This window comes from Bombina bombina, chromosome 5 (genome assembly GCF_027579735.1).
Source record: "Bombina bombina isolate aBomBom1 chromosome 5, aBomBom1.pri, whole genome shotgun sequence".
Lineage (NCBI taxonomy): Eukaryota > Metazoa > Chordata > Amphibia > Anura > Bombinatoridae > Bombina > Bombina bombina.
In genome coordinates this window covers 1,025,100,737-1,025,172,825 of record NC_069503.1, presented here as the reverse complement: position 1 = coordinate 1,025,172,825, position 72,089 = coordinate 1,025,100,737, and positions in this window count along the sequence as shown.

The window sequence follows — 72,089 nt, the reverse complement described above, 5'->3', positions numbered from 1 at the left end:
TGGGTAAAACAGAAACACTAACCCCTGTAGTCAGAGACACTAGTAAAGCATCATGTCACACTCACATGATATCAGTGCAGGCAGTGGCAGGTCAACGTTTTTAATTGAATTTTTTTTTTAAGCTGGGCCCCCACCCTCAGGGGCCCAGTCGCAGTTGCAAGCTCTGCAACCCCTGTAGTTTCTCCCCTGTGTACTGCCACTGGGAGGAAATGGTGCGTCCCAACAATCCCGAGGTAGCCATAGTCGGTATCGGAGGAGTTGATACCGGGAACCTGCGCTTCTCATCTGCTGTTAAGCTCATTTACTAATCTCTTTACATCCACCTCATAACCCATTCACACGCAAAAAATTTTAGGGATATGACTAACGCAATTACGCTTTTTTCAACATTATTATGTAAACGCATTTAGAATTACCTTGAGAAAGTTGCATTTGAAGAAAAGCCATCACATTAGTAGCTAGTCTACAGATTAGGTGTGCATTTCAACATATTTAAGACAAACGCAAAAGACATTCATATTGACCATATAGATATCAGAAAGACGGGTTTGCAAATACGGAAATTGTATTGATTGCTTTGGCTTACAATTGAATTACGAAGGCAGCCTCATTAATACACTTTCAAATAGAACATTTACATCTTTATTCGGAACTGTGCTAATATCTCGATTTCTTTCATTTTCAAATATACAGAGTCTGAGGCCGGTGAGGAGGAACCGGCATGAGAGTGGTGCAGATGACTTGCCCCCTCGGGGAGAAATGGAAGACATCCCTGAAGAAACCCCCGCTGCAGAAGGGATCCCTGCACCAGCAGTCCCCCGTGCACCAGCAGCCCCCTGTGCACCAGCAGCCCGCCGTGCACCAGCATCTCCCCAGAGGTTCCAGATGTGGAGATCCTGAGGAACTTCCTTGAAGAGATGTGTGCCTCCCGGAGGGAACAGGCAGAATACAAGGTGTTCATGACAGGAGTAATGAACCAACTGCTCGAAGGACAAACTAATATCTTGAGTATGCTAAATAATATGTTGCAGATCCTCCGGGAGGTGCCAAGCACATTGGGAGAAAGAACTTCTGCTCCTGGACCATCTGCTCCTGGGCCTCCATTTTCTCCTCAAAAACATTCACCTTTACTTATATTCTTTGACAAGTCATCTTGTTAGCCTTTGCTGAAAGGTTTATCTAAGACTGCTCAGGAGCAGTCAAGAACATAGCTTAGATCTGCTGATTGGTGGCTGCATATATCTACCGATTGTCATTGCCTCACCCATGTGTTCACTTAAAAACTAGTAGTGTATTGATGCTCCTTCAAAACATTATAGCAAGAGACTGAAACACATTTGAGAATAGAAGAGAATTGGAAACCTGGTTAAAATTGTATGTTTAACATAACAAATGAAAGATACATTTAGGGTGTCATGTTCTTTTAAGAGTTACATTTGAAATATATGCTCACAATACTATACTTGGATAAAAAAAAAATGTGGAATCGATACATGACACAATATTAAGCATTTACATTAAGATGAAATATCAGGACATAACATATAGATTAAGTCGACATCTCATATATATTTATTATATGATAAAGGTCAATGCATATTAATTAATTAAAATACAAAACCGCATGTTTAGGAATTATATATGTAGAAAATTAAACACAACACATTAATTATTTGGTAAAGTTAAAATATTGTTGACAAACATATTAAACAAAATGGAGTATATTCATCGTTGAACATTCATGGATTAGCACTTGCCTCCAAATATATTTGGGATCAAAAACACATTGCCTTCATTCGTTTCTTCCACGAGACAGCCAGCAATAGATATTTATTTGCTCTTTATCATCTATGTTTCAACAATGTTCATGATTGACACAATCCATAATCCAAGAAAATCATGGTTTGAAATCTGTGTTCTCATTCGCAAATGTGGCAAATCAAATATTGCTGCACAGCGTAATCCAATCAAAGGACGGATTTAACACATTTGCATGTGATGTCTTATGCAAAATAGCGCATCTGAGATCGTGTAAAAACGTAATCCAATCAAAGGACGGATTTAACACCTTTGAATGTGACGTCTTACGAAACATGGCGCATCCGAGATTGCATAAAAATGTCATCCAATCAAAGGATGGATTTAACACCTTTGCATGTGAAGAATCAAGATTCAGAGATCGAATTTCATTGTAATCCAAATCTCAATTTATTAGTATTCGAAGATATTCCTCTGATTCTTGCTAACTTTATTTGAATGTAATATTAGAGTGAATATTAGGGTATATACATATTAATATAGATCAATGTAAATGGATTAGGCAATGTTATGTCTAAATTTGTAAGACAAAAGAAAAGTATAATGAGACATACCAGAATAGGACAAACCCGGGCTAGAGGGTCCAGCACCAACATCCATCTCTGTAAAATATTCAATCAGGAATCAATATTAAATCAGAACTTTGACACGAACAATCATACATTGTTTTTAAAAATGACAAAGTTAAAAATTCTTCACATAAGTTCATGGTTTTCAAAAATGTATTTATAAATAAAGAGATCATGTATATTTAGTTTCAAGCTTTTATGTTGTTGACTGTCCCTTTAAGTAATTTTATGTCTTCTTGCATTGTCATCGATTGTTAGACATTGAGCGGTCAATTTTTTTTTAATATTGCTAGTATAGCTTTTGTAATTTTGAAGATTGAAAATCAGGATACTGTATTCTTCACATTTATACTAATTAATGTATACATTTGACCAACATGTCTAAAGTAATGCCACTGTTACAGCAAACACATGTTCACGTCTCTGCGCAATTATATCTTCCATGAGGATTGCGCAATAACTAAAAGCGTAATTGCGCATCCGTGATTATGAATTGATTTGGATCTAGTAGTGTGATGAGTATAATTTGTAAAGCTTTCGAATATATTTACAATTTTGTGTATCACGATATTCCAATAGGATCATTGTAAAGATTGAATGATACAAATTAATATTTCTAACTTTTGTATGAATCGATATTCAATGTATGAAATGGCGGAGGATAGAGATTTCATGGATGCGCAATTCCATTTTAGCTCTGTGACGCATATTCGAAGAGCGCAAGAAAAAGCATTATTCCTATTTGATGTGTGACAAATCTAAATTCAGATGTCTACCATCATATGTAACATCTATTGGGAGATCTATATAGGTTGAATATATGACTGTATACACATTGCTTAAATATATACTCAAATATTAATATATTATATGAAATCTGATATTTACCTGGTTCAGCCTCTGTACTTCCTTCTCCCAGGTCACCGATTGGAGCTGCACTGGCCTCCGGGTCGGGAGTTTCAGAGCCAGCAGCTGGGGACTGTGAAGGGGCCGAGGATCTTGCGGAAGTAAATCTGCAGGGGAAACAGAGATTGAGGAGGCCGCATAAAGTCTCCTCATAAGGTTGTAGGAAAAGTTTGCGTGGGGGTGGATCCTGATCCCCACCTCTCCAATGTGCTTTTGCCCACTCCCTCATGAGGCGGACTTTATTGCGAAGCCGCAACCTCATATCTCTGAATCTCCGCATGATTTGATCCGTGGTCCTCTTGACGTTTTTACCAAATTCACAGAAATGGTGATAGACACCCAGAGGGCCCTCTTGATCGCCGGCTTCGTCGAGTCCCAAGCAGCTGCGGATAAAACTCCTCGACCGCGTTGACTAGTGCAGTACTTTCCGCTTGTGTGAACCTGGGACACATCCTGTTGGTTTTTAGCAAATATATACAGTATATATATATATATATATAAATATATATATACACAGTATATATATATATATATATATATATATATATATATATATATCAACAGGTATTAGAGAACTGACAAAAATGGTGAACGTGTAATGGACTTTTATATGGGGAAGTAAACATGAGGTGCACCATGGGACATGGTATCTGTACATCTGATTGGATAAAATACTGTAATTTTGTTAGCATGTCTGTGAGGCCATACAGACTCAAGTTATGTTTGTGTGATGAACTCTGATTGGCCATTACTTAATGGTTCATGGATTCATATCTTTGTAACTTCCATACACATACCTCCTGGTGGTGCTGTTACTACATTTGGCATGTAGAATAATTTAGAATTTAAGAGAATGGTATGCGTATATATCTGACGCATATATAATATACGTAATCCATTAAATCTTATTATATTTTGTTGACATTTGAACTAGATTGTATTTTTACTCACGATAGTAAATATAATCCAGTCACATTAGTAAATGTTTATGACACATTTCAATGTTTAATATTGATCAAGTTCATTAACAAAAGTTTACAAATATTTTAGATTAAAAAAAGTAAACATTGTATGTATTCATTGTTTATTAAATAAATATTGTGACTCATTGTGAAGTATTGACAGTGCTCTATTAAATGTATTTACAATCTCAACAATGCACATCGATTGTGTGCTTGTGCGTGAAATTATATTCAAATTTACATAGATGCAAATCTCGTGTTGAAAGATACGTTTACCACGCTATATTTCAAAAATGGTGAAATGTGTAATTTGTATTTATAATGGACGTTAAACATAATAAAATAAAGGGAATAATTTAAATGGAAAATCAATGTTTCTGTTCCTTAATTATAAAAAATAAAATAGAGCATGTATTTTACAGAAATGCTAACATACATTTTTATTTTTCAAGGTGTTTTTATTGTTAAGGAGCAGATATGCAATAGTGTGAAGTATCTAAAGACATCTGGCTAACCATTGCAACTATGCATTGTTGCACACCCACAAATAAGTAGATATCTCCCAGTAATGCTTTGCTGCTCATAAGTCTATGCATATAGTTTATGCAAACTTAGGATAACATGAGCATGAACCATATGTGATTATTAAAGCCCATTTTTATTTGAGATTCAAATCTGCTCTGTCTGAATCATGGAAGATTAACTTTTGGTTGCATTTCCCTTTCACTACAAATGAAATAGCCATCACAAGCTATTAACAAAAACTAAATAGTTGACATAATAGCCAACATTCTAATAGTAAATATGCAATGGGAAATTAAAAAAAAAAATGCAGTCATGTCTAAATATGATAATATATTTAAATAGATGAGTGTATACCCCGTGAAAGGTTATATACATTTAAAGGGACAGTAAACCAAAAATAGATATTTACTTTAATACACATACCACATTTTGGCATACGCAATCCTGTTATATGAATATACATTTGACCTGTGTGAGGATGTTGTATGTAAAGTGTCCACTTATCTCCCTCCTTTGATGGAGCTTTTTAATGATTCAGTGTAGACTCTTAAAGGGACAGTATGCTATAATGTTTGGATCACTTAATGTGTTTACAATTCCTTATTATTTTATTAGCAGCAGAGTATATAATGTATGAAATTAAATTGTTCCACTTTGTCTATGAATTATTATTTTGAAGCCACAACAAAATAACATTTTCTTAACTTGTAGATATAATCTGATCTCCTAACTTTATCCCATTGTTTACATATACATACTTCTTATTTCTGCAAAATAATCAAACTAATTTTTTTAAATTTATATTACCTTATATATTGTATGCCCCACTGGGAGTGAAATATCTTATAATGCTGCGTTTACACAACTTTGCCTTAAGGACAAAAACATTATGAATAGGTGGAGATACCATAGGAGAAATAAACTATTTGAAAAAAAAAATTAAGGGTAACAGAACTACTTGTAAACAATTTTATACACTCCAGCAGGTAAAGAGGATAATTGTGAGAAATTATATGTTGAAATATCTATGAGTTAACTGTCCCTTCAAATGACTCCACTAGAGTGAAAAGTCATCAATATGGTATACAATAACTAGCTCTGTCTAAATGTGAAAATAAACTTAGCTATCATGTTTTCTTTAAAGATAATATAATCTACCTTGGTTACCTTGCAAATAATGAGACTATAATAACTTAGCTATATTTAGTTTAAGAATATGTTAAAGTTTTTTTTTTTAAATGATAGATATTACAATGTAAATATAAAAATAAACTACACTGTCACTTTAATCTAACAAGTTCACCATACAAATTTCTGGAAAGTGACATGACCAAAGTTGTTATGTAGACTTTATACTGCATAGCCACGTCATTAACATTTTAGGATTTGTACATCTCTAAATCACACAACCAAAAATTAGATGGCTGTATCTAACTCCACCTTAACTTTTCTAAGATACAAGACTTTAACACTCATTATCTGCTTGAACTGTATTGATATTTAACAAACAGTCATGGGACTAATATTTTGTTTACGTGTCCTAATATTTAGAAGTATGTATTTCTTATTATCTTACTTTGATAGAGAATATGAAAGAACATATATATATATATATATATAATATGTAATTGAATAAAATAAAAAATATAGTATGTAAAATAAAAAATATAGTATGTAAATAAATTTATTTGAAAAAAATAAATAAAAAAATTCTAACAATAAATCTATATTCGTTTTGGAATTCATCAAAAATGAAAATCTGTAAGAATTTTTTTTTATTAGAATATGAAATCAATTATGTTATTTAATGAACACATGACTAAACAAATATTCTGTAAATATAATAATTGAAAATTCATCTTCTGTCTATGCTCTAACATGTATTGTCTGTTTTGATATTAAAGCCAGGTACAGACTGGAGATCTAGATCTATATCATCTATATCTATCTATCTATACATAGTTTAAAATTAATCACATTACATTGTCTAATCAAGAATTGACTTACATATTAACATTTAAAATTAGACAAAATAATGCCTAATATCCAATTTTGTTTAAATATTCCTAATTATTCAATTGTATGAGGGACATAATTGAATGTAAAATTTCCTGTCCCTTCAAAAACTAATATACCTAAATGTCAACTATGAAATGTATCCCCTTATCTGTATGATTGATCACAATCTGAGTTCTCTCTAGCACAAAGTAGGGGGAATGTATAGTAAATAAATGTCTTCAAAAATAGGACATGTTTAAAATTGTCTGACACATTCAATATATTATGAATTAGTTGCACATTATTCCTTCTATGATTTTTAATAGGATGTATTTTGCAAACTAACCTGGATGTATGGTCAATAAATGTCGATTATATTCAAAATATCAGTTTATTTTCATTATGTGTTATATTCATCACTTTCAAAATAGAGGATTGTGAAATGCCATCTAAAAGAAAAGAGGAAACATAAGTGTTCCCCATAGGATGTATCCTGCATCCCCAGTCTTGTTCCAGAGAATTGTGTATACTTACCATGTCTTTGTATGTTTTTCTAAGTCAGCACAGTTAAAAGACAATACCACAGACATGATCACGTTGGTATTCTTCACTTTCAGTCTGGTATTCTTCACTTTAAGTCTGGTATTCTTCACTTTCAGTCTGTAGGTGAAGTCAATCTCCCTAATGGAAAATAAAGTTTACATCAAATCTGTAATAAAATGTTACATAGTTCTGCATCCCTCCCCATAACTATTTCCTAATATATATATATATCGATAGCTTACTAAGCATATGTAGCCTCTTTCGTGTTATGTTATAAAAATCAAGTGTGAAGCTGAGTCACATAAATTGTGCATACTCAACCTTTGATGTATGACTCAATTCAATGTGCTTCAGAGCATCCCTTTATCTGCTGTCACATTAATCCATTTCAGAATATATAAAATCGAATGTATAAACTGAGTAAGACCTGTAAACTAATAGCGTGCCATATGATGGATCAGGGGCCATCCCCCCATCTGGTTCCATACTGTGGTGACATTTTATCACTGGAATATTCACTTAGCTGTTATTGGGATCCCTTCCCCCAGGTACACCTTTCTCTCTGAACTATAGACACTCCCATTGGTCTTTTTGAGTGGCATTTGATAAGCCACTCACTTTTGAATTGGGTTATAAAATACTGTAACACCAGAGCCTCTCCCTCTCTTTTGTATCCTGGGCATGCTGTAAAGATGGATGATGTTGGACACAGAGAATCTGGCTAAGTATTTCTGGGATAATATTCTGTGTAGCACAATTGGGGTTAGTTTAGAAAAGTTGCCCTGTATCTTAAAATGTGGACTGTATCTGTAAAATAGATTGATATATATATATATATACCTGTAAATATTTATCTTATTTAACATATATTGATTCCTAAATAAACTGTTTGACAAATAATGGAGGACCCTCATAGAGTTTATTTCACAATTTATCTGTGTTGGTTTTAGTGGTACCACCATAGAGATTTAGTATATTATATTTAGTAGAAAGTAGAGATATTTTAAATTAATAGATAACCACATTTTGGCAGCCATGAAGTTGTAGACGAATCCATATGCCATTTAGTTTTGCAGGAATCAAATGAATGTTGATTTATTTTAAATTTAACTGCAGTAAATGTAGATTTGATGTTTTATAGCAAAGTTTTTGTATGCAGTACTTTATTTAAAAAGCACAAATAGTGGTTGGTTTTCAAAGGCCGGTTGTATGTTTCTCAAGAAAAGCATGGCTTTAAAAAAAACCTGTATTTCTGGTCTGTATAAATTTGCATTTGCATAGGGGAAGGCCTGTTTTGTAGCCTGCTAAATCTTAAATAACCCCCACAGTGTCTCTTTGTGTTGAAAAGAGATTTATTTAAAAAAGCATGTGATAAGAGGCAACCCTAAAAGGCTTAGAAATCAGCATATGAGCCTACCTATGTTTGGCTTCAACTTAGAATACCAAAAAAAAAAAGTTTGATGATGGAAGTAAATTGTGAAGTTGATTATACTAGACTGTCCCTTTAACTCTTGTATTTTTCTTGTTTTTGGAAACTGGATACTTTTATTGTTGAGCCAGTTTTCTATCAATTTTCTAATGATTTTTAGAGACATGTGTTGTGTTGGTCCCATCTAAATGTTTTTACAAACAAAAGCTTTACAGTACTATGCAATAGCTGCCAACAGTAAGGTTTTTTATTTATTTCTTTTTACAAAGGATTCATTTCTGTGAATGTGTTACACCCAGAGCTGTAGCTTGCCCTATACATAAATTTAATTCTGAATTGTATGGGAAATTGTGTAGAATTTAAAGTTAAGAAATTACAGTTTAATTAAGCTTTGTTTTGGGTAACAAAGTTAAAAATTTGCATTTCCTGTGTTTGGAGCAGATCCTGGAACCAAAACTACGGTTGAAATTAGCATTTAGAAGTTCTAAAGAATCTTCCTGTACTTAAAATATTTTTATAATTTTTTAATTAAGCTTTGTTTTGGGTAACAAAGTAAAAAATTTGCATTTCCTGTGTTTGGAGCAGATCCTGGAACCAAAACTACAGTTGAAATTAGCATTTAGAAGTTCTATAGAATCTTCCTGTACTTAAAATATTTTTATAATTTTTCCTCAATTTGGGAAAATATCAGTAAAAAGGATTCCTTGCTTTGCTTTGTTCATTTATTTTATTTAGGTTAGTATTATTGATGGTTCACACCTTTTAAAAGAGAACAATATTTAATTTTTTAATTTTGTTCTGCTTAATTTCTGTTTAGTTTCATTGCCCTATAGAGATTATAATTCCTTGCATTTGGGGCAGTTAAAAATAGTCTGGCAAACTATGCTGTGAGAGACACACAATAGTCTGTTCCCCAGATTTAAAATAAAGAATAATCAGCAGTGGTTAGAAAAACTAAATTTAACTATATTACCACCTCTGCTGGAATGCTGACCTGCTTATAACAGATCTAATTACTACCCTTCTACATGGCTTAACTGCTATGTCCTTTGTTGTGTAAAATTAGCATCTCAATGGTATCTTGTACATCCTGTGTTAACATTTAAAAAAAAAAAAAAACTACTATGCTGTGAGAGACACACTATTCTAGTATATAATATATATAGAATTTTTTTTTTATTATTTTAGTTCTAACGGCTATCTGTTAAAAATGTCTGGAAAAAACTATATTTCACAGGAAATCTGTGATTACTTTAACAATTACATTCATAAATATAATGGTCCATTCCTCATCCCAGAAGCTAAAAACAACAAGTGTGAAAGTGTTTTAGATATACTAACACAGGTATTAACTCTTAAAAAGATGAATAATAATAAAAGAAAATGTATGATAGCGCAGGCAGTGATTTCAACTATAAAGAGATTAACGGACATTATTGGAGAACTTACAGAGCAAAATAAAGACCTTAAATTAAAGTTAGATAACACACAGACTGACAGAGATTGTATTAAGCTTTCTGCTTTAACTAACACCATACAGATCAGTAAATTGCAACGTAAATTAAAATTAACAGAACACATCAGTAACGAATACTCAAACAAAATTACTGAGTTACAGATGAAAATTGAACAAAAAGAAAAAGTAATTAGTGATATTTCTGGGAACAATGCAGATAGTGATAACTTACTGCCACAAAGGAAAGAGCCAAAACAATTAGTAAAACAAGATAAAATGCAAATGGGCCCCACTAAAAACCCAAGTTCTGTTCCAATTGCCCCTGTCATAATTTCTGAGAATTTTAACAACCTGAAAGTTCCTACAGGTTTTCAAATCAGACTAGGCCAATGACTGTAGCAGATAAAGACATTTTTAAGAAATGGTGCGGCACAATCCCCACAAACAGCTTTAATAACTTTTCACATTGGTTTCACAAGGGAACTGAAAAAGCCATAAAATTAGGTATGAGCATGCCGGAATGGACCGAATTGCTTCAAGATGCCATGGGCCCCTATGCCAACAGGTTATTAGGATTTAATTCAAGTATATGTGATCAGGCTGGCAGGATAGCTAAATCCTTTTTCAATTTTACTAGTCTAGAGAAAGAGATTAGTGAAATTACCATGAGACCACTAGATGGGCCATTTGAAGTAGCAAAAAGAGTTTTATTTTGGTGTGTGCTGCGCCAGCCACAGACCCAAATGGTCTGGGGGTCACCAGCTCACATACAGGGGGTACTTGAAGCTCTCCCCAGAAAATGTCAGGAGTTTGTAAAGCTGTATGATCCAAACTCCACAAACCTACATATGGTGCTCACTAGAGCTGAGAAGTGGTGGAATTATCACCCATACACCATTAAGGCAAATTCTGCAGTGAAGCAGTCAATGGAGAATAATCTGAATATTCACAGGCAGGAATCAGAGAGGGGTAATAGAAGGAATGTTTGTGGATATCAGAATAGTAGAGCATCAAATACAGAAAACTGGAGAGACAGGAATTTAAATGGCGATATTAATAGAGGAGAAAATTGGAGGCTGAGGTCAAATGAGATAAACAATAAGGTCAACTTAAGTTATTGGGAACTCAAACAAAAAAACAGGAGAATGAGAGATCAAATTGGGTTTCTAAAGAAGCAACTGACAGAGCTGGAGTGCTCAAATTAAATCATTCATTTTTTTTTTATAAGCATATTTGTTTGCAGTACATTTGTATCTTGTAATGTGTACTTTAGTTTTAAGTTCAATTAATAATTTTAAGTGTTTTTCATTATTAAGTTTTAAATGCCAATATTAAGAATGTATAGTTAATTGATGCATTCTCTTTCTAAAAAAACAATAACAGATACCTCCATTGTGATTAGTTTTGGGAGGCCACATCCCATTTCTATGTAAACTGTCTGAAGTCTTATCTTGCAGGAAGAAAACCAATGAAGATAGAAGGCTTCTCACCTTTCCTTCCAGTTTTTCCCCAATAACACATATTATAGATTGTTGTTTTTCAGGTGTCTTCAGGACTGATCTTACCATGAAGCTATGATGGTGGCGTTGGACAAATTAAATAAGTATAATGTATCACAATGGAGATGTAAAATGGTGCATTAGGCCATAATAATTATATATATATATATATATATATATATATATATATAGCATAAAGGGGTAAATAATCATATAAATCAAGCAACATAAGTTAAGTAAGGGTGCGAGTGGGATGATGCAATAACAGAGGCACTTTCCAACTTGAAGTTAATAACTGTGAATGTGGTTTCTACTGCAGATGGAGTGTTGTAGTGTGAAGTAAATATATGCCTGGTTTTAATCTTTTTTTCATTCCTTTGAGGGTCTTGGAAAAAAACAAAGTGGTTCAAAGAGAGAGATTTGGTAAAGCAAAAGCAAGGACCAGATGCCAAAAGCAAGGACCAGATGCCAAAAGATGACAACAAAGAACTTCAGTGAACCATTATAACTTTTGTTTTACAGGCACAATTCACACTTTCTTAATAAAGATTTTACTACACGCATACCCATCTAGTGTACCCACACTCACACACTCATACATGAACCTTTCCCAATATTTAAGACCATTGTATAAATGTTGCTAATGGGGTTTAGCATAGGATTTTGTGTTTCTATGTATAATTTTAAATTAATTTTTCTAATGAATTGTATAAAGTTAGATTAGGAATTGACAGTCCTAGGAAAGTACAGAAGAGATCATATCGCCGAGGGAATGATTCCGAAGGGATGGTGGGAGAATTTCTCCTGTAAGGTTTTCGCTCCCACTGTGTTCTTCTGTACTAGTGGGTATAACTAGAAAACGGGGCAACATAGGAGAAGAAAAAGTGAGGGAATGTGGTGACATTTTATCACTGGAATATTCACTTAGCTGTTATTGGGATCCCTTCCCCCAGGTACACCTTTCTCTCTGAACTATAGACACTCCCATTGGTCTTTTTGAGTGGCATTTGATAAGCCACTCCCTTTTGAATTGGGTTATAAAATACTGTAACACCAGAGCCTCTCCCTCTCTTTTGTATCCTGGGCATGCTGTAAAGATGGATGATGTTGGACACAGAGAATCTGGCTAAGTATTTCTGGGATAATATTCTGTGTAGCACAATTGGGGTTAGTTTAGAAAAGTTGCCCTGTATCTTAAAATGTGGACTGTATCTGTAAAATAGATTGATATATATATATACCTGTAAATATTTATCTTATTTAACATATATTGATTCCTAAATAAACTGTTTGACGAATAATGGAGGACCCTCAGAGTTTATTTCACAATTTATCTGTGTTGGTTTTAGTGGTACCACCATAGAGATTTAGTATATTATATTTAGTAGAAAGTAGAGATATTTTAAATTAATAGATAACCACACATACAATGTGTATACTTACAATGTGAAGGTGTAGTTAGATGTTTGTCAAAGTCAGCACAGTTGAAAGACAATGCCACAGACATGATTACATTGGTATTCTTCACTTTCATTCTGTAGATGAAGATATCTCTCTAATGTAAAATAAACTGAAAATCAAATATCTAAACAAATTGTACATAGTTTTTCATCCCTCCCCCTAACACTACCTATTTCCTAATATGTTTATAGCAATAGCTTACTAAGCATATGTAGCCTATTTTGTGTTATGTTCTAACAATCAAGTGTTAAGCTGAGTCACATACATTGTGCAGACTTAACCTATGATGTATGACATTGGCAATACTATGTGCTTCAGAGTATCCCTTTATCTGCTATCTGTGGCATTTATCTCTTTCAGACTATCTAAAAGCTAATAATGTCTAAACTAAATAATACATGTAAACTAATTGTATGCCATATGATGGATCATTGTGCAAAATCCCCCCCCCCACACATCTCAGTCCATACATTGAGGCCCATTTATCAAGCTCCAAATGGAGCTTGAGGGCCTGTGTTTCTGGCGAGCCTGCAGGCTCGCCAGAAACAGTAGTTATGAAGCAGCGGTCTAAAGACTGCTGCTCCATAACCCTGTCCGCCTGCTCTGAGTAGGCGGACAGAGATCGCCAGAATTCAACCCAATCGAGTACAATCAGGTTGATTAACACCCTTCTGCTGGCGGCCGATTGGCCCCGAATCTGTAGGGGGAGGCGTTGCACCAGCAGTTCACAAGAGCTGCTGGTGCAATGCTGAATATGGAGAGCGTATTGCTCTCCGCATTCAGTGAGGTCTGTCGGACCTGATCCACACTGTTGGATCAGGTCTGACAGACCTTTTATAAATAGGCCTCATTGTGTCTACTTACCATCTGATGTTGTCTTTAAAAATCAGGTCGCAAAGTCATTACAGGAGCCAATGTCAGAATCATCTGATGTATAAATTACCTATGATAATAAAATATATTTTAGGTTTTGCTATAATCATTTCTTGAACAATCCTAACATGTTCACACAACTCTACTTTCATTTTCCTAAAAGTCTCACATATTCACAATGCTCCTATATAACTTATAGTATTTACCGTCTGAAGTGGCGGTTGATAATGTTGACTCTGATATGAACCCTTTGTCCCGGAATGGCCCCTCTAGAACTGGGTTGTCTTATCATCTTGGAGGAGCTCTCGGGGTGCCTGGACAGCCTGCAGCATCACAGCCCGCTGAGCTATGTTATGCATGACGCTGCAGACTAAATCGATCTTCGTCACCCTACTAGGGCTGTATTGGAGGAATCCTCCAGACCTGTCTAGGTATCGTAACTGCATTTTGAGGAGCCCAAACATCCGCTCCACTACAGCCCTAGTTCGCGTATGTGCCCGATTATAGCGCACCTGGGTGTCGTCTGTGGGGTTAAGTATAGGCAAAATGAGCCAAGGCCGGCTCATGTAACCCGAATCACCTATAAAAATTGAACATGACAAAATGTCAATATTACAAATATCTCAAAAATTATGATATGAAAATACATTTAAATAAAATGATACAATGCATTTGTGTATATGAAAATCGCCTAAACTAGACATTTGCTGAAAGAGACAAATAAATGGTTAAAGCACATCCTAAATCTGCACATTTAAGCTATGACCTGCTACATATCTGTTTCTAAAACTAGACATTTGCTGAAAGACAAATAAATGGTTAAAGCGCATCCTAAATCTGCACATTTAAGCTATGACCTGCTACATATCTGTTTGGAGCTAAAACTAGGCATTTGCTGAAAGACAAATAAATAGTTAAAGCGCATCCTAAATCTGCACATTTAAGCTATGACCTGCTACATATCTGTTTGGAGCTAAAACTAGACAGTTGCTGAAAGAGACAAATAAATGGTTAAATCTCTTCCTATATGTGCACATTTAATCTATGACCTGCTACATATCTGTTTGGAGCTAAAACTAGACATTTGCTGAAAGAGACAAAAAAATTATTAAAGCCCACCCTATGGGGGCCTATTTATCAAGCCATCAACCGTGCTGCATTCGCCGGCACCAATACGCTCACCTGATATCGCCTAACATCGCTGCGGCGGACCTGAATACGTTCTCCATATTTAACAAAAAAGCTGTCAGAAAGCCACTCACCAAGTACGGGGTGATGAGCAGCGGACTGTTGTTAACTAACAGTCATCGATCTCGCTGCTATTCGGCTTTTTCCCAGCTTTATTTGTACCCTGTCACTAAACACCGCCACTATACTAAAATGTTTAACCCCTATACCGCCGCTCCCGTACCCTGCTGCAACTAAATAAACTTATTAACCCCTATACCGCCGCTCCCGGAGCCCACCGCCACTCTAATAAAGTTATTAACCCATATTCCTCCTCTCCCGGAGCCCACCGCCGCCTACATTATGCTATTAACCCCTAATCTGCCGCCCCCTACACCACCAACACCTACATTATTTTATTAACCCCTACTCTGCCGCCCCCTACACCACCGCCACCTACATTATGTTATTAACCCCTATCCCGCCGCTCCCGGAGCCCTCCACAACTAAATAAAGTTATTAACATCTAAATTGACAGCCCCCCACATCACCATAAATGAAAGTAAACTATTAAACCTAACAACCCGCTAACTTTATATTAAATATTAACTCATCCCTATCTTATAATAAATTTAAACTTACCTTTAAAATTAAATTAAACTATATTAAACTATTAATTAACCTACCCTAACTATTATAATAAAATTACATTAAACTATATTAAATGACTAATTAATCTAACCTATTATAATAAAATTACATTAAACTATATTAAAATAGAAATTAATCTACCCTATTATACTAAAATTACATTAAACTATATTAACTTAATAATTAATCTATACTAACTTTTATACTAAAATTACATTAAACTACAAATTAAATTAACTATATTATATATTTTAAACACCTAACCCTACTCAAATAATTTAAATCTACACTAAAAAATTACTAAGTTACAAAAAACTAACAACTAAATTACAAAAAATAACAAACACTAAGTTACAAAAAAAATAAACACTAAGGCCTAGATTTGGAGTTTGGCGGTAAAAGGGCTGTTAACGCTCCGCGGGCTTTTTTCTGGCCGCACCATAAATTTAACTCTGGTATCGAGAGTTTAATCAAATGCTGCGTTAGGCTCCAAAAAAGGAGCGTAGAGCATTTTTACCGCAAATGCAACTCTCGATACCAGAGTTGCTTACGGACGCGGCCGGCCTCAAAAACGTGCTCGTGCACGATTCTCCCATAGGAAACAATGGGGCTGTTTGAGCTGAAAAAAAACCTAACACCTGCAAAAAAGCCGCGTTCAGCTCCTAACGCAGCCCCATTGTTTCCTATGGGGAAACACTTCCTACGTCTGCACCTAACACTCTAACATGTACCCCGAGTCTAAACACCCCTAACCTTACACTTATTAACCCCTATTCTGCCGCCCCCGCTATCGCTGACCCCTGCATATTTTTTTTAACCCCTAATCTGCCGCTCCGTAAACCGCCGCAACCTACGTTATCCCTATGTACCCCTAATCTGCTGCCCTAACATCGCCGACCCCTATATTATATTTATTAACCCCTAATCTGCCCCCCTCAACGTCGCCGACACCTGCCTACACTTATTAACCCCTAATCTGCCGAGCGGACCTGAGCGCTACTATAATAAAGTTATTAACCCCTAACCCGCCTCACTAACCCTATCATAAATAGTATTAACCCCTAATCTGCCCTCCCTAACATTGCCGACACCTACCTTCAATTATTAACCCCTAATCTGACGACCGGAGCTCACCGCTATTCTAATAAATTGATTAACCCCTAAAGCTAAGTCTAACCCTAACACTAACACCCCCCTAAGTTAAATATAATTTACATCTAACGAAATTAATTAACTCTTATTAAATAAATGATTCCTATTTAAAGCTAAATACTTACCTGTAAAATAAATCCTAATATAGCTACAATATAAATTATAATTATATTATAGCTATTTTAGGATTAATATTTATTTTACAGGCAACTTTGTAATTATTTTAACCAGGTACAATAACTATTAAATAGTTAAGAACTATTTAATAGTTACCTAGTTAAAATAATAACAAATTTACCTGTAAAATAAATCCTAACCTAAGATATAATTAAACCTAACACTACCCTATCAATAAATTAATTAAATAAACTACCTACAATTACCTACAATTAACCTAACACTACACTATCAATAAATTAATTAAACACAATTCCTACAAATAAATACAATTAAATAAACTAGCTAAAGTACAAAAAATAAAAAAGAACTAAGTTACAAAAAATAAAAAAATATTTACAAACATAAGAAAAATATTACAACAATTTTAAACTAATTACACCTACTCTAAGCCCCCTAATAAAATAACAAAGCCCCCCAAAATAAAAAATTCCCTACCCTATTCTAAATTAAAAAAGTTACAAGCTCTTTTACCTTACCAGCCCTGAACAGGGCCCTTTGCGGGGCATGCCCCAAGGATTTCAGCTCTTTTGCCTGTAAAAAAAAACATACCATACCCCCCCCAACATTACAACCCACCACCCACATACCCCTAATCTAACCCAAACCCCCCTTAAATAAACCTAACACTAAGCCCCTGAAGATCTTCCTACCTTGTCTTCACCATACCAGGTTCACCGATCCGTCCTGGCTCCAACATCTTCATCCAACCCAAGCGGGGGTTGGCGATCCATCATCCGGTGCTGCAGAGGTCCAGAAGAGGCTCCAAAGTCTTCCTCCTATCCGGCAAGAAGAGGACATCCGGACCGGCAAACATCTTCTCCAAGCGGCATCTTCAATCTTCTTCCATCCGGTGCGGAGCGGGTCCATCTTGAAGCAGGCGACGCGGATCCATCCTCTTCTTCCGTTGTCTCCCGACGAATGACGGTTCCTTTAAGGGACGTCATCCAAGATGGCGTCCCTCGAATTCCGATTGGCTGATAGGATTCTATCAGCCAATCGGAATTAAGGTAGGAATTTTCTGATTGGCTGATGGAATCAGCCAATCAGAATCAAGTTCAATCCGATTGGCTGATCCAATCAGCCAATCAGATTGAGCTCGCATTCTATTGGCTGATCGGAACAGCCAATAGAATGCGAGCTCAATCTGATTGGCTGATTGGATCAGCCAATCGGATTGAACTTGATTCTGATTGGCTGATTCCATCAGCCAATCAGAAAATTCCTACCTTAATTCCGATTGGCTGATAGAATCCTATCAGCCAATCGGAATTCGAGGGACGCCATCTTGGATGACGTCCCTTAAAGGAACCGTCATTCGTCGGGAGACAACGGAAGAAGAGGATGGATCCGCGTCGCCTGCTTCAAGATGGACCCGCTCCGCACCGGATGGAAGAAGATTGAAGATGCCGCTTGGAGAAGATGTTTGCCGGTCCGGATGTCCTCTTCTTGCCGGATAGGAGGAAGACTTTGGAGCCTCTTCTGGACCTCTTCAGCACCGGATGATGGATCGCCAACCCCCGCTTGGGTTGGATGAAGATGTTGGAGCCAGGACGGATCGGTGAACCTGGTATGGTGAAGACAAGGTAGGAAGATCTTCAGGGGCTTAGTGTTAGGTTTATTTAAGGGGGGTTTGGGTTAGATTAGGGGTATGTGGGTGGTGGGTTGTAATGTTGGGGGGGGGTATGGTATGTTTTTTTTTACAGGCAAAAGAGCTGAAATCCTTGGGGCATGCCCCGCAAAGGGCCCTGTTCAGGGCTGGTAAGGTAAAAGAGCTTGTAACTTTTTTAATTTAGAATAGGGTAGGGAATTTTTTATTTTGGTGGGCTTTGTTATTTTATTAGGGGGCTTAGAGTAGGTGTAATTAGTTTAAAATTGTTGTAATATTTTTCTTATGTTTGTAAATATTTTTTTATTTTTTGTAACAGTTCTTTTTTATTTTTTGTACTTTAGCTAGTTTATTTAATTGTATTTATTTGTAGGAATTGTGTTTAATTAATTTATTGATAGTGTAGTGTTAGGTTAATTGTAGGTAATTGTAGGTAGTTTATTTAATTAATTTATTGATAGGGTAGTGTTAGGTTTAATTATATCTTAGGTTAGGATTTATTTTACAGGTAAATTTGTTATTATTTTAACTAGGTAACTATTAAATAGTTCTTAACTATTTAATAGTTATTGTACCTGGTTAAAATAATTACAAAGTTGCCTGTAAAATAAATATTAATCCTAAAATAGCTATAATATAATTATAATTTATATTGTAGCTATATTAGGATTTATTTTACAGGTAAGTATTTAGCTTTAAATAGGAATCATTTATTTAATAAGAGTTAATTAATTTCGTTAGATGTAAATTATATTTAACTTAGGGGGGTGTTAGTGTTAGGGTTAGACTTAGCTTTAGGGGTTAATCAATTTATTAGAATAGCGGTGAGCTCCGGTCGTCAGATTAGGGGTTAATAATTGAAGGTAGGTGTCGGCGATGTTAGGGAGGGCAGATTAGGGGTTAATACTATTTATGATAGGGTTAGTGAGGCGGGTTAGGGGTTAATAACTTTATTATAGTAGCGCTCAGGTCCGCTTGGCAGATTAGGGGTTAATAAGTGTAGGCAGGTGTCGGCGACGTTGAGGGGGGCAGATTAGGGGTTAATAAATATAATATAGGGGTCGGCGGTGTTAGGGGTAGCAGATTAGGGGTACATAGGGATAACGTAGGTGGCGGCGCTTTGCGGTCGGAAGATTAGGGGTTAATTATTTTAAGTAGCTGGCGGCGACGTTGTGGGGGGCAGGTTAGGGGTTAATAAATGTAATACAGGGGTCGGCGGGGTTAGGGGCAGCAGATTAGGGGTACATAAGTATAACGTAGGTGGCGGTCGGCAGATTAGGGGTTAAAAATTTTAATCGAGTGGCGGCGATGTGGGGGGAGCTCGGTTTAGGGGTACATAGGTAGTTTATGGGTGTTAGTGTACTTTAGGGTACAGTAGTTAAGAGCTTTATGAACCGGCGTTAGCCAGAAAGCTCTTAACTCCTGCTATTTTCAGGCGGCTGGAATTTTGTCGTTAGAGCTCTAACGCTCACTTCAGAAATGACTCTAAATACCAGCGTTAGAAAGATCCCATTGAAAAGATAGGCTACGCAAATGGCGTAGGGGGATCTGCGGTATGGAAAAGTCGCGGCTGAAAAGTGAGCGTTAGACCCTTTAATCACTGACTCCAAATACCAGCGGGCGGCCAAAACCAGCGTTAGGAGCCTCTAACGCTGGTTTTGACGGCTACCGCCGAACTCCAAATCTAGGCCTAAGTTACAAAAAATAAAAAAAGAAATGATCAAAGATTTAAACTAATTACACCTAATCTAAGGTCCCTATGAAAATAAAAAAGCCCCCCCAAAATAAAAAAAACCCTAACCTACAATAAACTACAAATAGCCCTTAAAAGGGCCTTTTGTGGTGCATTGCCCCAAAGAAATCAGCTCTTTTACATGTAAATAAAAAATACAAATAACCCCCCCAACAGTAAAACCCACCACCCACACAACCAACCCCCCAAATAAAAAACTAACTAAAAAACCTAAGCTCCCTAGTGCCCTGAAAAGGGCATTTGGATGGGCATTGCCCTTAAAAGGGCATTTAGCTCTTTTTCTTTGCTCAAACCCCAAATCTAAAAATAAAACCCACCCAATAAACCCTTAAAAAACTTAACACTAACCTCCGAAGATCCTTTAAATGACGTCATTCAAGATGGTGTCCCTTGAATTCCGATGGTCTCAAACTTCCACTCACTTGTAGGTCTCTACACCAACCTCATCACAGAGTTCACAGGAGAACCGCAACAAGAAAAGCTCATGCCCTAAAGGTTCTCTTTTTTCTCAAGGGTTGTAATGAGTGCATCCTAAGTACAACCTATTCAGGTAACATGTGAAACTTGCAAAAGACTTAGGTCCCACCATAGGATTAAACCACATGCAGGATTGATATATCTAATCAGTCTGCAGCTACACTGACCACATGTCAACTAACACAGGGCTATATCAATAACTACTTGATGGTATATGCCATAATAAACACCCTGTAGAGAGTAAGCAACCCACAGTGCTATATATACCTTGGCCATGCTTTTATACATAGTTTATTGGGGCCTTTTTTTCCTGTATGCTTAAGTACTACGATACATATAACAAGCAGACTGACAGAATGTCTCACAGGCAGAAGCAGACTGAAAAAAAATCTAAACACCACCCTGAAACACCAGGAACAGAAAGATCGCAAATAGATCCAAAAAAAAATCAGACCATCAGGACGCACACCCTATAGTGTCACAGCTCTCAGCCCTTTTTCTGCCGAAAATCGAAAGACTCCAAACTGGCAGACAACTCCTTGAACTCAGAATTTAAAGAATTAAATACGAGACTAGCTAATGCGGAGCAGAGACTGACAGATGTGGAAGATAGACAACAGGAAACTATGATTAGTGTGGCTAACCTACAGAAGCAAAACAAACTCCTCATGGAAAAAGTGGATGATCTTGAAAATCGGTCACGCTGAAATAACTTGAGGATTGTAGGTTTGCCTGAATCTATACCTAACACAGCACTGCTAAACTTTGTTGAAAATATTCTCCCTGGGCTATTAAAAATACCAGAAGAAGATACCCCTTTTGAAGCAGAGAGAGCGTACAGAGTGGGTATACCTGGAAGACAATCTAATCTAAATGAGCCGCCAAGACAGGTGATGGTTAAATACCTGAACTTTAAAGACAAAATACAAATTCTTAGAGCATACAAGCAAGCCACATCTCTAGAATATGAAGACAAATGTATCTACTTATTTCAGGATTACTCAGCAGAGATAGCCAGAAGTCGAACATAATTCTCTCCTTACTGTAGGCAACTTTTGGATAAAGGCCGCTCTGTGACTTTTTTCTTTCCAGCAAAGTTGAAACTACAGGCTTCTCGAGGGCCAACATTTTTTGACTCACCTAAACACCTGCAAGTATATCTTGCTAAAGAAGAAGCAGAAAATGGGAATAGAACTCCAGCAGCATCTAACGCAACCTGGACAGAAGGATGCAGTGCCTCCCTCAAAAACAGAAGATAAAGATCATAAATTGCCTCTAAACAGAGGAAAATATATACCATCATCATGCATTAAGTAGCCAAAGACTCCTTTCGCTCCCATGGAAAGGGACTTGTAGAGTAAAATGGAAAACCAATATGAACCCTCTATAAGAGGGTTCACTGGTGAATGTTGTTTGACTGTTTGTATTGTTGCTTTTGTTATTGCTTTATTTTTATGTACCTTGCAAAATTCCTGGTTCACTTATATGTCTCTCTTATTTTCTAGCAAATACTTGGTCCACCACTCTGACTCCTGGGACACCTCAACACACCACAACCTAACAGAGACTTCTCTGAAAATCACTTAATCCGCATCACATGTAAGTCTCGCTATATGCCATGACACACATCAAGACACGCATTTGTATATACACTCCACTCACAGCGCTACCCCATGACAGAACACACAATTAAGGTGTTGGCATGGAACGTTGGAGGTATCACGTCCCCCATAAAAAGGAAAACCATTTTAAACTACCTGAAATCACAGAAAGTAGACATAGCGATACTTGAAAAGACACATTTACACACACAGGAGCACCAAATACTAAAACAAATGTGAGTAGCAGAAGTACTTCATATCACATATGAGACACATAGAGCGAGAGGGGTAGCCATACTGTTCCAATGGTGCTGGTAGGAATTTATGCCCCTAATAACAAGAAAACAGAATTCTGGCACCAGTTACAACAAAATTACTGGACACACAAGTGGACACCATTATCCTTGGGGGAGACCTAAATATAGCTCCAAAAGTACCAACAGACAGATTTAGAAAACCACAATCGACCTTCAGACAAATCCCCATACCTAAATGCCATAAAAGGGACTCTAGACTCTTGGGCAAATTTATCAATACACTACATCTTAAAGATATCTGGAGGGAGCGCAACTAGAGACTTCACCTGTCTCACTGCATCCAAAGACACTCTTTCGTGGATTGATTTGTTCTTAGTATCGGGAAAACTAAGCACTAGAACCAGAGACACTAAAATTCACCCCATTACTCTCTCGGATCATGCCCCCATATTGTTTCAAATTTCTACAACCAAACATTCCTGCTCCAATTTGAGATGGAGGTTCCCTAACTACTTATATAAAGATGTTAATCTATATAGATATTTAACACTACACTGGCATACCTACCAAACTGTCAATTCACAACACTGCAATGACCCTCTCCTTTTTTGGGAAACAGCCAAGGCGGTTTTTAGAGGGGTGATCACTTCATATGCAGCGGAGATTAACAAAAAAAACAAACTTAGGGAAGACCTACTTCTGAAACAAATGAAAAACGCATACAACAAATATCTAAGATGCCCGACCAACTCCAATAGACTTAAATATAGAGTCAAAAATTAATAGAGATGCCTTCCTAAATCAAAAATCTAAATACTCTCTTACACATTCCTAAGCCAAATTCTATAGATTTGGAAACAGGACAGGCAAATACTTAGCAAAAATTACCAAACTTTTACGTAAACAGACCAAAATCTTAGCAGCTAAAGACAAGGACAAGACAGTGACCAATCTAATGGACATTCAGACAGCATTTTACAACTATTATAAGGAATTATATGATGATCAACCCATTGATGAAATGAAAAAACATAACTTTTGGGAGGATTTACTCATGCCCCAAATGACAGAAGAACAAATAAATACCTTAAATGTACCCATAACCCTACCAGAAGTCTTAAATATAATCAAAAACCTCCCGGCAGAGAAAACCCAAGGCCCTGACGTTATGCCAGGGGAGCTATTTAAAATACTGCAGGTAGAAATCAGAGACACATTAGTAACTCTATTCAATCATATCATGCAAGGCGATAGTCAACTTTCCCAAAGATTTACAGAAGCCACTATAACTATAGTACCAAAACCAGGTAGAGACCCTCTACTCCCTAGCTCATATAGACCAATCTCATTACTCAACACAGATTATAAGATATTCACTAAATTATTAGCAAACAGACTGGCCCCTATACTACCATCCCTAATCCACCCCGATCAAACAGGTTTTGTAAAGCATAGATCATCAGTATATAATGTACGGAAATTACAGTTAGTCCTTTCTTACTATGAAAAAATGAGAAAAGAAGGCAAGCTAAAAGAGTTACCAGAAGCATGCCTACTCCTGCTTGATGTGGAAAAGGCTTTTGATAAAGTCCTATGGGATCCTCTATACACAGTCCTAGAAATTTATTTATATCAGCCATCAAAGCTATTTACACAAATCCCACAACATCCATCCTCATAAACGGAAACACAACTCCCTCCTTCTCGCTTAAATGTAGTACCCGACAGGGTTGCCCATTATCCCCTCTATTATTCGACCTCACAATCGAACCACTAGTCATCAAGATCAGAAATCAGATTCCCAGCCTACAAATAGGAAAATCAGAGTTACATCTCTCATTATTTGCAGACGACATGATACTATATATCAGTGACCGTCACATTAACACCCCCAAAATTATGGCCCCGATAGAGCACTTTGGGAATGTCTCTGGATACCAGGTTAACAAAACCAAATCAGAACTCCTGTGGCTCAACCCACAGCACAACCAAAAAATTGGAGAGTTCGACTTTAAACTAATTACCACCAATTTCACATACTTGGGAGTTAAACTTTCAAATATTATTGAATCCTGGTATGACTCAAACTACAAACCATTATTTCTGGAATTCAAATCTGTACTTAAGACCTGGAATCCCCTACCGTTAGCTCTCACAGCGAGAGTGAATCTTATTAAAATGATAATATTCCCAAAGTTGCTCTACCTATTCCAAATGATACCAGAACCATTATCGAAACAAGACTTACAAACGCTAAACTCCGCTATCACCAACTTTGTATGGAAAGGGAAAAAACACAGAATAGGAATACACAAACTGACTACTACCCCCTTAAAGGGTGGCCTGGGCCTTCCTAACCTTCAATTCTACAATTGGGCAGCTCAAATTAAGTATGTGATGGATTGGTGGCTGGACATTGATACCTTTGCGGTACTGGAACTTGAGAGAGAGATTATCAAACCTTGGTCACTAGCCCACCTCCCACACGTGCAAATGAGCAAACTAGATCCAAAGATACAAGGATTCCCACCATTTACAGGCCTGATTAGGGCCTGACAGAAAGTATGCAAACACTTGCTTATTTCACCAAATAAGTCTAAATACTTACCATTTAGAGGTAACCCAAACTTCATGCCGGGACTCACTACCCAGCCTTTAAGGATTTAGGAATGAAAAGGTCTTACACAAATTCATCACCTACTGACACAAGACAGTTCCAAAATAATCCCAAAATAAATCCCATTCACGGAACCACGGCAACACCATTTTACCTATTTACAAGCCAAACATTACATACAAAACAAGCAATGGGGCCCAACACAACAAAAATTTATAAAATAGTCAATTGGGCCAAACAAGGCATTAGATCCATTACACCCATTTATAATCTACTCCAAGAGACCCCAAGTAACACACTGGTATCACAATTGGCAATAGACTGGTCAAATAGACTAGAAGCAACTGTTACAGAAACTCAGATCTTGAAGAGCTTTGAGACGGTTAAAAAAGCTACCCTCTCCATGGATGCAAGAGAATCACACACAAAACTCATTCACAATGCATATATCACACCTAAGGATTACCAAAAATGGGGATCCAACAAACCTCAAACTTGTAGCAAATGCCGGCACCCAAAACCAGACCTTACTCACATGATATGGCAATGCCCACCTCTACAGAAATTCTGGCACATGACCTCTCACTGGGTCAGTTCTATATGTCACATTCAGACAACACTCACTCTGGAGAAGGTGATATTCCTGGACTTAAAAAATTATACTAATACACAAAACAAACTAATAGGGAATGTTATCTTGATGGCGAGAAAATGTATTCTTTGTTACTGGTTGGAAAAGAGACCCCCAACACTCACAAAACTTAAACACACACATACTCACCAGGTGTTCTATGAACAAGCAGATTCTCTAGGGGACATACATTCAAGAACAACCATATTTATTAAGAAATGGGAACCTTATATACTTTCATTAATTTTCACAACTCAAAAACAGATGAATTCACCCCTCAGAAACACAGAATATATTCTAAATGCACAAATTAGAGGGGAATGTCAACTATGGGCTTCAACACCACAGGAAAGTGTTGGGGACACCTCCTTTTAGAACACATATCACCTAATTAAGATTCATTGTTGTTGAACCTCATATGTTTACTCGTTCTACCTAAGGTTATTTTGTTTGTTTAATTTACTTTGTTGGAAAAGTGGAAAATTTGTAAGGATTACCTTATTTATTTACCATGCAAATACATTCTCCAGATGTCAGGCTTTTGGGTGTACTGTTTCCTTAATTAGAATTCAACCAATCATATCTTACTTACTCTCATAAAACACCTGTTCACTGAACAAACCTTGCTTAGTATTTTGTTATTTTCCTCAGAGTAACACTGAGCCTCTGATACCTCTGGAAGGTTAATATTGTATCTAAACTTTTCAGCAACTCAAGTTACCTCATTCAAGATCTACCTACTACGGATTTAATATTTATTTCCAGCCTGTTGCAACATCTTACTTTGGCAAGTACTTTTCATTTATTCAAGACTGTCTTTATTTTGGGAAGTTACGTTACCTGTTTCAACTTATCAGCTCATATTATTTATCAACCAAGTCTGTGGCTGCCATAAAGAATAACCGGTTATTGAAGCTCTTATCTGTTAACCTTATTTGTTCTGTTATATTATCCTTATGTTGATTTCTGCTGCACCGGAGAATCGTGACGTCACACGCTGACTGTTAGCTGGCTTCAGCGTGTCTCTGCTGCTGCTGCAGCCGCAGCCCACAGAACCCGGAAGTGTTTGTCCTTACTTACCGCATTCACAGTTTTCAAGGTACATTACTACGTTTGCAACTATAATCATATCTGCAGAAGTTCTCCATTATAACAATCTATCAATACTACATTGGATAAGACTTACTTGCTGTGTGTTCAATATCTCATGTTACGCAATATATTATAATTATTCCTTACTTATTCTTAAGAAAGTTTCACCTATTCCTATATCCTTTTGTATTATTACAAGCCTGCTTATTTCTAAGATTGCATTTGATTTTGATTCCTATAATACAGATAATACTTTAGTGTGTACTTTTTGTAGGGAAACATTAATCTATATTAACTGCACATATATCCATATGGGTTTACCAAGTAATAGTACTCTCAATTGATATTGTGCTACATACCTATACTAGTAATCAAACTAAGCAGGATTGATTATTACATAATACTAAGTCATAAAAAAAAAATGGAACCTGCTGAAATTACCCAAGTAGTCTATAACCTGAGTCAAAAGGTAGACAAAATGGGACAGGCTATCTTGGACTTACAACTAGAAAATCAGGTTCTCAGAGAGCTTATAAAGGAGGTAAAAGAACAACAAACCCCCAGTTCTGAACCACAGATAAGCTTGCCAGAATTATATAATGGTAATAGGAAAACCTATAGGCAGTTTAAAAATGCCTGCTACCTGCTCTTCAATTTAAAACCAAAAACTTACCCCACTGACAGGGTAAGGGTTTTGTCTACAATATCTTTTCTAAGATCTGAACCCAGAATTTGGGCAGATCATTTGTGTGAAACAAATGACCCTCTACTAGATTCACTAACAAATTTTTTCCAAGCCATGGATGAGCTATATAGAGATACTGATATTCAACTAACGGCTGAACAAAAGATGAGGAGTTTAAAACAAGGAAAAAAGACAGTGGAGGAATATACCACTGAATTTAAGCTGTACGCATCAGACTCAGCATGGAGTTTGGTTTCGCTCAGAAACCAATTTAGATTGGGACTGTCTGATCCTGTCAAGGATGAGCTAGCACGTATAGAGCTTCCAAGTACCCTGGATGCATTAATAAAAGTCTCAACCCAAATTGACCGGAGGCTCAGGGAACGCAAAGCTGAACGTGGTTATTCAGATCCAACATTTAAAGCCACTATGTCCACCTCTGCACACATAAAATCACCTCCAATGGAGCATGTCACCCCCATGGAAATAGGAGTTATTCGTGGACCATTAACCCCTGAAGAAAGGATAAGAAGAAGAACTAATCACCTCTGTATGTATTGTGCAAATCCCAGTCATACAGTTATGAATTGTCCAACATTACAAAAAAATAAAAAGAGTAAGTTTGTTCATATTAACAATACTCAAAGTCTAGATAAACAAATTTCTTATTGCAAACTAACTCTCCTTTTGCAGTGGGACCTTAATAGATTGGCTACTTCTGCCATCGTTGACTCTGGAGCCTTTGGAAACTTTATAGACAAATCTACTGTATTGAAAAATAAAATACCTATTGTATTAAAGAAAACACCAGTTTCAATCAAAGTTATTGATGGCTCTGTAATTGCAAATAGTCCTATAACTCACAACACAGTACCTATATTAGTTATTACTGAAGATGGCCACACTGAATATATAACATTCGATGTAATTCCATCACCTCATTTCCCTATTGTATTAGGGTTATACTGGCTTCAGACACATAACCCCTATATTGATTGGTCTACTTTAACTGTTGCCTTCCAATCAATATTCTGTGAAAATACATGCTTCCCACATCATAAAATACTACACACAGAATTAGAACAGATTCAAATACCGGAACCATACCAGGACTTCATAGAGGTCTTTAGTAAAGTTGAGGCAGAAACTCTTCCACCTCATCGGGTTTATGATTGCCCAATTGAATTAATTCCAGGTGCAACATTACCGGTTGGTCATTTGTATCCATTGAGTCACCCTGAGTTATTACATCTTAAACAATACTTACAAGATAATCTTAGAAAGGGTTTCATCAGACCCTCTTCTTCACCCACAGCAGCTGGAATGTTCTTTGTAACCAACAAAGACACTTCCCTCAGGCCGATAATAGATTACCGAGAGCTTAATAAACGGACGGTAAAAAACCGATATCCGTTACCTCTCATACCAGAATTAATTGAAAGATTAAGTAATGCTACCATCTTTACTAAGTTGGACTTGCGTGGGGCATACAATCTCATACGTATAAGAGAAGGAGACGAATGGCTCACAGCATTCAGAACTCGCTATGGACTCTATGAGTACCTAGTGATGCCATTCGGTCTCTGTAATGCCCCCGCAACGTTCCAACACTTTATTAATGATATCTTCCGGGATTTATTAGACATATGTCTAGTAGTATACTTAGACGACATCCTAATTTACTCCAACAATTTGCCAGAACATATAAAACATGTACGTTGGGTATTAGCTCGGTTACAAACACATAAACTATATGCCAAATTAGAAAAGTGTTCATTCCACAATACCACTATCTCATTCTTAGGTTACACTATATCTCCTGCTGGTATCCAAATGCAAACCGAGAAGGTTGATTCAGTAAAAAATTGGCCAACTCCTAAAGATAAGAAGTCTCTCCAAAGGTTTTTGGGGTTTGCCAATTATTACAGAAAATTTATAAAGAATTTTTCATCAATAGTGAGACCACTCACACAACTTACTGGTTCAACCCAACAATTCCATTGGAATCAAAGTCATTCCAAAGTATTTGACTTCTTGAAACAAACTTTCACAGAAGCACCCATACTCAAATTTCCTAATGTTGATTTACAATACGTATTGGAAGTTGATTCCTCAGACTTTGCGATTGGGGCAGTACTTTCACAACAGAAAACACCTAAAGATCCTCTACATCCAATCTCCTACTTTTCAAAAAGTATGACATCAGCAGAGAGGAATTACGCAATAGGAGACAAAGAATTACTCGCCATCCGTAAATCTTTAGAATTTTGGAGACACCTACTAGAAGGTGCAAAAATGCCCTTCATAATTTACACTGACCACAAAAACCTCCAATACCTGCAAAATAACAAGACTCTATCAGCTAGACAGGTACGGTGGAGTCTCTACTTTGCAAGATTCGACTTTCAAATCCAATACCGCCCAGCAAACAAAAATGGAAAAGCGGATGCACTCTCTCGACAACTATCCGAACCTATTCCTAACGAAAATCCTACTGCTATAATTCCTCCTGAACGCTTCATCGGATTAACTTCAGACTTTCTAACTGATATAAAGAACTCTTCAAAAAATTCACCTACTGACACTAAGGTTCCTTTGGAATTGAAGGACGGATTATACTACTACAAGAATATGATTTATATTCCTAAAGAATTGAGACAACAAATTTTACAACATCACCATGATTCACCCTTAGCGGGACATCCAGGGGAATCACGCACCATCGAACTTATAACAAGGACATATTGGTGGCCTCATTTGAAGGAAACTGTTTCAGATTATATTAAGACTTGTGTTACTTGTCAAGTATGCAAAACTGAGCGGAAATTACCTTATGGACTTTTAATATCAATTCCAACATCTGACAGACCTTGGAAACAAGTAGGAGTTGACTTCATTGTGGATTTACCTCCATCAAAGAATTATACCACCATCATGGTAGTTGTTGATAGTTTCACCAAAATGTCGCATTTTATTCCATTTCATAAGCTTCCCACTTCAGCAGAAACAGCTAACTTATTTATACAACATGTGATTCGGCTTCATGGGGTACCAACAGTTTTGATATCTGACAGGGGTTCCCAGTTCACATCTAAATTCTGGAAAAGTCTCTGTCAATCTCTTAACATAACCCATCAATACACCACTGCATTTCATCCACAAGCAAACGGACAGGTTGAGAGAATCAATCAATGGTTATATGAGTACCTACGATGTTTTTGTTCCTACCAGCAAGACAATTGGATAACATACTTACCCTTCGCTGAATTTTCCTACAATAATCTAACCAATTCATCCACAAAATTATCTCCATTCTTCGCAAATTATGGGTACCATCCAACCATCACTTCAGTTAGTACTTCTCCTTCCAATTCTCCTCTTGTAGATGAATGGAATAATGCACTTCTAGACAATTTTCGGGTTATCAAGGAAAACATTTCAAAAGCTCAGACTTCCCAAAAGCACTATTATGATTTGAGACACAGACAACCACCTTCATATCAAATTGGAGACCAGGTATGGTTGTCAATTAAAAACCTAAAGCTACATCTTCCTAGTAGGAAAATGACACAAAAATTCTGTGGACCATTCCCTATCACTAGGGTAATAAATCAGAATGCAGTCACTCTGGATTTACCTTCATCTATGAGAATACATCCGACTTTCCATGTTTCCCTCCTCAAACCATACGTTCCTACTAGAAATAACACACCCCAATTACTACCAACCACTTCCATCCAAGACTCAGAAATCTATGAAGTTAAAGAAGTACTTGACTCAAGGTTTTCCAAGGGTATTCTGGAATATTTAATTAGGTGGAAGGGGTACTCGGAGGAAGATGACTCTTGGGAACCCGCATCTAATCTTAATGCTCCTCGACTTGTTTCCCAATTCCACAGGAGATATCCAGATCGCCCCAGACTTCAAGCTGAGGATCAGCTTGTTTGAGGGGGGAGTCATGTCAGGCTTTTGGGTGTACTGTTTCCTTAATTAGAATTCAACCAATCATATCTTACTTACTCTCATAAAACACCTGTTCACTGAACACACCTTGCTTAGTATTTTGTTATTTTCCTCAGAGTAACACTGAGCCTCTGATACCTCTGGAAGGTTAATATTGTATCTAAACTTTTCAGCAACTCAAGTTACCTCATTCAAGATCTACCTACTACGGATTTAATATTTATTTCCAGCCTGTTGCAACATCTTACTTTGGCAAGTACTTTTCATTTATTCAAGACTGTCTTTATTTTGGGAAGTTACGTTACCTGTTTCAACTTATCAGCTCATATTATTTATCAACCAAGTCTGTGGCTGCCATAAAGAATAACCGGTTATTGAAGCTCTTATCTGTTAACCTTATTTGTTCTGTTATATTATCCTTATGTTGATTTCTGCTGCACCGGAGAATCGTGACGTCACACGCTGACTGTTAGCTGGCTTCAGCGTGTCTCTGCTGCTGCTGCAGCCGCAGCCCACAGAACCCGGAAGTGTTTGTCCTTACTTACCGCATTCACAGTTTTCAAGGTACATTACTACGTTTGCAACTATAATCATATCTGCAGAAGTTCTCCATTATAACAATCTATCAATACTACATTGGATAAGACTTACTTGCTGTGTGTTCAATATCTCATGTTACGCAATATATTATAATTATTCCTTACTTATTCTTAAGAAAGTTTCACCTATTCCTATATCCTTTTGTATTATTACAAGCCTGCTTATTTCTAAGATTGCATTTGATTTTGATTCCTATAATACAGATAATACTTTAGTGTGTACTTTTTGTAGGGAAACATTAATCTATATTAACTGCACATATATCCATATGGGTTTACCAAGTAATAGTACTCTCAATTGATATTGTGCTACATACCTATACTAGTAATCAAACTAAGCAGGATTGATTATTACACCAGAGATATTTAATTGTGGAGGACTTCAACCTAGAACGTGCTGTAAAAAGAACATACAGTCCTATAAACCCAAATGGAATCTACCAGAAAGCTTAAGCAGATGAATACTAGTTTTTCATACTCGAAACTTAAGGTTTTTACAGGTTACTTTAAGACTTTCTGGAACAAAATCGATAAATTGTAGTTGAAACCACCAAGTTATTGACTTGTGAGAAATATATCTTGCTCTGATTTAGTTTAATGTTTGAAAAACAAGGTGATCGAATAAAGACATATATATATATAAAAAAAAATTAAACTATTAATAGTATCCTTGTTAACAATACCTTTCTCTGGCTTAACGCTGCAGATTACAAGCTATTATTTTCGTATTCACATCAAATGTGTTCCATTAATGATCAATTGTGAATGACGTGATCACGACATCCCCACCTGATTAGGGGTGACCAATGAGAATTTAGTACCAGAATGTGTGTCATAGCTACGATGAAAAGTGGCTAGTGAATAAAGGGGTGTGTGTATGGTGCTACTATGAATATGTGATATGTTAACAGTGTATTTGAACTATAATAAAAATAATACTAATAATCTAAAGTGTGATTATAATGATCTCTAACAAATAGGTATCGAGACTAGTGAATGCTAGAAGGGATAAAATGTCATAAAAATAATTATAGGAAAATACGGATCAATGTAATAATCTCTCATCATATAGATGTAATACTAGTACATACTAAAAGGAGATTTGTGCAATACAAATATTAAAAAAGTACGGATCAATATAGTGATCTTTCATCATATAGATGTGATACAATAATATATACAAATAAATAATAGTAAAATGACATGAAAGTTCTAACGTAGTGAAACTGTGCATAAAAATGAACTAACCTAATAGGTAAACTAAGGTGTGATTAAAATTATTATAGTGATTAAGATATTCCGCATCTAACAGAATTAGTACTTATTTGTTCTTTTGCTTTGTAGGTGTTGATTAAAGCTTGACTAAATTACCCCTAACACCTCCATGGGTTCTTTGTTTAACTTGCAGTGTCCCAACAAGGGTTTGTGGTATGCTGGGCCTTTCAGTCTATGATTCAGGCTCTGTGCAATTATTTGGTATCCATTCTACTGCCTGATGCTGATGTATCCTGTTTTAACCAGGAAATTGATGTGTCTGTGATTACAGTCCGCCCCTTTACTTATGCTTGCACCTAAAACTTCTTAGTTTTATTCCCACCCTTATGTACACCCCTTGCCTCTCTCCTACCCTTATAAACACCCCAGGCCCTCTCCAACCCTTATATACACCCCCTGTCTCCTTTCCCCCCTTATGTACATCCCCTGTCTCTCTCCCTCTCGTATGTCCACCTCCTGTCTCTTTCCCACCCTTACTAGTTCCCACCCATTTACTCTAAAAACCCTTATGTACACTCCAAAGCTTTCTACCACCCTTATGTACACCCTCTGGCTCTCTCACACCCTTATATATATACACACACATACATACATATATAATAATATATATATATATATATATATATATATATATATATATATATATATATATATATATATATATATCAGTTCCAGTACAAAGGAGGATATGCACAAACACTAATTTACTAATTTGGATTATTATAGCCTATGGTGACTAAATAATCTTGATTTTATTAAAGACAGGAGGCGAATATTTTGCATTAAATCTTTACTGATTCCAAACAGCAGCAAAGAAAACATACAGAGAAAAAATAAATAACATAGTAACAAGACTGCACCAATCAGCACACAGCAGCCTAATAAACTGTAATGAACAAGTCCAGCACATCCTCTTTTCTTTGACCATAAGACAGCGGAACCATTTAGGAAAAAAATCGAACTCCAATGAATATCCATCATAGAAAAAAATGGAACAGCGACTCCCAGGAAGGAAAACAACAGATGACATGGTCCGTAGATAAATAAGGAAACAAAATCCACAGAGTCACTAAAAGAGAAAAAAAAACAACAAATAACAACTAACCCCAGAAAAAAAAAAAAAATCAACAGCCATAACATCATGTAGATTAAATTTCAAGAAAACAAAATCTTTATTAACAAATCATGGGAGGGACAAACGGTGTGTTGGGGGGGGGGGGAGTATTTGCCTCCTGTCTTTAATAAAATCAAGATAATTTAGTCACCATAGGCTATAATAATCCAAATTTTATGACAAGACAGGAGGCTTCATATTTCTTAATTTTTAACGCACCTACAGAAGGAGGCCACAATCTGCTCTGTAGAGGGGAAAAAGACTGATGAGAGCGGCGGTCAAAAGGATTTAACTTCAGAGACAAAACATCCACTGACACCAATGTAGAAAGTTAAATTAATAATAAAAAATAAATATTACAGATCTACTTGTATAGTTTAGGGAAAAAACTAAGTACATAGACTAAGAGCTAAACTAAGTATGTAGTACTATAAGCTAGAAAGAAAATAAAACATTATTATCAAAGACTAAGTTCTAGATTTTGAGAAATACAAGGAAGCAGCAAAGAAAATAGTAAGTGCTGAACTTGTTCATTACAGTTTATTAGGCTGCTGTGTGCTGATTGGTGCAGTCTTGTTACTATGTTTTTTCTCCTTATGCTTTATTTGCTGCTGTTTGGAATCAATAAAGATTTGATGCAAAATATAAAGCTTCCTGTCTTGTCAAAAATTAAGTTACAATGAGTGTTAAAAACAAAAAATATCTGGGAATGGCACTACGTGTTTATAGGTAAAAGTGTCCAAATAATGGTCAGTAAATAAAGTTAAAGTCAGTGTCAAGATATAATAAAGCATATATTCATTGCAAATATAAATGAAAAATAATATGTAGATACTTAGCTAAGAGGCATAAAAATATTATTACCAAGGGTGGCAATATAAAGGGGGACGTCTCCCCAGGGGATATACACAATCTAAAATGTCAAAAAACAGATAAATGTACAAGAAATAAAATACTTCATATAAAATCTTAAAAAATCTGAATATATGGTACTCAAAAAACAACTAAAAGAGATCTGACAAGTTTGTCAAATACAAATTCATCAAGACAAGAAGCTAAAATGCTAATAGATCTGTATTAGACCACAGATATTGATAGTATGGAAAATTCCACAGAAGCGTTAATCATAAGTTCATGAAGCCACAGTTCAAATGATGTTAAAGGATCGTAATGATTCAAAAGTACCCAATTACTAGCGCGGGGTTCCTCTGGCAAATGTAGGTGGATTTCCACTATGTAGACAAACATTAACCGCTAGGCAGTGAACAGCACAATTGTAAAGAGTTCCAAAACAGGAAGTTTACCACACAAAGTGCTTATCACCCTTAGATTCTATGCCTCTGTGGCGTTAGACAATCTGAAATCAGCTGATGTTATAAGCAAAACTGATACATATTACCTTGAAATCTTTGTATATCTGTAGAGCAGTTTCAAAGTAGCAACTTGGTCTTGCACATTAAACTCGAGTTCACCGCACGTGACTTGGCGTCTGATGTTACCGGTGACACTTGAGGGGCTCGTTCCTCCTTGCGACTTGAAAGAAGGGAAAGCAAAGTCCTTATGGTCACTTAGGACAAGTGTCTCACCTCCAGTGGTGGGTGGATGTATGCTGATACCTGCACTTAATGCTATGCACGCAGGCGATGGAGATCTTTGTGGAATGGAAAAAATAACCCGGGTTATAAAATTCAATGTAGAGTTGCTCCAATGGTAAATAATCACAACATTCAGAGTTGCTCCAATGATAGATAGTCACAACATAACGTGTTTCGCTCTATTACAGAGCTTTAACAAGAATATCTTGATCGCCTGCGTGCATAGCACTAAGTGCAGGTATCAGCATACATCCACCCTCCACTGGAGGTGAGACACTTGTCCTAAGTGACCATAAGGACTTTGTTTTCCCCTCATTCGAGTCGCAAGGAGGAACGAGCCCCTCGAGTGTCACCGGTGATGTCAGGCGCCAAGTCACGTGCGGTGAACTCGAGTTTAATGTGCAAGACCAAGTTGCTACTTTGAAACTGCTCTACAGATATACAAAGATTTCAAGGTAATATGTATCATTTTTGCTTATAACATCGGCTGATTTCAGAGTGTCTAACGCCACAGAGGCATAGAATCTAAGTGTGATAAGCACTTTGTTTGTGTGGTAAACTTCCTGTTTTGGAACCCTTTACAATTGTGCTGTTCACTGCCTAATGGTTCCTGTTTGTCTACATAGTGGAAATCCACCTACATTTGCCAAAGGAACCCCGCGCTTGTAATTGGGAACTTTTAAATCATTACGATCCTTTAACATCATTTGAACTGTGGCTTCATGAACTTATGATTAACGCTTCTGTGGAAATTTCCATACTATCAATATCTGTGGTCTAATACAGATCTATTAGCATTTTAGCTTCTTGTCTTGATGAATTTGTATTTGACAAACTTGTCAGATCTCTTTTAGTTGTTTTTTGAGTACCATATATTCAGATTTTTTTAAGATTTTATATGAAGTATTTTATTTCTTGTACATTTATCTGTTTTTTGTCATTTTAGATTGTGTATATCCCCTGGGGAAACATCCCCCTTTATATTGCCACCCTTGGTAATAATATTTTTATGCCTCTTAGCTAAGTATCTACACAGTATTTTTTATTTATATTTGCAATAAATATATGCTTTATTATATCTTGACACTGACTTTAACTTTATTTACTGACCATTATTTGGACACTTTTATCTATAAACACGTAGTGCCATTCACAGATATTTTTTATCTTTAACACTCATTGTAACTCACTGATACCTTTAGCTTTTTTAGCGCCCTTACACTCACATTTTTTTCTCAATTTTTGCCTCTGAAAAGAACGAAGGATCTTTTCACCTGTAAAGAGTTTGGTATCAACTGTACTTGCGCTCTACTATCTCTTTCTTTTCTAATTTGTCAAAAATGAAATCAATTGCCAGCGTGCTCTTTAGTGTGCCACATAAAAAGTTGCAGAAAAATAGCACCCACTGGTCTTTCCATGAAACATAACATTTATTATGCAAAGTTAAAAAGTAGCATAACTATTCAGTGCGGTTATGGCACCTTTGTCAAATGCTTCACATTATTCAAAAGATAGAACCTAAAAACATACACAATGCCATTACCTTCTATATATATATACATATAGCATGACTAAGGATCAGATGGATCCGAAACGTTGCTGCTTTGTCTTCTATGTCACTGTAAAATAAAGGAAACACTTTAATGAGCTGTGGGTGCTGACATCTTCCTTTTTGGATTTCTTTGTATTACATTAGAGGTGTGCAGGACCCTCTGGCGTACGTACACCCCTTAAAGAAAATTACTTCACACTACTTTGTACCTGTGCTGGACCCTCCATTCTTTGATTGTATGTATATATATATATATATATATATATATATATAACGTCCACAGAATGCAGGCACTCACTGGTCTTAGTAAAATATAACAATTTATTTAGAAATCATTAAAAAGACATAACGTTTCGGCACCAATATGTGCCTTTGTCAAATGTCAGCATGTAACCAAACGAATATGCAGCACACTTAAAATCAATATGACACACATTTAAAATCATACCCCTTTTAAAGATGTGAGCAAACTAATTACCGCCATGCCTCCACTCGCGTCTTCCCATCCATGGCAATGACGTCATGTACGCACGCTGCGTGCCTAGCGTGATGACGCATGGCACGGCGTTGCCATAGCGACGTCGGATAGCCACACGCGTCAGAGTAGGGAGTGACTTAATCACGCATACAGATTACTATCAGGGACGTCTGTGTGTACTTGTTGCTAATAGTAACCAAAACAATCCACAATATGTATAGCGTGTTTAATATTTTGACATAGCGGTTTATAGACAAAACATTAATGATGTTAGAAACGTATTATTAAATGGCATATTAGAACATAGTCTGTTAGATGATAGATCCAATATGTAATTTCTATATGCGGAAAACTGTCAAGCTCAGAAAGAGAAGGAGGCCAATCTGAGGGCCATCCTTAGAGAATGGGCACGAAATGCCAGACTAGACAGTAAAGGCAAGAGCATAAGAGAAACATAACACCTTGTCATTGCAATACATGATACATATTACAGATGAGGATAAGCGAAAACTATCACTATTAACTGTATCATTATTAAATTTGTAACCCCTGGTGCAGGTCATTAGTAGATGTATTACGCAACATAATTATCTAAATACATTGTAGCATCATGCCACCCTGGGGTACAGATAGAAACTTTTTAGTGAATAGTGAGCTATCATTTAGATATGTCCAGGGCAATAACTCTTCAGTGTGGTATTAATAGAATGGACTAAAGTCCAGTGAGGTGTTGAGGCCTTTAGGGACCAATGTGTCCAACCTGTGGATCCATCTGCTTTCAAGCTGGAGCAGTCTATTAGCCCTATCACCCCCTCTTGGCATGGGGGGGACGTGGTCAATTAACATGGACCTAATACTTGACACGGAGTGTTTCAATGCCACACAGTGGCGTGCCACTGGCTGATCTGATTCGCCAGACTTCAATGCAGCACGAATTGCACACCGATGGTTTGCCATCCTATCACGGAAGGGGGTAATCGTCTTACCCACATATACACTGGAACAAGGGCAAATCAGTATGTATATTACATAGTTACACATGCAACTCAAACGATGGTTTATCTTGTACCTCTTGTTTGAATGTGGGTGCTGGAACGAATTACCCCGAGTCATGCTATTACATGTAGTGCAATTGCCACAGGGAAAACACCCCATTTTAGAGGTTTTAAGCCATGATTCCTTATGATAGTGTTTAATAGGATCCGATTTTACTAAATGGTCCCTGAGGTTTTTGGCTCTGCGATAGACCAATCTCGGAGGTGGCATGTTCCGAAAAGGAAGCGTTGGATCAGTCTCCACGACCGGCCAGTGTTTACGCACTGCTCCTGTCAACTTTTCATTACCAGGTGTATAGGTGGTAACCAGGTTGAGCTGTTCGTGTTTAGCTTTGCTCTGTTCTTTGGGGCCATCCATACATAGCCTCTCTTGTGTCTTAATAATTTCAGCCCTGGCATACCCTCTGTTACTCAATTTTTTGCCCATCTCCTCCAACTGAGTGGTACGTAATGATAGCTCACTGTTGTTTCTCAGGACTCTGGTGAGCTGGGAAGTGATGACACCTTGTTTTTGGTGTGCAGGGTGGAAGCTTCTGGCATCTAATAAAGAGTTGCGGTCCGTGGGTTTAGTGTACAAGGATGTACCAAACCGCAATTTGCCTGATTCATCCACCTTGAACACATTCAAATCAAGAAAATGTACACAACTTAAATCATATTCAAGCTTAAACCGTATAGGAGACTCCATGAGGTTCAAACGTGTCACCCACTCACGCAAAGATGATTCACTACCCCTCCAGATGAGAAACACGTCATCAATATAGCGTGTATAATATTTCACCTTGGGGTTCTCAAAGGGCTTCATGAGTTCATGCTCATACCATGCCATAAAGATATTAGCGTAAGTGGGTGCCACGTTCGAGCCCATGGCAGTCCCTGAAATTTGTAAATAATAACTTTCCTCGAACTTAAAGTAATTTTTATCCAGACAAAATGATAACAGTGCGCAAAGGAATTCAATGGATGGTCCAATGTAATTAACATTACCTGTCACCATGGACCTGACAGCCTCCACCCCATCCGCGTGGGGAATCACCGTGTAGAGGCTGTCGACATCCATGGTGACCAGGATGTCATCCTGTTGAAGATCAGAGTAATCTTTCAGGATTTTCAAAAGACTCGGTGAGTCCTGCAAATAAGCATCTGTATTCTTAACCACACTCTGAAGATGTGAGTCTATGTAGATGGCTATATTGGTAAGTACAAACCCCCGGGCAGATACAATAGGCCTGCCCGGTGGGTTCACCAAGGTCTTATGGACCTTTGGAAGAAGGTATAGTGCAGGCACAACCGGATAGTCAGTGGTAAGAAATGCATATTCCTTTTCACTCAAATGGCCAGCCATAAGGCCATTTTGGAGGAAGGAATCGATGATAGACTTGTAGGTAGATGTAGGGTTACTTTTTAATTTGACATAAGTATTCACATCGGCCAGTTGTATAAGAGCCTCCTGTCGGTAATCAGTGTAATCAAGGATAACTATAGACCCCCCCTTATCCGCAGGGCGGATGATGATTGAGGTGTCATTACCTAATTCAGTGAGAGCCTTTTGCTCAGCTAGCGTTAGATTAGAATATAAACGTGTGGGAGTGTTTTCTGTCAAATTACTAGTCAGTACCCTCGTATAGCTCCTAATTGATGTGTGTGTGTTAGGAGGCTCAAACGTAGATTTTTTCTTAAAGCCTTCACTCTGTGGGGTCTGTTCTCTGAAATGATCCTTTAGCTTAAGTTGGCGTTGAAATCTGTGAATATCAACTAGTTGTTCAAATTTATCTGATTTTGGGGTAGGAATAAACGACAATCCATGATTAAGCAGAGACCGTTCAGCACTACTGAGTGGTCTACTACTAAGATTGAATATAACATCTATTTCTTGCGAATCTGTTTTAGATTTTGATTTGTGCCCCCCCCCCCCGCCTGGTTTTACATTTTTTTGCCCTCTTTTGTCTTGGGGCATTGGTGGGGGTTTCGCAGTAGAGCGAGTACTCACCCCTAAAAAATGTTCAGATTGATTGACTTGTGCAGGGGTGTGATCATTACTAGTACTGACCTCAGTACCAGAAGAATCACCCCCACTGCTGTCTACAATACTTAGTGTATTTCTAGATCTAAGATTTCTACGCCGTCTATATGTACCATCCTCTTTACCATATAGCCATCTATATACCCTCCTTTCTCTATAATCATTCTCAACATTATTGAGTTTCTTATTTTTGAAATTAATCAAATCAGTACGATACTTGTTTACAAGGCCATCGAGTTTGGTGACCCACTCCTGGCTAGTGTCATTAGTCAGAATGTGGATGCTCTGCTCTTTGATGGTGTCCAATTCCGCCTTGATTTTTGCCCCTAATCTGGTGACTTCCTCGATCACTAAAAGGATCAAGTCATAAGAGCCTTTATTTAATATTGAACACCCCCTTTTACAGAACTCCACATTCTGCCTACCCAGGGTCGGTATATTTTTAACACGAAAACCCCTGGGAATGAATTTTTTCCTAAAGTAACTAGAAAGAAAAACAGCGTGTAAATGGTAATCTATTTCTTTTCTACGCAAATTAAGCATTCTATGATAGACATTAATTGGTGTCTCACCACCCAGCTCACTCAGGTCCTCAGGAATAAGAATCCTGTCCGCATCTTCATCTGTAAATGCTAAAGGATCCGTGTTGAAATCATCATCCAGCTGAGAGTATTCAGGTATGCCAGCAGCCTCAGCCATCATCAGTATAGGGGTAAATGTAAAAACAAAATGATTACTCCAAGAGCATCAACAGGATAGTAAGCGTGTGATACCAAAGCAAAGTCCACTAGATACAGTGTATAGATAATGGGAGTGCTTAATCCCTAATGCCAAAAGCCAATGCACAGTTCCTTGAGGGGAAAGCACAATCTCACCACTTGTTAAGTGCCACGGTGCTCTGCTGTAAATAATCCACAACGTCCACAGAATGCAGGCACTCACTGGTCTTAGTAAAATATAACAATTTATTTAGAAATCATTAAAAAGACATAACGTTTCGGCACCAATATGTGCCTTTGTCAAATGTCAGCATGTAACCAAACGAATATGCAGCACACTTAAAATCAATATGACACACATTTAAAATCATACCCCTTTTAAAGATGTGAGCAAACTAATTACCGCCATGCCTCCACTCGCGTCTTCCCATCCATGGCAATGACGTCACGTTCGCACGCTGCGTGCCTAGCGTGATGACGCATGGCACGGCGTTGCCATAGCGACGTCGGATAGCCACATGCGTCAGAGTAGGCTTATTCACGCATACAGATTACTATCAGGGACGTCTGTGTGTACTTGTTGCTAATAGCAACCAAAACAATCCACAATATGTATAGCGTGTTTAATATTTTGACATAGCGGTTTATAGACAAAACATTAATGATGTTAGAAACGTATTATTAAATGGCATATTAGAACATAGTCTGTTAGATGATAGATCCAATATGTAATTTCTATATGCGGAAAACTGTCAAGCTCAGAAAGAGAAGGAGGCCAATCTGAGGGCCATCCTTAGAGAATGGGCACGAAATGCCAGACTAGACAGTAAAGGCAAGAGCATAAGAGAAACATAACACCTTGTCATTGCAATACATGATACATATTACAGATGAGGATAAGCGAAAACTATCACTATTAACTGTATCATTATTAAATTTGTAACCCCTGGTGCAGGTCATTAGTAGATGTATTACGCAACATAATTATCTAAATACATTGTAGCATCATGCCACCTTGGGGTACAGATAGAAACTTTTTAGTGAATAGTGAGCTATCATTTAGATATGTCCAGGGCAATAACTCTTCAGTGTGGTATTAATAGAATGGACTAAAGTCCAGTGAGGTGTTGAGGCCTTTAGGGACCAATGTGTCCAACCTGTGGATCCATCTGCTTTCAAGCTGGAGCAGTCTATTAGCCCTATCACCCCCTCTTGGCATGGGGGGGACGTGGTCAATTAACATGGACCTAATACTTGACACGGAGTGTTTCAATGCCACACAGTGGCGTGCCACTGGCTGATCTGATTCGCCAGACTTCAATGCAGCACGAATTGCACACCGATGGTTTGCCATCCTATCACGGAAAGGGGTAATCGTCTTACCCACATATACACTGGAACAAGGGCAAATCAGTATGTATATTATATAGTTACTCATGCAACTCAAACGATGGTTTATCTTGTACCTCTTGTTTGAATGTGGGTGCTGGAACGAATTACCCCGAGTCATGCTATTACATGTAGTGCAATTGCCACAGGGAAAACACCCTATTTTAGAGGTTTTAAGCCATGATTCCTTATGATAGTGTTTAATAGGATCCGATTTTACTAAATGGTCCCTGAGGTTTTTGGCTCTGCGATAGACCAATCTCGGAGGTGGCATGTTCCGAAAAGATAGCGTTGGATCAGTCTCCACGACCGGCCAGTGTTTACGCACTGCTCCTGTCAACTTTTCATTACCAGGTGTATAGGTGGTAACCAGGTTGAGCTGTTCGTGTTTAGCTTTGCTCTGTTCTTTGGGGCCATCCATACATAGCCTCTCTTGTGTCTTAATAATTTCAGCCCTGGCATACCCTCTGTTACTCAATTTTTTGCCCATCTCCTCCAACTGAGTGGTACGTAATGATAGCTCACTGTTGTTTCTCAGGACTCTGGTGAGCTGGGAAGTGATGACACCTTGTTTTTGGTGTGCAGGGTGGAAGCTTCTGGCATCTAATAAAGAGTTGCGGTCCGTGGGTTTAGTGTACAAGGATGTACCAAACCGCAATTTGCCTGATTCATCCACCTTGAACACATTCAAATCAAGAAAATGTACACAACTTAAATCATATTCAAGCTTAAACCGTATAGGAGACTCCATGAGGTTCAAACGTGTCACCCACTCACGCAAAGATGATTCACTACCCCTCCAGATGAGAAACACGTCATCAATATAGCGTGTATAATATTTCACCTTGGGGTTCTCAAAGGGCTTCATGAGTTCATGCTCATACCATGCCATAAAGATATTAGCGTAAGTGGGTGCCACGTTCGAGCCCATGGCAGTCCCTGAAATTTGTAAATAATAACTTTCCTCGAACTTAAAGTAATTTTTATCCAGACAAAATGATAACAGTGCGCAAAGGAATTCAATGGATGGTCCAAGGTAATTAACATTACCTGTCACCATGGACCTGACAGCCTCCACCCCATCCGCGTGGGGAATCACCGTGTAGAGGCTGTCGACATCCATGGTGACCAGGATGTCATCCTGTTGAAGATCAGAGTAATCTTTCAGGATTTTCAAAAGACTCGGTGAGTCCTGCAAATAAGCATCTGTATTCTTAACCACACTCTGAAGATGTGAGTCTATGTAGATGGCTATATTGGTAAGTACAGACCCCCGGGCAGATACAATAGGCCTGCCCGGTGGGTTCACCAAGGTCTTATGGACCTTTGGAAGAAGGTATAGTGCAGGCACAACCGGATAGTCAGTGGTAAGAAATGCATATTCCTTTTCACTCAAATGGCCAGCCATAAGGCCATTTTGGAGGAAGGAATCGATGATAGACTTGTAGGTAGATGTAGGGTTACTTTTTAATTTGACATAAGTATTCACATTGGCCAGTTGTCTAAGAGCCTCCTGTCGGTAATCAGTTAATGACCGAGGACGTGTGGCGTACGTCCTTGGTCTGGAAAGCAGCTGGAAGCGATCCTGCTCGCTTCCAGTTGCTTTCCGGTTATTGCAGTGATGCCTCGATATCGAGGCATCCTGCAATAACATTTTTTAGCAATCCGGTGCAGAGAGAGCCACTCTGTGGCCCTCTCTGCACCGGACATCACCGGCTAAATCCGTTGGTGGGTGGGAGCCGGTTCGGGAGGCGGGTGGCGGCCATCGATGGCCCTGATGATGTGGAGGGGGGCGGGATCGTGGGAGGGGGTGATCGGGGGCGCGCACGGACGCGCGCGCGTGCACGGGAGGGCGGGGGCGGGCGCGTGCACGGGGAGGGAGCGGGTGGGAGCCGCTACACTACAGAAAAATTATGTACTCAAAAGTTTTAAAAGTACTCACTATTGACATTAAAATGCATTAGTTAGGGGGTGGGGGATTGGTCTGTGGGGGGGGGGGGGGAAGCTACACTACAGAAAAACAACATAAAAATAAAAAATAAACTATTTCTCTTGCAAACTGGGTACTGGCAGACAGCTGCCAGTACCCAAGATGGCCCCCAATAAGTCAGAGGGGGGGGGGTTAGAGAGCTGTTGTGGGGGGATAAGGGAGGTTGGGGGCTAAGGGGGATCCTACAAAGTAGCATATGTAAATATGCTAAAAAATTTATTTTATTTTTTTAAAAAAATAAATAAATTATTTTAGTACTGGCAGACTTTCTGCCAGTACTTAAGATGGCGGGGACAATTGTGGTGTGGGGGAGGGAAGGGAGCTGTTTGGGAGGTATCAGGGGGTCTGATGTGTCAGGTGGGAGGCTGATCTCTACACTAAAGCTAAAATTAAAGCTGCAAGCTCCCTACAAACTACCTAATTAACCCTTTCACTGCTAGCCATAATACACGTGTGATGCGCAGCAGCACTTAGCGGCCTTCTAATTACCAAAAAGCAACGCCAAAGTCATATATGTCTGCTATTTCTGAACAAAGGGGATCCCAGAGAAGCATTTACAACCATTTGTGCCATAATTGCACAAGCTGTTTGTAAATAATTTCAGTGAGAAACCTAAAATTGTGAAAAATTTAGTGTTTTTTTTAATTTGATTGCATTTGGCGGTGAAATGGTGGCATGAAATATACCAAAATGGGCCTAGATCAATACTTGGGGTTGTCTACTACACTACACTGAAGCTAAAATTAACCCTAGAAGCTCCCTACATGCTCCCTTATTAACCCCTTCACTGCTGGGCATAATACACGTGTGGTGCGCAGTCACATTTAGCAGCCTTCTAATTAGTAAAAAGCAAAACCAAAGCCATATATGTCTGCTATTTATGAACAAAGGGGATCCCAGAGAAGCATTTACAACCATTTATGCTACAATTGTGAAAAAAATTGTGAAAAAGGGAAAAAAAATTTATTTGATCGCATTTGGCGGTGAAATGGTGGCATGAAATATACCAAAATGGGCCTAGATCAATACTTTGGGATGTCTTCTAAAAAAAAATATATACATGTCAATGGATATTTAGGGATTCCTGAAAGATATCAGTGTCCCAATGTAACTATTGCTAATTTTGAAAAAAAAGTGGTTTGGAAATAGCAAAGTGCTACTTGTATTTATGGCCCTATAACTTGCAAAAAAAGCAAAGAACATGTAAGCATTGGGTATTTCTAAACTCATGACAAAATTTAGAAACTATTTAGCATATGTTTTTTTGGGTGGTTGTAGATGTGTAACAGATTTTGGGGGTCAAAGTTAGAAAAAGTGTGTTTTTTTCAATTTTTTCCTCATATTTTATAATTTTTTTTATAGTAAGTTATAAGATATGATGAAAATAATGGTATATTTTGAAAGTCCATTTAATGGCGAGAAAAACGGTATATAATATGTGTGGGTACAGTAAATGAGTAAGGGAAAAATTACAGCTAAACACAAACACCACAGAAATGTAAAAATAGTCTTGGTCCCAAACGGACAGAAAATGGAAAAGTGCTGTGGTCATTAAGGGGTTAAATCTCTTAGTAACCACATAAAAGGGAGCAGAAAACATATTACACATAGTTAATATACTATAGCTCAATCACATGTTAATATTATCTTAATTATAACTGTGATATGCCACATTATCATTTAAGACATTTCATTTTAAAGATATAGGGCTAGATTATGAGTGGAGCGCTATATATGGCTCCCGCTCTCGCATTAACTATGCTAGAAGTAAGCTTTTTGTGTGCGTCGGGTATAAATAGATAAATATGCACACACATAAATATAGATATATATATACTGTATATACACATATTTAGACATGTGTGTATGTCTATGTTAAAACCCTTTGCAATCCTTTTCCCCTCATATCTTTGAGCCCTTATAACTTTTCAATGCAATTTTTTAAAATAATTTTATTAGATGGTGTTATTATGAGTGTAACTGTAATTTTGAATGTATTTTTGATGTGTTTTGCGCAACTTTTTATTCAAAAGTAACAGTTAACCAGAGCTAACGCGCTAACCCTTAGCGATTTTTAAATCAACTACTAGGAAAGTATCAACGCTTATTCACAGTCTTGTAAAAGTTATTCTGTCATTCTGTGGAAGAGGAACCAAGAGCTGTGGGCAAGCAGCAACTGTCTCTTTGACACCATGCAGGCAGAGCAGGGGTCAAGTCTAGTGGGAACGCATGGAAACAGAATTCCTAAACTATTTTTGCAGGTGGAACTAAGTTCCCCCTGGACAGAGGACAGAAACACTCCACTGGGAGGAGCTGGAGTACAGTCTGTTTAGAGGGATAGTGAGATCCTCTAGTAATGGGCAGTAACACTTCCTACAATACACTAAATGCAAGCCTGTCAACAGTCCTGCAGTGTGATAACCCTGCACTGTGTGGAACATATGGTGCTTGCATTCCTGTACGGCTTGCTCTGGGGTAATTTAGCTCCCCTTATCAGAAATAGGACTATTGTACCTTAAGTGGGTGAGACTCTGTGACAGAGGAGGAGCCTTAGGCCCAAAGGCAACCATTCAACCCTTCATTGGTTTTAATTAGTGTATAGATTATATACATTTAAATACAGTGTGTGTGTGTGTAAAACAATATTAATGTGAGGGGGGTGGAAGACTTGGTGAGTTCCCACATTTTATTTGTAGGACTTGACCCCTGAGGCAGAGAAATGCATATTGAAAGATTGGTTAACAAATTTGCTTCTGGGTATCATCGCAAATTAAAAACCTGAACTGTTTCTGTTAAGATGAGACTTCAGTTTAGGGCTGAAACGCGTTGACTATTTACTGCTCGAGTTTCAAGGATACATTTGGATACAGACTTCTTCATTAGTTAGTTTACTAGGTTTTTTGCATTATTACACTATGTTGTTTTCTTTCCACAGGTTTATGCCTTACATGCACCCCCCCCCATTTCCTCCTCTTTACTGGTTGCCCGTTTGTTAGCCTATTACAGAAGCCAAAAGAATCCCATGACCGCAATCACCTGGAGAGAACACACTAAGACGCCGAGACCATACGCACCTGACGAGAGCGGAGTAGGTGTCTGAATACGGTCAGTGTATCACAAAAAGGTGTTTTTAATGCGGCAAGTGTAATGTAAGACAGTGGATTCATTGAGGCCAAAGCAAACGGAGGTCCGGTAAGAGGTTTGGTGGGGTTATCTGGCTTTTCATCTATCTGATGGCAGGATTGTCTAACTAACTTCACATTAGATCTGGGCGCAAGTATTCTCAGTAACCTATTACCACGGATTATAAAGGTCCTTATTCATTAATAGACCGGCTTCTTTTTTTTACAGTGCTTTGATGTGCAGAACTTTTTAATATAAAATGTTTCAAGTGACTGTGGCCACAAGTCTTGAGAATATTTCTAATAATTTAACAGACATTGTTTTTAGGTATATCTAATAAGATTTAATATGTGCTCAGTTTAACTTAATATTGGTTTAGAAATATACTTGATTTAAAGTGAATACATTTTATGTCATAGACATTTTCATTTCATTTATTTGTACGTTTTATTTGTACATTTGATTTGAGTTTTTTTATTCATAACACTTAGCTTTCTTAGCGCTCCCCTATCAACCTTTTTCAATCCTAAACTGTATATATATATCTGAGTATTAGGAAATCTCAGACTATTGTGGGGAAGCCTCTTAGGTGTTTGAGTGCTTTAGTTCTACAATTCTTTTTTAGCGTGTTTCCACAGGTTTATGCTTAGCATCATTTAGAATCACATCATTGGATCGTATTTTGGATTCACTTTCTATTTTTGTAGTTTTATTTTTATTTTTTTATTCTATTTTTACTTCTTTTTTTTTTTGGGGGGGGGGGGGTTATTTTTCCATCTTTCTTTTTGAGAATATTTTTCCATTGAATATTGCCTCATACCTTTTTCACTTCACACACTAAGGATGGGCACACTTTAAGAAGATCTTCTTTTTGCCAATACTAGACATTAACTGTAACTGGACATTATTCCTAGGACAACCCATTTGGACTTATCTCTTTTAATTTTATTTTGATTATTGTTACAATAGGGTATCCTATTTTCACTTAATAAATTGTTATGTTTTTAATCTAATCTTTAAGTTATATTCTATTTTTAGGTTATTATTTATATGTTCTAGCTATAATTGTTTCCTTTTTTTAATCACTTTAGTCTTCTGGCGGTCCCTACACATATTTCTATTCCATACTATTAGGTTCTTTAGGGGGACTTATTTGGAAGCTTGTGACTCAATATAAGTGTAGGCGCTGTAATACCCCTCATTTAAAAGTACAGTTACACTCATAATAACACTAACACAAATTATAAATCCATATTATACAATTAAAAAAATTAGGTATTTTTTATTATTAAATATATATTTCTATTTATATCTTATACTGTTTATTACATTTCTGCACCTATATATCCATAGGAATAGATATGAAGGTATTGGTATATACAGATATATAGAAATATGTATTTAAGAATAAAAAAGTTAAGAACATTTGAATGTAAGATATGTACAGTAAATATGCAATAAAACACATAAATACATATGTAAAAAGTGCATTGGAGCCCTTATAGTTAAGTAGCCAAAAACATGTAAAATCCTATTAATGCAATATTCATATTTAATAAAGTATTTTACTGTGTATTTACTGTAGAAGTTTCACATTACAATGTTCTTCACATAGGAGAATATGCTCTAAGTATTTTTTAATAGATGTTCCTATATATATATATATATATATATATATATATATATATATATATATATATATATATATATATTGTACCAAAAAACATCACATATATATATATATATATATATATATATATATATATATATACATACATATATACAGTATATATATATATATATATATATAAATACAGTATATATATATATATATATATATATATATATATATATATATATATATATATGTATGTATTTATTAATAAATAGAACATATGTGAAAAACATTGAAATGTGAAATATTAATATTTCATGTCAGATTAGTGCAATTGAGAAAATACAATCAGGTTTGCTCACGAGTAGGGTGTTAGTGTTTTTCACTTTTCAAGCTACATTGAAGTCTATGGGGAGAATAGGTTAAAGCGATTGCATTATTGTTTGTTCGGCTTTTTTCACGCGTCAGGTTAGTGCGCGAGTGAAAACTTTTTACTTTCAGCTTGTAATATGTCCGACATGTGCAAGAATTTGAAAAAAGTTGAACGGAGTTAGCTGGTGTGAATGAGCGATAATTAGTGTTCTACTTGTAAGCTATCCCTAAGCTGCGCTAAGGCACCACTTTGGTACGTAATGTTATGCAGAAATTAACCATTATAGCTTTTATGTATGTTATTTAATAAATCCGATTAACAGTCAAGTTTTACAACGAAAATCTATTTTCTCTATCATTATAAATAAAATAGTTACTGTATCTATAGCAGCTTAACATCTCACTAGAATATTTTGTTAAAAGAGCAGTAATGTCTGCAGGGAATATAATTTAATCGGAGAAGGGGGTGCCAGAATTTTAAATATCTTACATTTACAAAATATAATCAGAGACTGCCCTGCCACCACACTTTACAATCTTGACTCCACTGCTTGACTCACCAAAACCACAGCATTTCTTACCTTACCCATAACTCACTTGATGACATTCCCAAACCACTGAGACTGCACCCCCAGCCATTCTGTATCATAAAATAGGGAATGTTGTGAAGTGTGCTACATATTTGTATAATGGCCAAATGGTACCCAAATTGTACCCATGAAAGTTATGCCCAGGTATCCTCTCTCTCCCTCCTAAAAGTAAAGCTGGAAGGGATATGGAAAGATTTGTAGGTATGTAATGAGCACAGTCCACATAGATTGGTGCTAGAGTAAGCACATATTGGCACGAAACCTAAAACAGACTCTTTTTAATGCTTAATTATGTTACTATGCTGGGGCTGTTTAGGCACAGAATATGAATTAAATGGTATGTCCATTTAAACTTCTTTTGTAGCCACTCAAAGTAAATGTAAAAATGTAATCATATACATTCTCTTTAAAGTATCTTATTTATCAATTTAAAATATTTCTAAGTTTGAAATCTTGCTTTTTGTCTTTATGTAATGTTTAATCCTTTCGTAATTAGGTAATTACAATAAACATTTCCATGAATTAATGTTTGCAAAAGTTTTGTAAGAAATGTCTGTATAAAATAGGTTTTATTTACAAGAAAAAGAGAGTAAATTTGGTATTTATCAAATGATATGTCATTGTATAAAAATAGTGTAGTGATGTATGATACTAACTTTTTCTGAAGAAACGTATGGAAATAGCACCACCTTCTGGTCATTCAGAGAAACACTACTCAATTTATAAATTTGCTAAATGGTACTGTCAGAGCACATTACGGCCTAGATTACAAGTGGAGTGAAATGGATATAGCGAGAAGCCCAAACATGATTGCTAGGTCACAATATTTTCACTGCTAGAATCCATATTAAAAAGTGGGTGTACAAACAAGAACTGCAACCTCGCTTGCTCAAACTAATGGGAACTAACACTCCCTATAATGTAAATGAGAAGTGGAAAGTGGAAACTCACACTCTTGTTACACGTTTATGGTTAACCCTTGTACTGGAGCGATATTAACATTAACATTATGCGAATAGCTCTGATAAAGTCAATGTGACTGTCAAAAGAGAGAAGTTAATTCACTGTTTGCAATAATATGACAATTCCAATATTAAAAAAGATAAACAAACTGAATAAAGTTCCTACTTGAAGAAACGTGCCAGTAACCTTAGCTTACCCTTTGGCCAAACACCAGTCAAGAGACTTGTCACTCCTGCAGCACAATACTGGACCACTTCGCGGGGTATTGTGTGTATCCAACAACTTTTAACTTCATAGTAAGAACTCCCTTGGTTGTAGCCTTGAAGCCGACTGATCGCTCGGAATCCCTTACTTCAGGGAATTATACATTGATTGCTCAACCTTCAATGTCACTGCTAATTCTGGTAATTTAAAAATGAAGATACTTCAAAGCACCTGGAGTTATATAAAAAAAAAAAAACAACCAGACCAGCAATTGATGATGACAGCTTAAACTTTTAGGCTCATGCCATAGTCATAGGTAAAAGACACCTCACCTGAACTTACTTTTAAAAACAATACTCATTGCTCATTGGTTAAAACAAACACCATACTGTCTGTTTGGCGACTACATTTAAAGAAACCTTTACATATTAATACTTAATAGTGTATTCAATGAAACATTCTAGCCAACGTAGAGATTTTTATATATTTACATTTATACATTTTTACAGGCAGAGAAGCAGAAAGAAATATATATAATATATATCTATATCTATATCTATATCTATCTATATATATATATATATATACATACAGTATATATTGATCATTACAACTCTAATCCTAATACACCACAATACAAACTCACACCTAGATTATGAGTTATGCGTGCTATAGGGAAATTAACGAACGCAACAAAAGTTGCATTATTTAACCCCCTATAGTGCAGTTTTCAAACAGCCGGCTTGTGCGTGCGATATTGCTGCATTGAGCTCCATACCGCACACAATCCAAGTGCTGTTTTGACGTGCTCGTGCACGCTTTCCCCATAGACATCAATGGGGAGAGAGGGTCAAAAAAAAACCTAACACCTGCGATCGCGGAATGAAAAACTCCTTAACGCAGCCCCAATTGATGTCTATGGGGAAAAATAAAGTTATGCTTAAATCTAACACCCTAACATAAACCCCAAATCTAAACACCCCTAATCTGCTGCCCCCGACATCGCCGCCACCTACATAATGTTATTGACCCCTAATCTGCTTCTCCCGATATCGCCGCCACCTAAATAAAGCTATTAACCCCTAATCTGCCCCCCAACATCGCTGCCACTATACTAAAGTTATTAACCTGCACCCCAACATCTCCCACACTATAATAAATCTATTAACCCCTATTCCGCCGCTCCCCGACATCGCTGCCACTATATAAAGTTATTAACCCCTAAACCTCTGGCCTCCCACATCACTGCAACTAAATAAACCTATTAACCCCTAAACCACCAGCCCCCCACATAGCAACAACCTAAATTAAACTATATATTAACCCCTAACCCTAACGTAAACCTAACCGTAACCCTAAACCTAACCCTAGCACCCCCTAACTTTAACATAATTAAAATAGAGTTAAATTAAACTTACAATTATTAACTAAATAATTCCTATTTAAAACTAAATACCTGTGAATTAAAACCTAAGCTAGCTACAATATAACTTATATTTATATTGTAGCTAGCTTAGGTTTTATTTTTATTTCACAGGTAAGTTTGTATTTATTTTAACTAGGTAGACTAGTTAGCAAATAGGTATTAACTATTTACTAACTACCTAGTTAAAATAAATACAAACTTACCTGTGAAATAAAACCTAACCTGCCTTACACTAAAACCTAACATTACAAAAAATAAAAAAACTTACCATTACAAAAAATAAACACTAAAATTACTAAAAATAAAAAACTACCATTACAAACAAAATAACAAACAAACTTATACAAAACAATAAAAAATATTCCTATTCTAATACCCTTTAAAAAAAAAAACACCCCTAAATAAAAAGTCTAATCTAGAATAAACTACCAAGGCCTTTTGTGGGCCCTTAACTGCCAGGGCCTTTTGTGGGCCCTTAAAAGGGCCTTTTGTAGGGAATTGCCCTAAAGTTAACAGCTCTTTTGCTACAAAACAAAACAAACAGCACTAACAGTATACAAACCCCCACGCCCCAAACCCAAAAAATAAAAATAAAGTAAAACCTAATCTACCCGTTTCCCTGATAAGGGCATTTGTATGGGCATTGCCCTTAAAAGGGCATTTAGCTCTTTTTCCTGACCTTAAAAGGACATTCAGCTCTTTTATGAAATGCCCAAGCCCTAACCTAAAAATAAAAACCCACCCCAAAATCAAAAAAATACATTGCACAAAATTACAAACAAATGATCAAAAATAATAAAAACTATTCCTATTCTAATACCTATTTAAAAAAAAAACACCCCAAAATAAAAAACCTAATCTAGAATAAACTACCAATAGCCCTTAAAAGGGCCTTTTGTAGGGCATTGCCCTAAGTTAAACATCTCTTCTAATTTGAACAGCCAATAGAATTTCAGAAGCTCTCATCCTATTGGCTGTTTTGAACAGCCAATATGATTTCAGTAGCTCTCATCCTATTGGCTAATTTGAATTTCCAAAATCAAATCAGCCAATAGGAGAGCAAGGGACGCCATCTTGAATCGCGTACCTTGCATTGAAGATTCAGTGTATGGCGGCAACCGTATGAAAAGGATTCTCCACGCCGGATGTCTTCAGGATGGACCAGCTCCACGCCGCCGGGATGAAGATAGAAGATGCCGTCTGGATGAAGATAGAAGAGGCCGTCTGGATTAAGACTTCTCGCCGCCTGGATGAGGAGTTTGTCGTCTGGATGAAGATCTTCGGGGGGTTAGTGATAGGTTTTTTTAATGTTTTTTTGTGATGTTTTTTATTTTAGTTTAGGGTTTGGGCTTTTTGTAAAAGCGCTAAATGCCCTTTTCAGGGCAAAGCAAAAGAGCTAAATGACCTTTTAAGGGCAATGCCCATACAAATGCCCTTTTCAGGGCAATGGGTAGCTAAGGTTTTTGTTAGAGTTAGGTTTTTTTATTTTGGGGGGTTTGTTGGGTGGTGAGTTTTACTGTTGGGGGGGTCTAGCTGTTTAACTTAGGAAAATACCCTACAAAAGGCCCTTTTAAGGGCTATTGGCAGTTTATTGTAGGCAAGGTTTTTTTTTATTTTGGGTGGGCTTTTATATTTTGATAGGGCTATTAGATTAGGTGTAATTCTTTTTTATTTTTGATAATTTAATTTGTTATTTTTCATAATTTAGTGTTTGTTATTTTGTGTAATTTAGTTTTTTTTATTTTTGTAATTAGATAGTTTGTAATCTTTAGAGTAGTGTTAATAGTAGTTAAATAGTTATATTAGTTTAATTTTTAGTTTAAACTTAGTTTTTTTTTTTTATTTGACATGTAAGTTTTAATTTAATTTAAGATAGGGAAATTGAAATTTTAATCTAAAGTTAGGGGGGCATTAGGTTTAGGGGTTACTAGTTTAAATTAGTTTATTGTGATGTTGAGGGCTTTCGGTTTAGGGGTTAATAGTTTAATTTAGTATATTTCGTTGTGGGGGGCTTGCGGTTTAGGGGTTAATAGGTTTATTATAGTGGCAGCGGTGTAGGGCTTAATAACTTTAGTGTAGTGGGGGGCGATATGGGCGGACAGCAGACATGATTAATACTATTTAAATAGTGTTTGCGATGCGGGAGGGCAGCGGTTTAGGGGTTAATAACTTTATTATAGTGGTGAAGATGTCGGGGAGCGGCAGAATAGGGGTTAATACATTTTATTAGTGGCGGCGATGTAGGGAGCAGCAGATTAGGGTTTAATAAATTTAATATAGTGTTTGCGATGCGGAAGGGCCTCGGTTTAGGGGTTAATAGGTAGTTTATGGGTGTTTAGTGTACTTTGTAGCAGTTTAGTTATGAGTTTTATGTAACAGATTTGTTGCGTAAAACTCATAACTACTGGTTTTAGATTGCGGAACGGATCTTGTCGGTATAGGCTGCAACGCAAGCTTTTTAGCCTCAACGCAAAACATAATGGCAGCCCTAAGTCCCATAAAAAAACGTCATTTTTACGTGTGTGGGACTGACGTTACAGGCTAAATGGCTTGCGGTACAGCTATACCGACAAGACTTGTAATGGCTGCGGTGCTGTTTTAACGCAGAAATTACATTTTTTTCAGCATTACAACACAAACACAAAACTTGTAATCTAGGTGTCAGTTAGCAGAGTATTCATATCATGTACATCTAGGGCTAGATTTCAAATTTGCCAGTTTGCAGCCCCGCGATAAATAGCCAGCCATGACCAGTGACTGGTTATTGCTACCGCGAGCTCACGGAAGCAATTAGCGCTTATAAAATTAACCAGAGATCAGACCTCTAGTTAATTTTATAAATGTGCCCCAGATGCCCCCAAAATAAACACCTAGATTTAGAGTTCTGCGTTAGCCGTCAAAAGCAGCGTTAAAGGGACAGTCTACACCAAAATGTTTCTTTTTTAAAAAGATAGATAATCCCTTTATTACCCATTCCCCATTTTTGCATAACCAACACAGTTATATTAATATACTTTTTACCTCTGTGATTACCTTGCATCTAAGCCTTTGCAGACAGCCTCCTTATCTACGTGCCTTTGACAGACATGCAGTGTAGTCAATCAGTGAAGACTCCTAAATAACTTCACGGGAGTGAGCACAATGTTATCTATATGACACATGTGAACTAGCACAGTCTAACTGTGAAAAACTTTCAAAATGCTCTGAGCTAGGAGGCGGTTTTCAACTGTTTAGAAATCAGTTTGAGCCTAGCTAGGTTTAGCTTTTCAAAAATACCACAAAGGGAACAAAGCAAATTTGATGATAAAAGTAAATTGGAAAGTTGTTTAAAATTGCATGCCCTATCTGAATCATGGAAGTTTAGTTTTGACTAGACTGTCCCTTTAAGGGGTCCTAACGCTGCTTTTGGCTGCCCGCTGGTATTTAGAGTCAGACAGGAAAGGGTCTAACGCTCACTTCCCTACCGCGATTCCAGGCTACCGCAGATCCCCTTACGCCAATTGCATATCCTATCTTTTTAATGGGATCTGCCTAACGCTGGTATTTGGAGTCTTGGGAGAAGTGAGTGGTAGACCCTCTACCGACAAGACTCCTACCGCCAAAAAAAGTCAGTAGTTAAGAGCTTTATGGGCTAACGCCGAAATATAAATCTCCTAACTACTGTGCTATAAAGTACACTAACACCCATAAACTACCTATGTACCCTTAAACCAAGGCCCCCCCACATCGCCGCCACTATAATAAAATTTTTTAACCCGTAATCTGCTGACCGGACACCGCCGCCACCTACATTATACCTATGAACCCCTAATCTGCTGCCCCTAACATCGCCGACCCCTATATTATATTTATTAACCCCTAATCTGCCCCCCCTCCATGTCGCCGCTACCTAACTACACTTATTAACCCCTAATCTGCCGACCGGACCTGGCCGCCACTATAATAAATGAATTAACCCCTAAACCGCCACACTCCCACCTCACAAACACTATAATAAATTGTATTAACCCCTAACCTGCCCTCCCTAACATTGCCACCACCTACCTACAATTATTAACCCCTAATCTCCCACCCGCACTGTCGCCGCTACTATAATAAATTTATTAACCCCTAAACCTAACTCTAACCCTAACACCCCCCTAACATAAATATAATTTAAATTAAACAAAATAATATTCCTAAAATTAACTAAATTATTCCTATTTAAAACTAAATACTTACCTATAAAATAAACCCTAATATAGCTACAATATAACTAATAATTACATTGTAGCTATTTTAGGATTTATTTATTTTACAGGCAACTTTGTATTTATTTTAACTAGGTACAATAGCTATTAAATAGTCAATAACTATTTAATAGCTACCTAGTTAAAATAAGTACAAAATTACCTGTAAAATAAATCCTAACCTAAGTTACAATTAAACCTAACACTACACTATCATTAAATTAATTAAATAAATTACCTACAATTACATAAAATAAAATTGTTATGTTAGAAAGAATTTATATCCTTAATTGCAGGACCACTCAGTCTCACACCAAACCTTAGGCTCATTAGATGTAATCAAGAACCTTGTTTTTGCTCATTGATCTGAGGGTCACTGCTGCATGGATGCAGAGTGAAAGAAATATGAAACAAAGATATATTATCACGATTGCAATACCAGGGTGCAATATGCAGATAATAACACAGATAGAAGTTACATATATTACAGAGTAATGATAGATAGAAGTTGGTAATAACAGGTAATAGAGTAAGTAGAGAAATGTCAGCCTCAAGTAATGTATGTTGCAACCTGTAAGTGTTCCCACACAATTTGTAAGCAAGAAAGCTCAGCTCCACAATTAGTGTTGATATAAACAACAGGCAGTCTTTTGTTAGACAACAATGTTATTAGTGTTGACATAAGCAGCAGGCAGTCTTTTGTTAGACAACAGTGTTAACACTTGATAATAAGCATAAGGAAAAGTAAGCACAGTTCATCAAGCAGAGTTGTTAGATGTTACAGGCAATCAGATAGTAAACGATAGTGGGAATTGCAGATGCGGTCACACTTTAATCAAGCAGGATAATCCTTCAAAGTAGCAAGTGCAATAAAGGTACAATACGTTACCAACTTCAGAGAGTAAGGGAATGGTAGAGGTAATCACAGCTTCAGGGAGAGTTGCGGTTAAGCACTCGAGCTGTTTGTTTGCAGCCAGAGAGAGCGGGGATCCGGAGGCTTGCAGTGAGGTCAGACGCTGACTCACGGCTTCACTGTGACTAGCCGGATGAGGCTGAATAACAGGTTAGAGATACCGTAGAGATCCCAGACAACAACAGGGAGACCTGGCAAATGACGATCCTAGGTTGGATGCCCACAGCAACAGAGGAACCAGGAAGTAGGTATAGCAGGGTTGGAAGAAATTCCTTGGACAGGAATATCAGCAAGGTGTCTTCGTTAGTGCTCAGCCTCTAGCTAAGTGAGTACAAATTACCAAGCATAGGTAGACAGGAGGTGGGACCTTAAATAGGAATGTCAGAACCTGATCATCCTGAGTTAAAGGGACAGGAACATAACAGGACGCCCCCTTCAAAGAGCCGCTCCGCGGATCAAGGCTTGGGTCTGTCCGGATGTCTCCGGTGGAAAATGGAAAGAAGACGAGGTGCAGATAAATTAGAATACGGCTCTCAGGAGTCCTCATCAGCCCCAAAACCTTTCCATCGTACCAGGTACTGGAGCTGGTTACGATACAAACGAGAGTCCAAAATAGAATCCACCTCATACTCAACATCTTCCACAATTGGAGGGTTAGCCAACAAAGGATGAAGAGGATCTCTTGTTGGAGAGAAAGTTTTTAGGAGGGACACATGGATCGTAGGATGTATCCTGAGAGAAGGGGGCAGCTGAAGAGTCACAGCATTTGTGTTGACAACCTTAACTATTTCATAAGGACCTATGAAAAGACTTCCAAGCTTTTTACTTGGAATACGAAGTTTCAAGTGTCTAGTACTGAGCCATACTTTATCCCCAGGTTTATAATCAGGGGGTTTGGAGCGCCTCAAATCATATTGGTGTTTCTGTGAGGCTTGGGCCTCTTGTAAAGTTGTTTTGAGAATAGAAAAGCCCTCAGCAATAGTATTAACAGTCTGATCAACAGTTGGAAGTAAGGAATCAGTTCTGTGGAACAGATGATATGAAGGGTGAAATCCATAATTGATATAGAATGGCAATGTCTTTGTGGATACGTTGGTTAGGTTGTTATGTGCAAATTCTGCAGTAGGCAACAGAGCGAACCAGTTATCCTGTTGGTCGGTACAATAGCATCTCAAATACTGTTCAAGGGACTGGTTAGTCCTTTCGCATTGACCATTAGTCTGGGGATGGTAGGCAGTACTTAATCTCCTAGTGATCTTGAGGATAGAACATAACTGAGTCCAGAACTTAGAGGTGAATTGAGAGCCTCTATCAGACGTGATAGAGTCGGGTAGACCATGCAATTTTACAGCATGGTTTAAAAATAAGGAGGCAGTTTCAGAGGCAGTTGGTAAACCGATATGAGGAATAAAATGAGCCATTTTATAAAACAGATCAACAATGACTAGGATTGTTTTATAGTTAGAGGATGGAGGTAGTTCCACTATGTAGTCCATTGCTATGTCCTTCCAGGGTCTATCAGGAACTGGTAAAGAGAGAAGAAGTCCATAGGGGCGAGTTCTAGCATGTTTACAGGTAACACAAACAGAGCAGGATCGGATATAAGACAAAACAGAACTTTTCATATTAGGCCACCAATAGTCTCTTTGAAGTATACGTAGAGTTTTATGGAGACCTGGATGTCCTGATAAAAGAGAGTCATGTGCACATTGCAACAATTTATCACGTAGAGGTTCTGGTATATATATCTGATTTCCATGGTAGTACAGATTACTATGGTGTTTTTGTAGATCAGCTAATGGGATTGTTGGATCTGATTCCTGATATTCTTTTATAGAGGTTTCAGTAATTGAAGTTAATCCAATGAATTTACTTTGTGGAATGATAGAAACTGGAGGTTCATAGTGCTGGGGTTTAGGATCTTTCCTTGAAAGAGAATCTGCCTTTGTATTTTTGGAACCCGGGCGGTAAGTGATGGTAAAGTCAAATCTTGAAAAGAAGAGACTCCATCGAACTTGTCGAGAAGTTAACGTCTTGCTAGTTTTTAGATACTCAAGGTTCCTATGATCGGTAAGTATAAGAATAGTATGCTTGGTTCCCTCAAGGAGGTGTCTCCAGAACTCTAGTGCTGATTTTATTGCAAGAAGCTCTTTTTCACCAATTGCATAATTTAGCTCTGCTGAGCTCATTACCCTAGAATAGTATGATATTGGATGAAGTGCTTCCTTGGGTGAAGATCTTTGTGAGAGAACAGCTCCAAGAGCGTACTCAGAAGCATCGACCTCAAGTTTATACTGCAAACTGGGATCTGGGAATTTGAGTATCGGTGCTGTTACAAACCTCTCCTTTAAAATATTAAAGGCGTTCTCAGCCAGATGATTCCAAGAGAAGCCAGGTTTTTTCTGAGTTAGTTTAGTCAAAGGTCTAGCGTTCTCAGAAAAGCCTTTGATAAACTTTCTGTAAAAGTTCGCAAACCCAAGGAATCTCTGGACATCTTTTTTTATTGTGGGTATTTTATGTTTTGAAACAAAAGCTTGGTCAATGAAATTCCCAGAAGCACCAGAGTCAATAAAGGCCTGGTTCTTTGTCTTCTGAAGTCGCCACTGTAAAGAGACAGAAATTGGTAAATGAGTCGTGAGAGTAGACAATTTGTTAAGGCAATTTTGGAGATGAAGGTTCTTACCCCTCTTTTGTTTGATGAGAGCAGGACAGTCTCTAACGCCATGGTCCTTTGCTGCACAATACAAGCACAGGTTATGTAACTTCCTTCTAGCCTTTTCTTCTGGCTTTAAAGGACCTCTCATAACAGCAACTTCCATAGGTTCGTCACTTGATTTGGATGACGCAGGAACCACAGGATGGTATACCGGGATTTTCTTAACAATGGGATCAGATACTGCCCTTTCAGATCTGCGTCCTCTTATCCTTCTGTCAACAGTGATACATAAGGTCATGAGGGTCTCCAAATCCACAGGAACTGCTCCACGGGCTAATTAGTCTTTTAATGTTTCAGAAAGACCTGTTCTGAACTGATTTTTTAGAGCAGGGTCATTCCATTGGGTGTCTGGTGCCCATCTTTTAAAGTCCGTGATATATTCTTCTACTGCTCTTTTCCCTTGCCGTAGATTCCTAAGAGCAGTCTCAGCAGTATTCTGCTTATGGTGGTCTTCATATAAAAGGGACATGGCAGAGAAGAAAGCATCTAGAGAGTCTAATATGGGGTCATTGTTCTCATAGAAAGCGTTTGCCCACGATTTAGCCTCTCCTCTGAGGTATGAAATGACCGTTAAAACCTTGACCCTATCAGATGAATAATAATAGAAGAAAAATAAAGGGTGCAGGAGTTTTTATAACTCCCTAAACTGATTCCTGTCACCAAAGAATTTTTCAGGTGGGGAAACAGTTGGTTCAGGTGTTAATTCAATAGAAGCAGGTTTGTTAGATAAGTGCTCATTAATGAACTTTCTTATGTGATCATTTTCAATTTTGATTTCTCTGAGACCCTGTAACATATGGTCCATACTTTGTGCAAGGGAACCCACACGATTTGTAAGTTCAGTGATATCCATGCTGTAGGATATATATATATGGCTTGGTAATATGTTATGTTAGAAAGAATTTATATCCTTAATTGCAGGACCACTCAGTCTCACACCAAACCTTAGGCTCATTAGATGTAATCAAGAACCTTGTTTTTGCTCATTGATCTGAGGGTCACTGCTGCATGGATGCAGAGTGAAAGAAATATGAAACAAAGATATATTATCACGATTGCAATACCAGGGTGCAATATGCAGATAATAACACAGATAGAAGTTACATATATTACAGAGTAATGATAGATAGAAGTTGGTAATAACAGGTAATAGAGTAAGTAGAGAAATGTCAGCCTCAAGTAATGTAGGTTGCAACCTGTATGTGTTGCCACACAATTTGTAAGCAAGAAAGCTCAGCTCTACAATTAGTGTTGATATAAACAACAGGCAGTCTTTTGTTAGATAACAATGTTATTAGTGTTGACATAAGCAGCAGGCAGTCTTTTGTTAGACAACAGTGTTAACACTTGATAATAAGCATAAGGAAAAGTAAGCACAGTTCATCAAGCAGAGTTGTTAGATGTTACAGGCAATCAGATAGTGGGAAATGCAGATGCGCTCACACTTTAATCAAGCAGGATAATCTTGTTGTTAGATGTTACAGGCAATCAGATAGTGGGAAATGCAGATGCGCTCACACTTTAATCAAGCAGGATAATCCTTCAAAGTAGCAAGTGCAATAAAGGTACAATACGTTACCAACTTCAGAGAGTAAGGGAATGGTAGAGGTAACCACAGCTTCAGGGAGAGTTGCGGTTAAGCACTCAAGCTGTTTGTTTGCAGCCAGAGAGAGCGGGGATCCGGAGGCTTGCGGTGAGGTCAGACACTGACTCACGGCTTCACTGTGAATAGCCGGATGAGGCTGAATAACAGGTAAGAGATACCGTAGAGATCCCAGACAACAACAGGCAAATGACGATCCTAGGTTGGATGCCCACAGCAACAGAGGAATCAGGAAAGTAGGAATAGCAGGGTTGGAAGAAATTCCTTGGACAGGAATATCAGCAAGGTGTCTTTGTTAGTGCTCAGCCTATAGCTAAGTGAGTACAAATTACCAAGCATAGGTAGACAGGAGGTGGGGCCTTAAATAAGGATGTCAGAACCTGATCATCCTGAGTTAAAGGGACAGGAACATAACAAAAATACAATAAAATAAACTATTCTATAATACAAAAAAACAAACACTAAATTACAAAAAATAAAAAAGAATTACAAGCAGTTTAAACTAATTATACCTAATCTAAGCCCCCTAATAAAATAAAAAAATCCCTACCCTATTCTAAAATACAAAAGTAATCAGCTCTTTTACCAGCCCTTAAAAGGGCTTTTTGCGGGGCCTTGCCCCAAAGTAATCAAGATGGCGTCCCTTCAATTCCGATTGGCTGATAGAATTCTATCAGCCAATCGGAATTAAGGTAGAAAAAATCTGATCCAATCAGCCAATCGTATTGAACTTGCATTCTATTCCGATCAGCCAATAGAATGCGAGTTCAATACGATTGGCTGATTGGATCAGCCAATCGGATTGAACTTCAATCTGATTGGCTGATTGCATCAGCCAATCAGATTTTTTTCTACCTTAATTCCGATTGGCTGATAGAATTCTATCAGCCAATCGGAATTGAAGGGACGCCATCTTGGATGACGTCTCTTAAAGGAACCTTCATTCATCATTAGTCCGTCGGGGAAGAAGGATGTTCCGCATTGGGGGGATGAAGATGGATCAGGAAGAAAGAAGATAGAAGATGCCGCTTGGAAGAAGACATCGCCCGGATGGAAGACCTCTTCTTTGCCGCTTGGATCAAGACTTCGCCCGGATGGAGGACCTCTTCTTTGCTGCTTGGATCAAGACTTCTACCGGAAGGAGGACATCTTCTTGCTCTGCTTGGATGAAGAATTTGGCTCGGCTGGGTGAAGACGACTCAAGGTAGGGAGATCTTCAGGGGGTTAGTGATAGGTTTTTTTAAGGGGGGTTTGGGTGGGTTAGAGTAGGGGTATGTGGGTGGTGAGTTGTAATGTTGGGGGGTTATTGTATTTTTATTTTCATCAAAAGAGCTGATTACTTTGGGGCAAGGCCCCGCATAAAGCCCTTTTAAGAGCTGGTAAAAGAGCTGATTACTTTTGTATTTTAGAATAGGGTAGGGAATTTTTTATTTTGGGGGGCTTTTTATTTTATTAGGGGGCTTAGATTAGGTATAATTAGTTTAAAATGCTTGTAATTCTTTTTTATTTTTTTATAATTTAGTGTTTGTTTTTTTGTATTATAGAATAGTTTATTTAATTGTATTTTAGTTTAGCTAATTGTAGGTAATTGTAGGTAATTTATTTAATTAATTTAATGATAATGTAGTGTTAGGTGTATTTGTAACTTAGGTTAGGATTTATTTTACATGTCATTTTGTATTTATTTTAACTAGGTAGCTATTAAATAGTTAGTTAAAATAAATAAATACAAAGTTGCCTGTAAAATAAATATAAATCCTAAAATAGCTACAATGTAATTATTACTTATATTGTAGCTATATTAGGGTTTATTTTATAGGTATTTAGTTTTAAATTGGGATAATTTAGTTAATTTTAGGAATATTATTTAGTTTAATATAAATTATATTTATGTTAGGGGGGTGTTAGGGTTAGAGTTATGTTTAGGGGTTAATAACTTTATGATAGTAGGGGCGACGGTGTGGGCAGGAGATTAGGGGTTAATAATTGTAGGTAGGTGGCGGCGATGTTAGGGAGGGCAGATTAGGGGTTAATATAATTTATTATATTGTTTGCGAGGCGGGAGTGCGGCGGTTTAGGGGTTAATACATTTATTATAGTGGCGGCGAGGTCCGGTCGGCAGATTAGGGGTTAATAAGTGTAGGTAAGGTAGCGGCGACGTTGGGGGGCAGATTAGGGGTTAATAAATATAATATAGGGGTCGGCGGTGTTAGGGGCAGCAGATTAGGGGTTCATAGGGATAATGTAGGTTGCGGCGGTGTCCAGAGCGGAAGATTAGGGGTTAATAATAATATGCAGGTGTCAGCGATAGCGGGGCGGCAGATTAGGATTAGGGGTTAATAAGTGTAAGGTTAGGGGGGTTTAGACTCGGGGTTCATGTTAGGGTGTTAGGTGTAGACTTAGAAAGTGTTTCCCCATAGGAAACAATGGGGCTGCGTTAGGAGCTGAACGCTGCTTTTTTGCAGGTGTTAGTTTTTTTTAAGCCCAAACTGCCCCATTGATTCCTATGGGGATATAATGCACGAGCACGTTTTTCCATCTTACCGCTACCGTAAGCAACACTGGTATTGAGGGTTGAAGTAGAGCTAAGTTAGGCTCAACGCACCCTTTTTGAGCCTAACGCAGCCCCTCAGACAACTCTAAATACCAGCATTGTTGGAAGGGTGCATTGGGGAAAAAAGCAGCGTTAGCTACGCAGCTTTTTACCGACAAAACTCTAAATCTAGCAGACAGTGTATTGTATTTTATTAAAAAATAAAAATTGTAGAATTTTTATATTTTAATAAAATAACTGCACTAGGCAGCATTTTGGGGGTAAAGTTTGCAGGAATGGGATGTTAGAAAAAAAAACGGCAATGAAAAGTGTCTTCACATTGCGGTCTATGAGAACTGTGTGTTCCCTGTTAATATATATGTATATGCCTATATACATATATAATTATTTGTTAATATGTGTAATGGCATATCATTGCTGGTCTGGTTGTTATATCTGTGAGCCTGACCCATGTGTTTTAATGATGTTAATAAAGTTTTATATTTTTAATAACAGCTGCTGCTTTGAAGTCTATACAAAGTCATTGTGACTGCTCATACAGGACTTCAGAAACCACAAAACAGGCTTAAGTTTTATTTTCACACTAATAATAATACGCAGGTGTCAGCGATAGCGGGGCGGCAGATTAGGATTAGGGGTTAATAAGTGTAAGGTTAGGGGGGTTTAGACTCGGGGTTCATGTTAGGGTGTTAGGTGTAGACTTAGAAAGTGTTTCCCCATAGGAAACAATGGGGCTGCGTTAGGAGCTGAACGCTGCTTTTTTGCAGGTGTTAGTTTTTTTTAAGCCCAAACTGCCCCATTGATTCCTATGGGGATATAATGCACGAGCACGTTTTTCCATCTTACCGCTACCGTAAGCAACACTGGTATTGAGGGTTGAAGTAGAGCTAAGTTAGGCTCAACGCACCCTTTTTGAGCCTAACGCAGCCCCTCAGACAACTCTAAATACCAGCATTGTTGGAAGGGTGCATTGGGGAAAAAAGCAGCGTTAGCTACGCAGCTTTTTACCGACAAAACTCTAAATCTAGCAGACAGTGTATTGTATTTTATTAAAAAATAAAAATTGTAGAATTTTTATATTTTAATAAAATAACTGCACTAGGCAGCATTTTGGGGGTAAAGTTTGCAGGAATGGGATGTTAGAAAAAAAAAACGGCAATGAAAAGTGTCTTCACATTGCGGTCTATTAGAACTGTGTGTTCCCTGTTAATATATATGTATATGCCTATATACATATATAATTATTTGTTAATATGTGTAATGGCATATCATTGCTGGTCTGGTTGTTATATCTGTGAGCCTGACCCATGTGTTTTAATGATGTTAATAAAGTTTTATATTTTTAATAACAGCTGCTGCTTTGAAGTCTATACAAAGTCATTGTGACTGCTCATACAGGACTTCAGAAACCACAAAACAGGCTTAAGTTTTATTTTCACACTATTTCAAGATTTTTTTAGAAAAAAAATGTTTTTGTGCAGGCAAACTAATGCTATTTTAGATTAACTTAAAGAGACAGTGTACTGTAAAATTAGTTTTCCTTGATGAGTTTACAATAACTTGTAATACCAGCTGCAGAGTTTAAAATACACAGGGAATTGCTCCTTTAGCTATATAATGTATATGAAAAAGCTTTTTTGAAAATTTAAACCACAACCCAATCAAATAAGTGGATAGCATTAGCTTATCTCAATATTCAAACAAAAACCTCTTTATGTTTTCTTACACTGTATGCACAGAGAGTCCAGTACCTAGGATCCAATGATCTAAAGGTCTTTGTGCTAGTGAGACTCTTTAAGAATGCTCGTAACAAAAGACAAAAGAGACAGAGCTCAACCTCCTCTGAACTTAAAAGCAGTTTGAAACAATTTATTCCAGGGATAAACGGACGATGAGACACATAAAAAGTGCAAGAACAGCACGTACATAGAACAATAAGATTGCAGGCACAAAAAAGTCACAAATTGGATGAATCCTCCACGGGAGTTCTAGAGGCAAGACAATATAATCTCTGTTACTCTACATGCCCACCATACAGGAGCTGTAGCCGGGAATCTTTAGGAGGCCACCGGAACTGGATGAAATCAACACAACGTCGTGGGCTCTCTGACTGGAGCCGCTATATGTTGTTCCTGTTCCTCTCTGGTTCACACTTGCAAGACACTCTACGCGTTTCGTCGGGTTACGACCCGACTTTGTCAAGAGATAGTTACAACATGATTGATGTATCCTTTTAAAGTGTGGCGGGTTTGACGCGCCTCCAGTGTACAGAGTTCTAATTGGCTAATAGTCCAAGCCTAACATACGGTACACATATTTGTAAAATCCTTCATAGAGCCCTAATAAAAACAATAATATGGGAAGAACGCTAAGCAATAAATAATGGTAAAATGAAAAAACATAATGGCACAAGACTTATTATTCTTTAAAAACATGTAGCAGTGTATCAAACAATTCTCAACTAAACACATGAAAACTATAATAATAATTAATTGTATAGTGGGTTATCTCCCTAAGTGGTGTCATATGGCGATATAACAAACCCTCAATACATAAATAAATAACTGCATAATAGTTAATAAAAAACTTGAATATTAGATTAATATTGTCATATCTGCAATATATAATTAATAATGTGTAAAATATTAATGAAAAAAAAAAATAAATAACCACAAAAGAATTTCTTTAAGATACACATATTGACAAATAAAAATGCTTGATGTATGCTCTAAAACACCTATATACCAAATGAGCATAAAGTTATACATAGAAACTTTAAAACTAGGGAATCCAAACAAACGTGTCCTACAACTACTGGAGTGGAGGAATGGGACCTAACAAACAAACCTACACTTACATGAAATCCCCAGGGCTCAAAGGGTTTACATAAAAGCCTGGAGGTCCAAATCAATGTTAAGACCTCTTGGATTCTCAGTGTTGAGAGTTCCAAGTTCATGAATCCAAAAAGTCTCACGCTGCCTTAAACTCATCAACCTGTTTTTGGAGCACTCAGGGGGAATCCAATCCAGTACCATAATTTTTAAACCCTTATTGTTGGCATTATGGAAATGTTTAAAATGGCACGGGACACTATGGTTCTCCATTTTATTTTTAATATTGCCTAGATGTTCATTGAACCTGTTCCTAACCAATCTTTTAGTGCGACCTATGTAGTAACAGTTACAATCGCATCTCAGAAGGTACACTACATAATTTAATTTGCAAGAGAACTTCTCTTTGATTTTATAGGACTTAGTTTTATCCACATTAACAAAAGTGTCTCCTCTGATGATGTTTTTGCACATGTTACAATTTTTTATACCGCAAGGCCACGTTCCGTTCTTTCTACTGAGCCAATGGTCCTTCGAACATTTGGCTGGAGCTTTAACTGAAATAAATTTAGATGGAGCCAGAGTGTTCTTTAGATCTTTATTTTTCTTATAAGTGATAGTTGGATGATCTGGTAACACTGCCCCCAAAATAGGATCTGATGTCAAGATCCTCCAATGTTTTTTTAGAATATTACTAATTTCTTTACTCCCTTGGCTGTAAGTAGTGATGAAACAAATTTCCTCTTTTCCAGGGGCTAACTGCTTTTTATTTTTATTTGGCTCCAGCATGATACTCCTATCCATATTAGATATTCATTCTTTGACAGAGGTTAAATGGGAGTTGTCATAGCCCTTCTCGACAAATCTAGAGTCTAGGGACCTTGCTTCAATCAGATAATCTTCATGATGTGTGCAATTTCTGCGTACCCTCTGGTATTGTCCGAGGGGAATATTCTTTTTCCACCTCGGAAGGTGTCCGCTATTGGCATTAAGGAATCCGTTCTTATCAGTCGGTTTCCGAATTTTTTTTACAGCTATCTGGTAACTCTGATCCACAAATAATATAAGATCTAGGAATTCCATTTGTTCCCTATGAATCTTGCTAGTGATTTTAAGATTCATATTATTATTATTTAGATGTTCGATGAATTCTAAGGCTTGTTCCTCCTGACCTTTCCATATAAGGATAACATCATCTATGTACCTATAGTAATTAATTTTGTTAGTACTAAAGGGATTGTTATTCCAAACATACTTATTTTCAAAAAAATTAACAAAAATATTGGCATCAGATGGGGCAAAAGTGGTCCCCATCGCTGTGCCCTGCAACTGTAAATAAAATTGTGAATCAAATTGAAAATAATTATGCTTTAAAATAAAATCAATACTATTTAAAATAAAATCAACTTGTGTTTGAGGAAGTTGACTGTTAAATAAAATATATTTTATGGACAAAATACCTAGGTCATGGGGAATGCAAGTATAAAGGGCCGTAACATCGCACGTAACCCATAAAAAATCCTTATCCCATTTCATGCCTTCAAATGCTCTTATTGTTTGAGTTGTATCTTTCAAGAAAGACCTGGTTTTTTGAACTAATGGCTCTAAGTAATGATCAATGTACATAGAAAGATTGCTAGACAGGGACCCGATTCCAGATATAATAGGCCTCCCCGGAGGGTCCACTAAACATTTATGAACCTTCGGGAGGTGATAAAAAATTGGAATAGAGGGGTCCGTGTCTAGTAAAAAATTGAATTCCTCATTGTTCAGAATGATTTGGCTTGGCTTAAGACAATAATTAGTTCCTTGCAGAACAATTGGGATAGAATCCCTAGAAAGAAATGCTATGTAGCACTCTCTGCCCAGACTGGGGTAGAGCCACTGGTACAACTTTAAAATTTAACTTTTATTTCTTTATTTTAAAAAGAATGGGTGAACATGAACAATTTAAAATCACTCTATCTCTAATTGCCAATGACAATATTCTCTGGTGTTATTTACTAATTCAAGAGACCGGTTAGTTCTTGTATTAATATTGGTTATGTAACTGAATTAATCGGAACTCCCTTATTTACGTAAAGTAGGGGTATTAAGAGCCCTGTGGTGGGTATCTGTTGGTGTTTTAATTTCTCATATAGTTGTTGAGCAGTCACATCATGACAATAAAAAGATAATTCAAGAGTCACCATTCGTAACGCAGAAATACATAAACAACAATAGCAATCACATGTTAATAATTTTATGTGTGGGATGGGCGACCATTCATCACACAGAAAAAGTACAAATTTACATGTCTTAGGATTCAACCATCCAATAACCTAGCAGAAAGTACATTAAAAGGATTAACTTTCAAACACAAACACAAGTTAGAATCATAACCAGCGAAAAGGTAAATCCAACAGTAATCATTGAAATACACAGACAATGGAAAATGGTAAATGCATAGATAAAATTTCAAGAGAGTGACAAAACATTATCAATACATCTAATTGAAATGGCTTTTCTCTCCTTGTCACTGTCAGGAGATTATGTGGTTTACTCAGATAACAGGGTTATTAAAAGAGAAGAAGATATAAAAATTAAATTTCACTTAAAAACCCTATGCAATAAGCAATTAAACTACTTTTTATAGTAGAGAACCTTATTACCATATTAATAATGATAAAAATAAGAAATAACGAAAGGCCATTATTAAAGAATCCAAACCACTTTCTATCCATGATTGGTATATATCATTATGGGTAAATGGTGAATTCTAACATTAGTTGATATGAATGAACAACCGACAATGAAAAGAAAAAGATGTTCATCGTGACATCCAAAAAAGTAATTAATCTTGGAACACAGCATCAAATAGATCAAAAACACAACACTATAATAAACTTTCTGTTTATGATCTGTAAAAATTAATAGGATGTAATGATGAATGTGGGTATAGGAAGAGATGATTGAAGGATTTATACTGAGAAAGACGTCCACCTTAAAACTTGAAATTAACAGTCAACCTTAAAACAAGGCATGAGATCGTACACATTGATCCCAATAGGCTGTAAACACTAGAGTGACAGCCGACATCAACAAATGAAAACACGGGAGAGGCGGAACTTCCGCAAAGGAAAATAAATAAATACTTTGAAAATCGGCGGCCCGCCACCTTTGATAAAGCCGTAACTGGCAAAACGCGTCAGGGGGGTTGCATGGGACGATGGGGTCCCATTAGAATGTTAAATGTTTTTTAAACTTAATCTATCTCAATTGCTAAATCGAATAGCTAAGGGGTGTTGGTG